We start from the raw sequence: 61,852 nt of genomic DNA on the forward strand, positions 1-61,852 counted from the left end.
CGGCAAATTTTCGAAAGAATTAAGGCTATAGACGCGAATTTCTCTGAAAATATTTGATTTTTCAAATTTTGCGTCATTTGCCCTCCGAATTTGACAATATTTGTCAAGTTATTCTTAGAACTACTGCACAGGAATTCACATTTAATAAAGTAGTCAGCGAACTTATTGCCGAGGAATCGCGAATTCGACTAAAAAATGAGGACGATAAAATTATCGGCAGAGCTAACTTTGTAAAGAAACCGGGTAATTTTGACAAGAAGAGAGTAAAAGGGAAACTAATTTGTTTTAATTGTAATAAACCCGGCCATAAAAGAAATATGTGTCAACATAGAGTTGACAAGGACCTCGAACAACGTAACAGAAAGTCAAGATCACCAATCCGGAACAAGAGGAAGGCGAACAAGAAAACTGCGAGGTGCAGTTCCCCATCAGTGGAAAAGGAAGCATGTGAGTACCAGAACTTTTTCATTTCCGAAGTACATCTAAATGAAGTATCAGAAGACCCAAATGAATTTATTTTCGACACTGGTTCCACCCATCATTTCGTCAACATTCGTAGTGCGTTTGAGGACTTTAAACCATTACGAAACAAAGAAATGGCTGTAGCCGTTAGAAATGAAACTTTCCCCATTTTGGGGATGGGAACTGTGAAATTAAAGTTTGATGATACTATCATTGTTTTAAAAGATGTAATGTACTCTCCTAATCTACGTCAAAATTTGTTATCGGGTACTAAATTCGATAAGGGGGGTGCTAAGTTTGAAGGGGGAAACGGCTCCGTGACGATATCTGGTCGAAATGGATTTATATTTAGAGCAATTTTAAGAAATGGCATTTATTTTGTAAAACCTCAAATTTTGTATAATAAATCGTATCAAGAAAGTATAAAACCAAATAAAAGTAATGATCATTTCGAAAATGAGAAAATTGAATGCTCTAATGTAGAAAAATTAGAATTGTGGCATAGAAGGCTGGCACATATTAACACCGATAGTATCAGAAAGAGCGGTGAATTTGAGTGTGTCCATGGCCTGCCTAAATTCAAAAATGTAAAAATAGATTGTGAAAATTGTAAAATTGGTAAATTTAAACGTGTTTCATTTAAACCAATAGGTAAAATACGGTCTAAATGTCCCCTTGAATTACTTCATGCTGATGTGTGGGGTCCATGTAATATTAAGGGAAATAAGGGGGAACGTTTTTATTTACCAATCATTGATGATTTTTCACGTAAATCTGCTTTGTATCCAATTAGTGAAAAGAGCAAAGTACCAGAAATTTTCATAAGGCACATAAAGCGTGCTGAAAGATTTTTAAATCTTAAAGTAAAAGCTGTTAGAACTGACAATGGGGGAGAATTCGTAAATAAAGTTTTTGACAACTATTGTTTGGATAACGGTATAAAACACGAGTTAACCAATATTTTCAGTCCAGAGATGAACGGTTTGGCCGAAGTGTACAATTGCTCAGCCGCTAATGCTGCAACAGTATTATTGGAAGAAAGCGGGCTAAGTAAAAGATTTTGGCCGGATGCTATGCTTTATTTCAATTATACTTGGAATAGGATTTGTCACTCAGGACAAACTAAAACACCTTTTGAGTTATATGGTGGACGTAAGCCAAGTGCTAGGCACGTCAAACCTTTCGGTGTTTTGTGTTATCTTGGAACACCCCGTCAGCAAAGACATAAACTTGATGTTAAAGCCAAAAAAGGTATATTTTTGGGCTATGCATTTAACACTAAGGGTTTTCGTATCTGGATTCCCGAAAGCGGAAAAATTTTTGAAAGTATAAATGTAAATTTTAATGAAAATGTGTATTACAAAGAAGCTTTTAAAAATATATCAAAGAGTGACTCTAGTGGAGCTGTGCTGGGTCCCTGTCTCGAATGGTCAAATATTCAATCAGATTCTCAAAATTCAGAAAATGAATCGAATTCCGAATCGGATAACGGAAGTGAAAGCCCGAGTACGCCGTCTAAATTCTTATCTTCTGATGAGAGTGAAAGCGAGACGAGCGGGGATGAATCAGATTCGAATTCTGACATGAGTGAAAATGGGGAAAACCCACCACGCGCCCAGCTGCGTGAAACAGAATGGGTGAGGAAAGCAATCCCAAGGTCAGATAAATCTCGTACTGATATTTATTTTTATGAGAAACATTCTTCTAAACGATTACGTTCTTTAAATGATGTTGAAAAATATTGTTCTAAAAATGCTATTTTGTTTAAGCCACATTTATTTGATTTTAATGGTAAAAATTTATATCAAGGTGAAATTTCTGATCAAACTGTTCATTTAAATTTATGTAACTTATGACTAGATGATGAAATTGTAATTCCTAAGAATTACAAACAGGTTCTTAAATCTAAGCAAAAGGACCAGTGGTTAGATTCAATGAGGGATGAATTAGAGGTTATGCATTCTAGAAAAGTGTGGGATTTAACACCTTTGCCTGCAAATGAAAAACCAATCGGATCGAGATGGGTTTTCAATGTTAAAAGAGATGAATCGGGGAAAATTGTTAGATATCGTGGGAGACTTGTTGCTCAGGGATATGCACAATCCCCTGAATCGTACGATCAGACTTTTAGTCCGACGATTCATTTTTCATTGGTTCGATTTTTCTTTTCCTTGAAAATATCAGAAGGTTGGTTCGATTTGCAGTGCGATGTGAAGAATGCTTATTTATATGCACCTCTAAAAGAATGCATCTTTATGAGACAACCACCGGGTTTTGCAATAGAAGGGAAAGAAAATCTAGTTTGTAAGCTTAATAAAGCAATTTACGGTCTGCACCAGAGTGGCCGTATGTGGTTTTTTGAGATAAACAGTGTTTTATTGAAAATTGGTTTTCAGAAATTTGAAGAATGTAATTGTGTTTATATTTATAATTCATGTGTCACTTTATTGTTGTATGTTGACGATATTGTTTTGCTCGCACGGAAAGAAAAGAATTTAAATCATGTTTTAAATTTACTTAGGAAAAATTTTGACTTAAAAGTTCTCGGAAAAACGAAAAAACTGTTAGGTGTTGAATTTGAAAGAACGGAAAATGGTTTGAATTTGTTTCAAACTAAATATATCATTGAAGTTTTTGAAAAGTTCAAACATTTTTATTTTCCGGTTTCATCATTGCCGATTTGTAAAGGTACTGTTTTTTCGAAATCGAATTGTCCTAATACAGAAAATGAAAAATTTGAAATGTCAAAGATTCCTTATCGTAATTTGTTGGGTTGTCTTTCTTTCATTGCGAGCAGAACGAGACCGGACATTTGTTATGCGGTCAATATCTTCAGTCAATTTCAAAGCAACCCTGGTGTCATTCATTGGAACGGTCTTTTAAAACTTCTGGGTTATGTTTTTCAAACAAAAGATTTAAAACTTAAATTGAATTGTAATAGAACCCAATTAATAGCTTTTTCTGACGCCGATTATGCAGCTAATCGAGATGATCGAACTTCACTCGGGGGGCAGTTAATTTTGTTGGATAATGCGCCGATTGAATGGCGAACCTTCAAAGAACGTTGTATTAGCCTTTCCACTATGGAAAGTGAATTTGTGGCCCTTTGTGAAGTGTCTAAAGAGCTTATGTGGTTTGACCGTGTATTAAACGAATGTTTACGCTGGGGAATTGTTAGAAAAAGTAAAATTAAATCTGTAATGTACGTTGATAATCAATCGGCCATTGATTTTGTTAAATCTCCGATTGAAAATCACCGTACAAAACATATTGATGTAAAATTATTTTTTGTTCGTGATTTGATTCAACGGGACATTTTTACCGTAAAACATGTAGGTAGTAAATCCAATAGGGCCGATATTTTTACGAAGCCGCAGACCCGTTTTGAACTGAATCGTTTTTGTGAACAAATATTTTGTTAATTTTTAATGGTATTAAATTGTTTAGTATAATAAATATAATGGGATATTAAAGTATAAATATTTTTGTAACAACTGAAATTCTTTTTCAAATTTCTCGTTGGTTTAATCTTTGAGATGGAGGAATTTGATTCAATGACAGGAGTTTATTTTTGGAAACTAAGCGTTTTAAATAATTTTGTCATTGTGAAAAAAAAAATTTTTTTTGTAAAATCATTGTGTCCATCCTTTTCAAATATACTGTTTCGAGTATTTTTGTCAATTACAGTTTGACAAGATAGTTAGAAGTGGAAATGTTAATCTTGGACTTGCTACTAGTTCCTTGGACTTTGGATCATCAATAGGCAAGAAGAACTTTTTTGAGAAAGGACTTCAATCAAATAAGCGGTGATGTATTGAGCTGCAGCTGCTGATGGATGATGTATTATGATGGATATATATCCATATTTGTTTATTGTTGAATTGTTAAATTTTTGTAAAAGATTAAGCCTGGCCCTTTGTGGATTTTTTTGGGTTATTTTTGAATCTATTAAAATTGTATAAAAATTTAAAGTTTAATAACATTACTGAATGAGAAGGGGGGATATGATAGACATCGGTAAACGATATTTATCCGCGTTCTCATTCCTAATGTAATGTAATATAAAATTAACTTTATTCAAATTAGATTAACTTCTCAACTCTTTCGGCTCGTGTAAAGTTTCAGTTTTAGGTTGGCGTCCTTTGATGCCCAATCATATGCAAATGAGGCAAGTATAAATAGTGAACGATTCCAATCGTTCTCTCTCTTTTCTTTTGTGTTCGTCAGCCTCTTGTGAGTTAGGTCCGATAGGTGTTGGGGAGTTGCGAACTCCGCCTCCACTTATGGCCGGGTTTTATTCTTAAGAACTTATTTTTGTTAGTTATATTTATTTTAGTTACTATTGACCAATAAATTCTTGGTAAGATTTTAACAAGTTTCCAATGTTCATTTCTTCACATTAATATTTGATTCTGCACCTTCCACTGTGTGATATTATCTCTGCTTGTATAAGCATGTAACATTGTTGACTGACTTACGAAATTTAGCCCTTCGGCTTTTCGTTTAAACATCGTAAGTTATCACATCCAAGCTTTTTTTACTGTAAGCATAGTCTACAGCTAAAGTTTGTTTTTCCTCGAAGCAACAAGATTTTCACAACACAAGATCACCTACAACAAGGAGAGAAATTTTCACGCTGCCATCCATGTCGCTTGCGTTCAAGTGTAGATCTTTCAACTGTCGAAAGTAATTTCATGTAGAAGGATATGGTTTTAATTTTTTCTTCCCCGTTTTTTTTTTTTTTTTCAAAACCTTAAAACTTTCTTTGTCTTATGTGGGAATTCGTCTAAATCTTCTTCTCGTTAAGCGATCAATTTAACACTATTTTGTAGCTTTATCTGACGGGGATTGGCATTTACTTCGCGCTAAGCAAAATTTTATGTTAAGCGAGTTTGCGTTAACAGGGTTTGATTGTATTTGAATATTTTTAATTCTTTAAATTGATCATACACTTAGAACCTTAAAATTTTAAAAATAAGAAAAAAAAAATTCCACAAAGTAGATGTAAAATAGAGGATACAATAGTGCACTTTCCAAACTACTAATTCTGGTGCTTTTCTAACAATAACAGTATGGAAATGTGCAGACATTCACACAAAAATACAGTTAAATAAATGAAACATAGAAAATGTATTTATCACAGTTAGTATAGTTGTTACCTTAAACAGTCCGGAAAATATTTTCAGATCTCCATTGTAAATATGGCATCAAATATTATTCAGGTCACACAGAGGGAAAAAAAAAGAAAAACTTCACCAGTAAAATACTCTTGAAGAAGAAAAAACTAAAAAATCATTGGAGGACCAAAAGAAATGTTATGATTTTAACTTAGAATTGATATTACTATAAGACAAAAATGGGAAACTAAATAAGTTAGTACAATTTTTAAAGTTAGTTTCAAACTTGAAAAATGCATAACAGAAATTTTAAGACAGTTTAAAATATTTAATACACAGTTTTACCACCCTTTCCATCTCTTTTTAACCATTCATATAACTTAAAGTCTCAAGGGACTGGTGAAAACCTTCAAATTATTGGTAATTCCGAGTTATGGAAAGCTCCCACAGCCTTCTCAAGAGCTTGGTACACAACAAAAAATTCGAGATAAAGGAATATTCAAGTTATAAGGCTTTGAGTTATCACGAGTTGGCTGTAAATTTCAAAATTCCTCACAATTTTTCAATTATCTTTAAAGTAAAAGGATTTCCATGTAAGCTGGTTAGCTTGCATTCAATTTTTGTTTTAAGATCTTGCAATTTTCTAAAGAGGCTTGATGAAATACATTTGCAAAAATAATTTTGTTCATGCAAAAATATCTGTGCACTTGATGAAGACCTCAAGCAGATAAACTGCAAATCAGGTATTTGATTCAGTGCTCAAAAAAAAAAAAATCTTTTTAGGCAAGTTTATTATTAAAGCTGAATTACACAAAAACATGACAAGGTGGAATGTGTTTAGTAAATTAAAAATCATTACAACATGAATAACTTATACAACATTCATGTCACATTTTTGTCTGATATGCCTAAAAATGATTTGTTTTCAAAAAAACGAATAAAATTAAAAAAAAAAAAAAAATTTCCAAAGAATTTTTTTCTTTCTAAACTACCTACAAAATATCTTTTCTTTTTTTTTTTTCACAACAAAGAATTAATGAAACAGATATTTAAAAACGTAAAACACTAAATATGCTAAGAAATGCAAAACGAAAGGACTAAAATGAGATAGAATTACTAGGTTAAATATCACATTTTAGAGGCCACTCTAAATTGTTAATTGTGGATTAGCATTTAATCCAGTTCTAGCTGTTATCGGAAAATCATCCTCTAACCCGAAATATGAAAGTCTGTGGAACTACGGAACCAGACTTTTAAAAATACGTGATACAATATTTCAAAAATATTTTCTGATATGAAAAATTGATTCATTTGCTTTGAAATAGTTTCAGCATTTTAATGTCTGTTTTGTATCAATTCTAAGAAATGAATAAAAGAACTAAACTGATTCCCAAAGGCACAAACCTATAATCCTCAAAATAAAGATCTTTGTTATAAAAATCACAACTAATTTCACATGTACTGAACAGAGTGTTACACAAACTCATCATTTCAAACTAAAGCTATCAACCATTGTAATAAATGTGAAACTGAAATACAGTGGATCCTTCGTTTTACAAGGGGGTTACATTCCACGGAAATGCCAAGTAAATCAAAACCGCGTAAATTAAGACTTAATAGCAGTGTTAAAATAGGGGTTAGGTTCTGTAGATTAAAAAAAATATTTCATTCTAGTAATAACTAATTTTATAATAAGTTTAATGTGTACTTATATCGATATATAGACACACAAACTAATTTAGTGTTTATAAAAAAGAGCGGGTTATGATAGTCTTTTGGGAGCCATTAAGAATTTTTCTCTGTAAAACTTTGCAAAGCACTTACGCATCCATGACCACTTATGTCATATCCATGATAAAATCTTCCTCCACTAACAAATCAGGAAAATTATTTGCTATTGTCAAGGAAGACTCAAAATTTTCAACGTGAACATTTTTGGTTGTGTCTCATCAATGTCGGTATCCTCGTTGGTTTTGCCATCCTTTGTCACTCCTAAAAACTCTTCTGCAGCAGTGAGTTCTGAACTGCGTGAGTTTAATAACTTTACTTCTGGAAAGAGCTCTGGAAGCTTATATGACCAATCTTATAAAACATCTCTGGTGGTCCAAACTTGATTATTAGCACCCCAAAATGCTGTTTATTATGCGTAATCTGCAATCTCAGGATTTTGGACTTTGAAAGGCAGAAAATTTTATCTGTGTGCATTGCTGCATCCGCGTAAAACCGAAACTCATTCACGTAAAATAAAATAAATGTGTCAAATCTTGAGCCGCTTATAATCAAAACCACGTAAAACGAGGGTCTAATGTATTTCAATCATAAAAACGTTTTTTGCTTTCAAAGCAAGAACCAACACGAAAAAAGTTAGAATTCTTGAAGACATAATCACGCTTGATCCATCACTATGATGGTGCTCTACAACACTGATCACAATGTGTTGATGAACAACTACTACTTCTGAAGCATTGTTACTTGGACTTGGAATTTCAGCACTCAAAGTAGGATATTGGTTTTCCTTTCTTAGAAGGTCCTTTCTAGGAACTTCTGACACAGTGTCATCTGAAACTGTTGTTTCAGTTGAGGATGAAATTTGGACCCTTTTATTCTTTGAAAAGCTTTGGATATGATCATCTTGAAATTCACTTTTCTGTTTAAAACAGAGAGGGAAAAAACGTGGATACAAGGACTGTTCAATGTTTGTAAACAGTGCCTCCTCACTTTGACAGTTTTTATGGATCATATTATGGATACATGTAGTAAATGAATCAAAAGCCCTGTAACAAGAAATACAAAATTTTACATTAGTTTAAAAGCATAACATATCACTCAATAATCTTATAACATGACACATAGATGGCACCACTGTTGACATACTCAAGAGTGAATACAAGGGGAGGGTCGGAAGATTACAACCCCTTTTAATTGTTAATTCGTCTTGTTTCAGAACCATATGAGGCAGTGACAAGCAAATGGATGTAAGTGGACGTTTTTAAGTTTTTATATTTACTTTTAAAAATCATTAATGTATTGCAAAGATTACTGAAATTGTTTATAGTTTGTTCATAAAGTGTTTGCACACTAGGGGTAAGGATAATATTGGTGACAGTTTAGGGTAGGTCATGACAATTACAGGGGTGCCCATGCCTCCCCCAAGCTCAATAGTGCAAATCCCCCCCCCCCCATTTTTCTCAACCCTCTTTCCGCCTTTTTTTTCTAGCTCTCTTTTTTTCTTTATCTTTTAAAAATATGTTAATTAATTTATTTTTTAACATTTTTTTATTTAATTGTTAATTTATTTATTTTTAATCATTATTATCATTATTATTTTATTAGAAAAGTTCTGTGATATGCCAATGAAAAACACACACACACACACAAACTAAATAAATAAATGAAATGAAATGTAAGCAGAATAAAATAAAATAACTTGAATCAAAAATAAATCAATAAATAAATTTAAATAGAAAAATTAAAAAATCCCCCCCCCCAATTTTGATGGCGCAACTTGCGCCATAATCCCCCTCTGTGGGCACCCCTGGACAATTATAACCCATCCCTTGTATTCCCACTGCTGGATATATGTCATATTACTAAGTATAAAACAGGAAAAACAAACTTAAACTTAACAACAATAACACATTTGAGGCAGTGAGAAGCAAGTGATGTAAATTGACATTTTCAAGTTTTGAGTAAAATGCGTTTAAAGTTCCTGCACTTACTTGCATTGTTTATTAATTGTTGCTGAACTAGACACTGCATTTTTTATGCTCCATTTCCCTTGTAAACAAGATGTAACAGCTTCATTATTTCTATCCAGGCATACAGCTAAATCTTCATAATCTGCAGAAAATCAAAACAAAACTATTTTGTTAGCCATTTCATATAATTAACAGTAAAGAACTATTACAGTTGAAGATAACTATTTCGAAAACTAACTGGTAATTTCAAGTTTTTTTTTTTACATTGCCATCAATAAATAAATAACTCAGATAGCATCAATAATGTAGTTAGGGAAAATATTTGGGGGGATTCACCAAAAGATAGGCGGTTTGAAACCAATTTACATTACATTTTTAGAATAAAAAATAAAGTATTTTGGGGGACAGCGTCCCCCCACAGCTCTACTAGACAGTATGATGAATACCTGTAGAATATGAATTCTCAGCCTCCCTGTGAATGTTTCCTGCGCTATAAAATATAAAACATTCTGGTGAGGATTTTGAGTTCACTTCTAAAAAGTTAGAAGGCGTAGCTTTAAAAAGGCAGCAATACATGACAGAATAATGCTGAAACCATACTTATTTCATAATAATTTCTTAAAATAGCTTCAAATTAAACATGAAGAAAGCATGAAACAAAATTTGGCAAATTTTACCAAAATCTGTAAGATTTCAAGCTGTTACAGTAAACTCCTGATTATCTGTGGAATAGGGTAGCACGGTAGCTGAGTGAAAACTGCATATAAGTGAAAACTGCAGATAATCTGAATAATAGGGAAGAAACCGATACTGGCGTATACAATAGCTGAAAAATATAAATAAAACACACACATACATTTAAATTATAGCTAAAAGCGATAACACTGAATGTAAAAAATATATGTAAAAACTAAAGCTCATTACTGCAAACAGCTTACATGCAAAGGTTAGTGAGCCAGGTAAACAGTTTCACTGACGCTGATTAAGACACTTATTTTAAACGAAAATTGGTAGAACTGCACTTTGGATTGATGATGGATTGGTTGATCATGACCACATTGTTGTCGTTGACCAAAATATGGAAAGACCCGTGGATAATCCGACCTCAGATAATTGGGAGTTTACTGCGTTTTGTTTAACACTCTGGTGGTTTTGAACGTCTTATCACACACTAGGGAGCATGTTTTAGAAGCATTTTGCACTAACTTTTCTGATGCTAAATGTTTGTTGTCAAACAGTCAAAGGTGCTAATGGAGGTAGTTAGGCATTGATAGAAGGTAGGGCACTTGATTTACATAGCAAGTTACTCCAAAAAAAAATTTTTATGGGGAAGAATTTCACACATCTTACTAATGACCCAGGACTGTCAAAGGGTTAAAGAAATTACATTTTATCAGTTTGATACCTAAAGGGTAAAACTGGAGAAGTTCTTAAGTCGCCAGTAGGTGGTATGTAGCAAATTCATTAGCATCCACTTTTTAAAAATAGTGTTCTTTCTTTTACTCAAAATAATAAAGAATGTAAAGAATGCACTTTTTAATTTATTGAAGTTAAAAACAATGTAATCAATATGAGTAATATTCATGGTTACAGCATTAATTTCATTATAAAAAGTTAAAAAATGCTCAGTAAAACATGAAGGAGAATTGAAGCTATTATGTTACACCCATGTACATTATTTCTCTCTCTCTCTTTTTTTTTTTATTGTGGGGTCATTCCATGTCAAATCAACCAATCACTCAAAATGACCATCTCAGATTTTCATGAAACTTTCAGGGATTATACTGTTTGACATTCTAAATTCAGATCTACTTTTTAAAAAAATCTATCTTTTTTGGTTAATGGGTTATTAATTTCTTAAATGTGTAAAAACTCTCATCTGTTGTGCTTAAAAATGCTACAATTTTAGTTCTAGGGGGTCAATGCAGTTGGTTAAAAGCTCATTTTAAAGAGAATTGCATGAGCTTTAATTTGACATGCAACTTGCATATTTCTCTTAAATTTTAAATATTTTTTTTAATTTTAAAATTTAAAATTTAAATTTTTTTAAAGTCAGTGTCCTTTAAAAATTTTGATAAATATGTATGTTTTTTAATATGTTTTAATAAATACATCCTAAAAATTTCAGAGTGGGGACATGATGGGATCATTAAAATTTGACATTTTTAATAATTTATTCATTAATGGTTGGAGAAGAAATGTTTTTACATTTTTGCAAAGAAAAAAGTACTAAAAGCAAGAAAGTTCTCATTTCTGGGTGGGGGGGGGGGCTCGAGGCCCCCTTGCTCCCTATATGGGCGCCCTTGTTCATAATACTTTTTTACTTGTTTTTGAACTTCATTTAATATTCAACTTCATTTTAAAATAACTAGCAAGTGCAAAACTTTAAGTAAGGAGAATTTCAAAAATTAAAATCCATGCTAGAAAAAGACTCTATTTCACTGCATTTGAGTAAAAATCATTTGATTTAAATTTTAAATAATAATAATTTTTTTGTAAAACTCATTTTAAGAAAACTGCTAATAAAAAGATTGCTATTACTAAGTATTTCTGCATTTTACACACTAGTGGAAGAGAATAATTTCTTGTTTGGGGGATGAGTGGGGGGTATGTGTTAGGAGGATAATATATTTTTATTATTGCTACAAAATTCTTCCAGGACTGGTACTTCAAACAAGTTGTAACACAGATTGAGAAACTTAAAAACTCACCAACAAAATTGACAGATGGTTTCATCTCTAAGTTCCATACTTCATTAGAAACAAATTTACAATGATCATCAATCATTGGTCGAAATAATTTATCTAGAATTTTTTCAGCGATATAACTTGTATGCAGTGTACAGGGAACTAGACTCTGCCGGTCACAAAAATGCCCTTCTATTCCTCTCCTAGAACAGAATTAAATGAAGAAGTGGATTAAGAGAAGACAATAAATTCGAAATTTTAAAATGAAACAAATTTACACGCTCAAAAATCTTTCAATAACAAACTGAAACATTCAGTACAAAACAAGTTTAAAAATAGGTATTTTTTCCTTCTTAATCATATAGACAATCCCTCATTTTCTCTTGAATGAAAGTCATTAGAATAGCAATGCATCAAGTTTTCAGCAACATTTAAACACGAATATGTCAAAAAAGGAAAGAACAGTTACTCAAAGATCATATAAATTAATTACTATTTAATATGATAAAATATGGTTTGAAAGGGGCTGCTGATTTTCTCTGAATCTTTCTTCAATTCCCTATCTTTCCCCCAAATTGTCAAAATCCAACTTAATTCTCAATTTGTGGACATTCGGTTACCACTTATAAATTTTCTGAAAGGTTCAATTTGGCTGTAGGTATTTTGTAAAAGGCCTATTGTGGCTAATTAGAATTCTGTGTAAGGTTCGTTTTGGTGGGTTCAATTTTTATAAAGGGTATATTTTTATTGATTGGAGCTTTGTGAAGGGTCCATTACTGAACTCAAATTTCCTCTGACTAGACTCCTGTAGTTCTTGATATCTTCTAGCTCTCTTTCTCTCAATACTCAGTACTAAAAAAGGACTTTTAAAGCCTTGTGTGTGTATGTGTTTGAATTTTGCCTAAAAGTATTTCTATTTAAGGCAAAGTAGGAAAGAATGGGAAAATTTTAACAAACATTTTTCTTTTATATTGTTTTCTACTGCTCCAACATTGCCAATTTCAGAAAAGCAAAATAAAACATTTTAACATGTTTAAAATAGGGTTCGTTGGAGTAACTGGAACCCTCTTTAAGAACAGTTGTATTTTTTAAACCTTATACAAAAGTTTGTAAACAAAAATTTTAATTTATTGACTTATTTTTAACTTGGTCTTTAGTAATAAACAAAAGTTCACCATTATTTTCTAAAATAATGCTATAAATATTCGCAACAATATATTTTTTAATCAGCTGGTTGTCCCACCTACGTACCCCACACAAAGGGGTAAATAGCTCCCCCCCCCCAATTTTTGTCTAAATTTAAAGCAAGCTAAGCATCTAAAAATGGGGTAAAAGAGTGTTACTTGATATAGAGTGTAAGTTTTAGAATGAAATATTTTTCTGTAAATACATCCATTTATGACATATCTACTGACATTTAAATTGTATCATGGAAAATTATAAAACAAAAAACCAAGCAATAACATCTGTGAAACTGATTGAAAGCCAACAGTCGATTCCAGTTAATCGGACCACATTAGAATGGGATCAGTTTGGTCTGAATAAATGGCTAGTCCGAGTTGGCGAACAGGAACTGTTCCAAGAATAAACATGATGCAAATACATTAAAATTTTATTGTGATTATTGTGAGAAACACAGCATGATGAGCATTAGGGCTGGGCGATATCAGAATTTTAATACTGAGATATATCGCTCTCCCAAGATTGATATTTTCGATATATCGATATATTTAGGTCATTAAATTCAACATTTTATGGGAGAGGGGTGAAAAGCATATAAATGCAATGCCTAGTGTCTGCAACAGAGAAAAGCCATCGGCAACCTTGGTGAATAAATATTTCCGCAACTTATTCTAATAATAATAGCAACAGAAAGGATGCTCACAGGTGTGTGCACCGGCAGGGCGGGATTAGGAAGTGTGGAGGCCCCGGGGCAACAAAGGAGTGGAGGCCCCTAATTAGGGTTCGAAAAATCAGCATATTTTCAAAAATATCCGATATTTTGATATATATGTATATATCCGATATTTTTGACCCTTGAAAGTTAGGATATTTTGTAAAAATTTTATTGTGGGGTCCCCTTTGTTGTGAAGGCCCTGGGGCAGTAGCCCCGTCTGCCCTCCCCTAAATCCGGCTTTGGCAGGGGGGGGGGAGATCATGAGGCAGATTATACTATTGAAACCTTTAGAGGAATTTACTTAAGAAGAATTTAAGTCTTTTCATCAGTGGGTCACAGTTCTTGGGAGAAAATGCGGGCTTGGTAAAATTGAGTTGTGCCATCGCAGTTGGGGGGAATGCGTATCCCTATTTACATCACCTGCATACCAAGATCTGGAATAGGGAAACGCCATTGGATATCTTGATAAGTAAATATTAAATCCATTTATTCGAATATTAATAGCTAAAGCAGGCGTGCCCATTTGATGTGGGGGGGGGGGATGATGCTGAGTATACCTTTAAAATTATCAGAGAAGTTATTTTGAAAGGAGTTTAGTCTCTTCAATAGAAGATCGCATTTTGCGGAAAGCGCGATAAAATTGAGGGTGCCATCGCAGTTGGCGGGGGGGGGGGGGAGTCATTATAGCTTTACTAGCTGTTTATTAACATCTACAAAACAGAAAAGTTATCGAACATCTTGGAAGGCAATTATTTCAGCAATTTATGTGAATAATAATAGCAAAACCCTTGTAGAGGGGAAATGGGTCATAAGGCAGACAATGCCATTGAAATTTTTAGAGAAGTTCTTTATAAAGATTTTAGTTTCTGTAATAGATAGTGACGTTTCTTTGTTTGGGGGGCGGCTGATAAAATTGAGGGGAGCCACCGCACTTGGGAGACAAATAGGCACCCTAGCTTCATCATATACATTTTAAGATCTGAAACACAGAAAAGTCATCGAACACCTTAATAAGCCAATATTCCAACAATTTAGTCGAATAATAATAGCTAGAGCAGGGAACCCCTTTGGGAGGGGCGGGGGTCTTAAAGTTGACTATAGCATTGAAATTATGAGAGAACTTATATTAAAAGGATTTTAGTCTCTTGAATATTCTTGTTTTTTTGGGGGAGGGGGATGTTTGGTAAAATTAAAACTGAGGGGGGGGCTATTGCATCTATTCTGGGTAGGCAGCCCTCGCATTATTACTTATATATTAAGATCGGCAATAGAATAAAGCCTACGGAAATCTTCAAAAAGTTAATATTCCAGCAATTTATTCTGATAATAGCTAAAGCTGAGGTGCCCGTTTGAATGGGGGGGGGGGGGCATGAGGCTGACTATATCACTGAAATCAGAGAAATTATTTTTAAAGGATTTTAGACTTTCCATTTCAATAGAGGAGCATGTTTCTTTTCTTTGGGAGGGGGGAGGCTCGGTAAAATTGAGGGTGTAGTCGCATTTCGGGGGATAGGTTTCCCTAACTACATTATTTGTATATCGAGATCTGCGATGCAGAAAAGCCATCGGACATTTTGAAAAGACATTAAAGTAGTTTATCTCAATAATAATTGCTAAAGCAGGGATGCCCGTTGAGCGGGGGGGGGGGGGGGAGACATGAGGCAGGCTATATAGTTGAAATTATTCGAGATGTTTTAAAAGGATTTTAGTCTCTTTAATAGAGGATCCTGCTTCTTTTGGGGTATGGGGGGGGTGGCAAAATTGAGAGGGCAACGCACTTGGGGATAATTGGCACCCCAAGCTATATCATCTACATATTAAGGTCTGCTATAGAGAAAAGTCATCGGAAATCTTTATCATTAAATATTTCAGTAATTTGTTCTAACACTAACAGTTGAAGTAAAGGTGCCCATGTGGGGGGGGGGGGTCATGAGACAGACTTAACCACTGAAAATTTTAATGAAGTTATTTGAAACAGATTTTTGTCTAACAAGAGTATTTATTTTCAGGGGGGGTCCTTAAATTTGAAGCAGTCATCTTTTTTTTGAGGGGGGGAGGAGACAAATATCTATGCATATCAAGATCTGAAATTGAAAAAAGTCCTCGGACATCTTGATATGTAATATTATAGTAATTTTTTCTAATAATATTCGCTACAGTGACCCTCCCCCGCTCATTTGGTGAGGGAGGTCGCACCACAGACCAAACTGTTGAAATTTTTACAAAGAGTTCTTGAAAATTTCAAATCTTCATGAAACAGATCTCATTATCAGGGAATCGCATTATAAAAGGAGGGGGGAGGTGCCGTGTAAACTTTCGAGGGATGGTACCACCCTCCACCCATATTTAAATCATCTGCACATTAAAATTTTCTTCCTTTACATCATTTGCAAAACCATACGAGTTTCAGAAATGCAAGTTCATTTTCGGTTTTCTACAAAAATCAATGCTTAGCAAAAAACCGGAAATCATAATAAATGCTACCCTAATTCCGCAATCTATGTGCGATAAGTCTTTTCAAATAAAATATCGGATCTTGAACAAACAAGATATAACTCCGCTAGTTGCGATACCATTTCGAAAGAAAACGCAATCAGTATTTCCATGAGATTTACAATTTTTTTTGTTCTGTAAAGCACAAAAATACTCGAAAATTTTGTTCGTGATTAGGTCAACGAAAAAAGGCATGAAAATCCGTAAAACTTCTTGGAAATCTGGAAGAATTGGCAGGCATGATCCATTCATTAAGCACAAAGAACTATGAACGAATATGTATTTTTAAGCCATTATTTCAATTAGTTCTTAATAAAGTCCAGTTCTTTGATATATCACACTGATCGAAATCTGAATATTGTTACAGCGGTAATAAATACATATTGATATATTACGAGATTATCCGTATATCGCCAAGCCCTAATGAGCATACATTGAAAAAAAATAATAATAAGGTTTTTGACGAATTTTATTCATTGAAGAAAAGTTAAACAAGTTCAACCCAAAAAATGAGTCAAAGCCCAATGATGAACATAATTAATACATTTAATCTGGTTTCTACACTTCTTCTTATATAAGATAACCAACATTAATATCATCGCCCCAAAGCAACAGTAGGATACCTCAGCATTATTCCTGGGATTAGATGTCTCAGTCTTGCTGTGAGACGATGATATGCAAAAAATAAATGTAAATTAATACACATAAAAAAAGAAATTGAACAATAATCTATAAACTTTTTTACCCATACTTTGAAGAGCTTATCTATAACTGGTATGAGAAAACTAAAGAGTTTTTCATAAGTAGTTGCAGAAGCAACCTAACTACCATTGTTAGGGGGTGTAAACTTCTCAATCCCCAAGGAAAACTGGAATGTGCAAAACAAGAGAACAAAAGGCGAGATGGAGAACTGGTTCCAGGAAAGAAAGTTATTGTCTGAGGAAGGAAGGGAATGAACCTTTCAACTTTGGAGGGGTCTCAGCCAGGTGTGAGAGAACTACTAGTGCATACTGTACGTTACATGACACCTTGCGTTATCAGTTCATGAACAGCATTGATATTTTCCAATCCATCAGATTTTGGACGACCTTCAGGAAATTCATGCAGGAGTGAGCACTGACCCCCCATGATTATATTCATTATACACCCAAACCTGTTTTTATGCAGTCTTTTTTTTTTTTTTGCCGAATATTAAAATTACAATCAAATTGGGATTCAATTGATGAAATTATTTTTAAAATGAATGCAAGGTAGTATCTTTAAGTGACGAAATTAGGCACCCTGATGGGAAGTCACTGTGACATCCCAAAAATTTCCTTATTCGGGAAATTTTGTCCGACTACTCGGCAAAAGTTGTCATCACTTAGTTAATTTTGATTTTGTTTAAATAAAGATTATTTTGTAAGTTTTCGGGTTAATTTCCATGTGAGACTTTTTTTATGTGGTCCCTATCCACCACATAAAAAAAAATTTCAACTGTGTTGCAAAAACAACTTTTTAAAGCTACTTAAAGCCATGAGGTGACTGGAGCAAAATAGTCCCAACGTAGTCCATGCATGTTGTAAAAGGTGACTAAAATGTATAACCAATCTAAGGTGTGAGGCACCGTGCTGATGGATGAATGGCATCTGGGTTGTATGATGTCTATACGGTCCCCTCAAGGAACCGGGTGAAACCTCGTTGTAATTTGCCTTGCACTGATACAGGGTGGTTGTGCAGGTGTTGACCTTTTACCACCGCCCAGTTCCCAGCTACTTTGGAGCTGGATACTGGCTTGAAGGAGAGAACCAGCAACCTTGCTGCTGGAGGAGGTGAAGGTGCAGGTCTGCAACCCACCAACTGGTGAGAGGGCATTTCTGAAAAATACTGACACTGCAGTAGGGGGGCAGGGGGTACTCATTTATGCACAAAAATCCAACAGGCGAGGCAGGAGAGAGGAGGCTGTTACAGAAGGCAAAAGCCACTGGGCCAGCCATTCTCGAGAAGGTAGAAGAAACCAAACGTCATCGATTAGAGGTTTCAACTCCTTCCCCTGCACAAACGTCTGCATCTTAAAGAGTAAGGACTGGTCAATCACAGTTCAATGCTCAAGCAGTGCGTATGTTAAGATGGCTGTTGTGAGAGAAACCTTCCTGTCAGAGAAGTTATCTCGCGATGACATTCAGCTTGCCTTTCTAAGAAGGACAAACCTGATTCTCTCTGAAGATCAGGTTACCTCTTTAAGGAGGAAACTATTACTCACACCCTGTATGATTGTGAAGTGTTTTCTGCCTATAGGTTTGAACACCTAGGTCATCATTTGCTTGAACCACACGAGATTCATGATATTCCTATAGCTGAATTCTGCTTCAGTTACTGGTCTGTTTTAAGACTTCTGTTTGGGGACTAGTACAATAGATCTCTGGTCACAGTGCTTGGTTCGGTTAAGCCCCCTTTCATTCAGTTCATTTCATTTCAAAGCTACTGATGAAGTTTCGAACAATTTTTTTTGTTTTATTTTTTTTATGCTGTCCCTATCCACCACATAAAAACAGGTTTAGATGTACCAGTTTTTTACAGTGCTGTAGGAGAGTGATTTACCGCTGTATAAAGAATTAAGTTCATTGATGCACTCGTCTTGATAATTCTCATCGAAAGTTACGAAAAATAATCTCACAAAAATGCTCATGATTCAAATCCATTTTTTGCCTGATATGATATTTTCAATTTACGGTAAACAACAAATTATGAAAAAAAGGCAAACTTTTAAAAAACACATAGTTCAAAACATCAATTTTTTGTTCGGAATTATCCGTGATTGCTAAGCAACTCTGAATGTTGCCAAGGCCAGAAATAGCAACCCTTGTACAATTTTGACAATCCAGCACATCACTATTTACATCCTATGCATATGTTTAACTTTCACACCTCTTTTTGATGTGAACAAGACTACAACTTTTATTACCATAACCCTATAACATGAAATCAGATACACAGAAGAACATGAGTTTCATTTATGAAAACATTATCAAACAATATATAACTTCTACATTTATATCACAAATGAAGCAACATTATTTCAAATAATTTGTCCCCTACAGATTAGTAAGACTTGGTAAGAAACAAACCTGCAGAATACTTGTTCTTGGTCCACAGAGGAATTCTTTGCTTCCAAATTCAAACTCTTATACAAGCATGAGAAAAGTAGAAATTTATGCTTGTTGACACATTTATTTGAAAGCTTTTCACCTAGAATGATTGATTAAAGTTTAGAAATTACATTAAAAAAAAATAGAATTTAAGTTTAAAAACTAAAACAGATTTTAATAGCAGCACTTTTTCCTACATTTCCATTTGTTTTTCAATCATATCTTTCTTTCATTTAGGCATTTTGAAAAATATCCAACATTTCTTCATTACTGATAAGGACAACTGTACTGAATTTAGTTTTGTTTTCTACTTCAGAGGTTGGGGATGCTGTCTTTCATCAAGAAATCTCTGGTTAATCTCTGGCTTGGGTCATGGGAAGAACTCATCACTTCTAATGCTATTAGACTAGGTATCCTAAGGCTTCACGCTAAAAGGTAGGGATTTGTTGGAGAGTGAGGGTTACCTATCCGCTAAATTTAATGTCTAAAATTTTGGTTTGCTTAAAATAGGGATGCATTGAATATCATATTTTGCTGAATATTTAGTAAAAACTTTTAGCTAACTGATTTTGTTCTTTTATTTTATGCCAAGCCCTGTTTTATTAAGGAGTTGCTCTGAAGAAACAATTAATGAGAGATAATTTGTAGTATATAATTTATAAGATTTCACTTCATTATTTTCAGGATTAATAACTGACCCACTACAATAGTAGAAATTACAAAAAATGAATAAGAATTACAGGGAAATCCTGTTATACAATGAATGCCGATACAATGAAATGTGTTTTATCAAAATTAATCTCCAGTACATTGTGCGAATTCCATTGCAACAAAAATCCGAAAAACATTGAACTTTGCGGGCCCTTCAAGTTTGTTGCAACAGGATTTCACTGTATTACATGATCTCTGTTTTCTTGCCTTGATCTTGGGAATTTTATGAGCTCAACCTTGGGTTTTGAGAAAAATCCTAATGGCAGCCCTGCCCTGTACAGGTTAGAATAGATCAAATATGGGGAATCTTTTTAACATTGGAGCCTGCATTTAAATTACACACTAATAAGGAGAGTTACATAAGTTGATAAACCTACAAATGCCATTGAACTGTCAGGTTTAAAAAGGGAATAAAGGGGAATATCGAACTAATTTGTGTGACAGAGTTCATTCAATGACCACCAAATTTTTGCTGTATCTGCTTTCAGGGACTGGTTTTAGGTTTTTGTTTTTTTACCACTCACATGTAGAGCAACAATTGAGATAATTTAGAGTTCAAAAAGTAATTCGACATCCTTTGGTCATCGTTCTCTTTTTAAACCTGACGATTCTATTTTTATACAGATATCATAGCATTTGTACAGTTTTATTATTAAACTACATCTGTCATCTAAAAGTAATAGAAAAAAGTCTGTTAGTTATTATTTAACATAAAAAGACAATATAAAATAATTTTATATTTACACAAGAATAATAACTCCTTAAACAATTGCACATTTTAATAATACTTACAATGAAAATAATAAAACAGAAATGTCTTTGGTATTTCCTTCAATATAGATTTGTGAATAAAGTTATTAGAAAAATAAATTTTAAAAATCTATCATATAGTAGTAACATGTGAATTTTTTTTTAAAATCTGTTGCGAAATTGAGTGGACTATTTGCTTTTGTTTCTTACTTAAAAGTAATTGAATATTGCTACTTTAATGTTTGAACTTAAAGTTGACAACTGTTAAGTTAATAAAGTTGATAAGTCAAAATGGATAAGCATCTTAAAAGTAATTGAATATTGCTACTTTAATGTTTGAACTTAAAGTTAACAACTGTTAAGTTAATAAAGTAGATAGGTTAAAATGGACAAGCATCTTAAAAGTAATTGAATATTGCTACTTTAATATTTGAACTTAAATGTGACAACTGTAGAGTTAATAGTTGGTAGGCTGAAATGAACAAGAATCTTATTTTGAACATCTGGATTATTTCCTGTGCTTCAAATTTTCATAATTTACATATTTAAATTTAAAAAAAAAACTTTTATAAAGGCCACACAAGAAACACACAAAGGATGCATACTGCCTTGTGGTCGAAAGTTTCCCACATCTGGAATAGACCCTTGAGGATCTATATGTTACACTTTGGGAACAACTGATAGCTTATATATGATTTGTTTTAATGTGCTATTAATAAATTAATAAGTCCTATGTGAATGCTTACCTATGCGAATGAGTGGTGAGTACAATACAATAGAAAAGGGGTTCCCACACTTTTTTGATTCTCGGCAACCTCTGAAGAATTAGAATTTTTTCACGGTCTCCCAGTCTACATCTATTATATGTAGGCTAGCCATATTCCTGAAATGTTCAACTGGGACACCAGAGTACTCCCCCCCCCTTCCCCCCTCACCCCCACCAACAAAGCAAATATCAGAGGTACGCACCCCTGGTTAGTTTTTAGAGTGTTTTAGAGGGTAGTTCATTCTCAATGCTATGAATAAATGGTTACTAATTATGAGCCTAAACCAGAGGCAATGAATAATATATGAGCAAGCTGATTAGCAGATACATTTAAACATTTTATTTCCTACTTGTTAACATTTTAAAATTACTTTGGTATGAAGAAATCTTTGAATGGTAAATAAAAATGTGAACAATATTTACATGTTCTTTGCATTTGCTATGACTTTTTTAGAAAGTCTTTTTTGGTTTAAATTGTATTTTAAAAATCCTTACAGGCTAATCCGATATTAATTTTACAGGTTAACGTTACAAATCTGTACCTCAGAGCCAGACTAACATAAGTCACATAATTGCTACCTTACAGGAGACGGATAAAACATGTCTGGTGCATGCAAAGGATAGGACACGCACTCTTTAAACACTGGTAAATAGAGGGTTTTTTTTTTTTTTTTTTGGAATTACGTTTGTATGGCTCCATGTGAACTACGACTCTACATACAATGCAGTTTAAACAGAAAATCACAATTTTTGAACTTACGTCAGTCGGCTCTGAAGTACAGAAATGACGAAAGTTATTTTAAATTATCCTTCACAGTTCATTATTTTTAGACATTTTTGGTCATCTGTAATCAAATTTATTTTTTACCAGGACATGAATTTAAATAGCTGGGTCCCGGGGATTTTAACTTAAAGCCGGGACTTCTGGCAAGCCTAACTATATGCATACAATTGTACATACAATTGATACTGCGGCCACTTGGAGGCACCCACTCTGGAAACCCCAAGCAATACAACTAAAAAAATATGGTTTTATTAGCGCTAAAGTCAACCCTTTTTCATATCATTGTTTTTTCTTCTTGATATAAAATGTTTTAAATAAGTTATTTGTCTAAACTCAAAGATAATTTTGACATAAAAGTTAAAACAAAGTCTTAATTTAAATATTAAAAAATAAATAAATAATTACCATCAAATCCTTCACATACTTCTAGTCTAATTAATTCAAGTCCTTTTTTAAGAGTATCTGATATTGCTTCTAAGAAACAGAGTTCAACACAGTGCTGTATTTTCGTGATTTTCCTATAATTAAACATTAAAAATTTTTATGATTAGTACTTTAAAAATGTTTGAAGTCCAGTAAACGGGAAAAAGTTTTCAATGTATAAGTCATTATGTACGAGGGGGGACTCAAAAGTAACCGGATTTTTGTTCTAAAATATTTATATATTAGTTCATTCACAAAATTTCTTAAGTCTCCTTCAAAGTGTTCACCCTTAGATGCAATACACTTGTTAATTCTTTTTTTCCACTGTTAGAAGCTCCCTTGGAACTCTTTAACTTTGTCCATCCAATGCCCGTTGAGAAGCAGTTTTTAGAGCCTCAACATCATCAAAACGCTTCACTTACAGCTTTTTTTTCATCCTCGGGAACAGAAAAAGATCATAGGGGGCTAGGTCTGGCGAATACAGTGGTCGAAGAACGACTGGCTACTCCTGAGAGGCCAATTAGTGGTTAATAGTGGAGGTTGTGTGTACGGGACAGCTATCATGGTGAAGGAATCCTCCTTCCGATCGCGCTAGCGAGCTCCAACTCACTCTTGTTTCTTCTAAAGTTTCGTCAATCGTAAAAGGACGACTCTCGTTGATTTTTTGCAGCTTTTTTAACGTTTTCATCATTTTAAGACGTTGAAGGGCGCTCAGAGCGTGCTTGATCTTCAACATTCATGCTATCACGTTTAAAGCGCCCAAACCACTCAAAAACTTGTGTTGTACAGCTTATAGCATCAGTCTTGAAAGCTTGTGAAACATTTGGTAAGCTATTCCGTTGCCGACTTTTCAAGCAGGAGAAGCAAAAATTCAAGTTTACAGTTTGTTCTTTAAAATCTGTCATAATGAATTCACAGGTGGAAAGAAACAACACCTGAGAAAACCAACCCAACGATCAGATGTTATCAATTAAACTGATGCCACTTGCACAGCTGGTTTGTGAAGGTCTCTACTTGAGCCATCTAGCTGGAGAACACTCTACTACTCTAAGATTGGCATAGCACCATTAGTCTAGTTTCTTTTGGGTCCCCCCTCGTATCTTCTTTACTAATAATAAAGCAGAAAGTCTCTCTGTCCGGAGGATGTCTGTAGGATGTCTGTAGGATGTCCGTAGGATGTCTGTGACGCGCATAGCGCTTCAACCGTTTGGCCGATTTTCTTGAAATTTGGCACAAAGTTAGTATGTAGCATGGGGGTGTGCACCTCGAAGCGATTTTTCGAAAATTCGATGTGGTTCTTTTTTTATTCCAATTTTAAGAAAAAAAGTATCATAAATTACGAAATTATCGTAACGTGGAACCGTAACATGGGCACAAGCCAATTGGCGAGATACGAAATTATCACAACGTGGAACCGTAAGATGGGTACAAGCCAACTGGCGAGAAAAATTATGTATTACATAACATTACATACATTATTTGTGTATGTATTACATACATTATTTGTAAATATACAGGCGAACCAAAAGACCTTTTGATTTTACTATTACGGGCAAAGCCGTGCGGGTATCACTAGTTACTAATAATAAAGCAAAAAGTTTGCCTGGATGTCTGTGACTCATAATACCTATACCCTTTGGCCGATTCTCATTAAATTTGACACAAGATTTTTTTGAAGCATAGGGGTGGGCACCTCAAAGTGTTTTTTTTTTTTTTTTCAAAAATTAGATTAAGCATTTTATCTATTTTAATTTTAAGCTCATTGCAAATTTGATAGCATGGGGAGAAATACTTCATGTAAGAAAAATGTATTTGTTTTTTGCATTTTAAGCTAGGAAGCAAAACTTTCTTCCTCTTTTAAAATAATTCTAAGGCTTCTGCTGATTTTGGTAAGCAACAAAATTCCGTTTCTGACTTGTCTTACTTACCTATCTTTAATGAATTAAGTTGATGAAGAATAATTGAAAATTCTTTAATTGTGCAATATTGGTTCATTACTACCAACTGATTCTGAATTAAAATGCTAACATTTCTTTTCAAATGATAAAAGCATTTTTAATCCATGCTAAATCCAGAAGGAAATGTTTACTGTTTCTTTCGTTAAAGTTTATACAGTTTGTGGTTTGTTGTTTGATTTAATTGATTGTAATTATATCAATGACACATTTATTTACAACCAGACTATTTTAACAAAGTTTAATTCAAAAGAAACATTTTTGAAGTTCACAAATCTTAAAAGTTGTACTACTTATGGTCCAATGAAGTGTTGACATCAAATTTTGCTTGAAAATAGTTGCTTTGGTAGCTTGAGATGTAAAAAATAGTCTCCTCAGAGCAATAATTAAGTTACTCTTTACATCTGGGCAGTTGGAAGCAGGGCTCTGGAGTCGGAGTAGGACTGATTTGGGGGTAACGGAGTCAGAGTCAGAGTCGTTCAAAAACATGCTGACTCTGACTCCGGATTTCTTTTTTTTCTTTAATTTTCACCAACTCTCCTTGCAATTTTTAAAAAACTGACTGCCATTTAATTTGATTAAATGTATAAAGGCCTACTAATGAGAAAATAACTGTCATTGTGGCAACCAGCTGGCTTGATTGTTTATCAAACTTTCTGTAACAACTACCTATGCCGCAGTTTCCTAGTTTGCTTATTTTTTAACTTCATTTAACTGATAGCAACTGTCAGGAAACAGTTTTGTTGCCTAACATTTTCTAAATGATCACTTTCGTATAAAAATAATAATATATTTTTTACCTCGATCTAAGTTATAAAATAGTAAAAGGAATTTATAGCTTGAGCAAGTTAGGAAACTTCTGATGGTGCTTGGTAAATTCAAGTAAGTGTTGGCACGAAAGAGCAAATCCAAAAGATCTGATAAAATATAAATGTTTTTTTTTTAATCTAAACGTTTTTTAAGAAACCTTGGTTACCACTAAAAAGTACAAAATAAAAACAGTACATGATTTATTGGATACAATACTCAATAATTGTAGTTTTAATCCTAAAATCTTCACATTAAGGTTAATTCTAAAGCTGCCAGTAAAATTAAAATTGAGCCAAGAAATGTAGGTAAAGTAAAAGCTATTCGTACAAAGCTGTATACCGCTGCATTTTATGTAAAATTTGCTCCAGACCTACATGTACATATTTAAATTTTAAAACAATGTACAATGTTTTCCTGTAACTTTAACATTTATTATTAGGAAAATTTTTCAGAATTAAAGTATTTCAATTTTTATAGACTCTGAACTTAAGTTGAGGTGTCACGCACCAGATGTGAGTCACCCGGGAGGGGGGGACTGCCCCCTCTCAAGACAAGTTTTTGACCTAGCAAAAAAGTTTTTTTTTTCTCTCAAGTTACAGCTTTGAAAAATTGAAAGCACAGGATTTGATCAACATCTAATTGTTAAACATTAAAGGGAAGCAAATTAATCCTTTTCATTTTTTTAAAAATAGGATTTTTAAATAATCTCACTTTAGAAATCCCAACTATTGGATAATTTAGTTTTCAAATTGAACTTCTAACGTCGTATGCATCTTAGGTTTACAATAAAGTACAATGCAAAAATGTCATAAAAAGGAGTTAATATTTCAATCTCTGTTTAGAGGTTTCCCCTCTTGCCATGAGGGGGGGATTTGAAAAAATAAATAAATAAATAAGCCAGAGTCAGAGTCAAATGTTTCATAATTCAGGAATCGGAGACGGCCATTTTTCGTCCGACTCGGCAGCCCTGGTTGGAAGCATTGGAACTGCTGTATATATATATATATATTTTTTTTTTCAGAAGTATAAATATATACACTAATGCTACTAAATTAATTTTTAATCATTGTATCTGGGAATGTAATTTGAACACGGAAAGATTCTTTGCTGAAGATCTGCAATATTGACATTTTTCTCCCCTTTTCTTCTATTTTACTTTATTTTTTCTTTACTGAAATTTTTGTTTTTGGTTTGTTTCATTTCCTGGTGATTTCTCTTTTCTTGCACAGTTCATGGTTATTGACATTGTCTTTTTTTTTTTTTTTTTTGTTTTTGTTTTAGCTTTGTGGCTTAATCTTGCTTATCTGGCCATTGGCTTTTGTCAAATGCCCTTTTCATCCAAAAGTTCTTTTTTTTTTTGGATTGTTAAAGATGTTCCTTCTAACGCTGAAACAAGTATTTGTAGTACTCTGCAATTTGTTCTATTTGACGTTATTTTTTATTTTTCTTAATATGTGAATCCTGATCAACTTAGTTTTACTTACAACTTTATTAATTCAAAGGAAAAAATTACATAAATCCTGGCATAGATGGGGTTTTAGATTGATAAAATTACTTGTAACTAATTGTTTTTATTTATTAAACATATTGATTTGAGAGTTGATCTTGAACTGATTTCACAACATAAAAAGTCAATTCAAAGGAAAATTTATAAATTTATTTTTATAAAATTTCTTATTTCACTTTTTAATTAACTTGATTGATGTGTGTAAATTATAGTTAAATAATTTTTTAGCATGATGAAATTGAATATGCTTATTAAAAAAAATGTCAATAATGACTGTATTTGGCAAGAATGTCAGTTTTTGATGTTTTTCAGTTTTCAACAAGCTTTGGACAATATGATATCAAAAAAAAAAAAGGTTTTTGACATTAAAAACCAAACTCTGAATTTTCCTACAAAGCACAAATGAGTTTCTCACCTGAGCAGGAGAAAAAAGTGCTTTCAACTTCAAGCGAAGATATCATTTTAGTTTCTATTTTTAAGGCTTGCAAATAAAAACTCAATTTGAAACCGATCAACTCCAGGATTTATCTTGTTAAAAATCCCAGGTGGAAAAAAAAATCCTAGTTTGAAAAAAAAAAAAAAAAAAAAAATCAGGATGGATAAATTGAAATACTTTCACTTTAATCCTACTTTTAGAAGAAAGAGTTTGACATTGAGGAAAATTAAAGCGGAAAGCTTAAAACTTCATTTACCAATTTTCTTTCGGACACACAAAAAGAAATTTAGTTTTGTCCATAGCAAGGGAAAACAAACATATAATCTGCATAAAATTCAAATGTTTTAAACCACTCCAGAAAAAATGAATATTTTCTTCAAACTTGCAAAAATAATAAATCCCAATTTTTCAAAATTTTCCAACTAGACTATAGTTTTGGGTGTTAAATGGTGAAAAGATAGAACAGGTGAAAGTTTACACTTTATAATAGCATTGTGTAGGTATAGAGTAATTCTTACGTCAAGGTTCAAAATATTTTTTTCAAAATGCTTTTAAGGTTCTTGATCGATATACAACCCATTTCAAGCTTTATGGATTTCAAGTCTAAATTAAATCAATATTCATAAAAGCAATTCCAAACTTAAACTTACTGGCATGAATTCTTGTCCAAACTTGATTGAAAAATTGCATTAAGTTCAGCAAAGCACTCAATAGGATTACAAATTTCAGGTTCAGCAAAAATATTACCTAGAAAAGAAGCTAGAGCTAAAAAAGGCATTAAATTAGATAGATGGAATTAGTGAATGGTACATTTTAATGAGAAAGTAAAAAATAAAACATAACACTTAGACAAAGTAGAATACATGTACAAAAGCAAATTAATTACAAGCGGTATAAGCGGTCAAAAAATTGAAGAGAGGGCTTTTGGTAGCCACTCAATTTTTTCACACGTATATATAGCAAGAGAGGGAGTCTAGATTTTGGTTTAGAGAGGGGGGTGTCATTATTAGCAAATGAGCAATCAAATTCAAAAAGTGCTATATAAGCGGAGAAAGAGAATTTACATGAACCAGCAGTCGTAAGTCTGTCCTCCCCCGGAGAATGTTTGAAATTGTAGTTCAAAAATTGCAGTTTACACGATCTCTGGTAATGTTTGGAAAAAGAGAGGTTCAGGGACTTACATGAACGGTTCAAGTTCATAGACTCCATCTTTGAAATGTCTTGAAAATTAAGTTTTCATCGATTTTAACAATAAGGGAGGAGGATCGGGGGTGCTCTCTAATTTTATGAAAATGAAAATGATGTGTCATAAATAAGCTCAGCTGTAGACTTGTCTTTGTTGAAGTTCAGGGAAGGGCAGGTGTTCGGGCGACCTTTCCTTGGAAAACATTTGAATTTGAGGTTCTAAAAACGCAATTACAGTCGGACCTTGTGAACACGAACTTGCTTAACGCAAAATTTTGCTTAGCGCAAAATAAATGCGATTCCCTGTCAGATAAAGCTACAAATTAGTGTTAAATCAATCGCTTAAAACAAAAAAATTCAGACGAAATCCTGCATAAGATTAAGACAATTTTATGGTATTGAAGAAAAAAGGGAAAAAAATTAAGAAAATCTTCATACTTTTACATGAAACTACTTTCGAAAGTCGCAAAAAAATTCCTCTCCTTGTGTAGGAAAATGGGAAAACCTTGTTGCTTCAAGAAAGTACGAACTTTAGCTGTAGACTATGCTTACAGTAAAAAAGCTTGGATGAATGGTGAAATCTTCACCAAGTGGCTGACAAAAATAGATTTTAAATTTTATCGTAAAAAAAACGTCTAGTTTTGGACACCTGTTCTGCCGGGTAGATAGGTTTATGGTCTAAAAACGATAGTGTTTTTTTTTACAAGTCAACACTGCAGGGAAAATCCAGTCTTGCGATGAAGGAAAAATCAGATACAGTGAAACCTGTATAAGTTGACCACTCGCGGTGTGGTCAACTTGAACAGGTGGTCAACTTACAGAGGTTAATTTATACGATAAGGGCTAGTTCCATGCCTGAAAAAAGGCAGTCAACTTCACAGGTTTTACTGTACTTCAAAATGCAGTCGTAGAGAAATGACCCAAACAGCCCTTGTCTGTTTTGAATTACTTGTGTTTCTTACTTAAACTATAAATTTTGATGCTTGGGTGTACATTTTTGTACAAAGGTACTTCGGTTCCTATATTTTCTGAGACACAAAAACAAAAACTTGTCTGCTTACACAAAATCCGGTTAACTTCGAAATTGGTTAACGCGAAATTCGGTTAACGCGAAATATTTTGGCGTCCTTGTCGAGTTTGTGTCAATGAGGTTTGACTGTATAGGTCATCTTTATAAAAGTTAGGAAAAAGGTTTAACTTCGGATCCTCTCACCCGGTTTGCTTTTCGAATTGAAGTTCCAAAAATTAAATTTAGGCGTTTTCATGATGTGTAGGGAGAGAGGATCGGGGCATTCCCAAGGAAATATTTCGAAACTTAAGTCCAAACTAGTTTGTCTCAAACCGAAGAAAAAAAGCGTTTTACAGAGATTAATTTTCCTAAAATCAGGAATTGTAATGTGATTCAATGGTTAACTCTATAAATATTATCAAATTGAAAATAGATTCCAAAATTGATTTTTTTCACCAAATTTTTTACCAACTTGGCGATATGATGCCAATATGGTGACCAAAATATTGGGAACATATTGCTGAATGTTCGCCAAATTATAACACCACTTGAATTTGTATTAACTTTTAAGACTCACTTTCCCCTAAAAAGGTGTAGTCCCTTTTTGGAACATCTTGAATGCAACCAAAAGGGGAGGTGTACAACTAGACGCCACTATGAGTCTGCGTACCAAATTTCAACTTTCAACGGCATACCGTTTTTGAGTTATGCGAGATACATACACACATACACTCATACAGACATCACAAGAAAACTCATGGTAATTAACTTGGTGATCGACAAAATGGATGTTTCGGACGTTTATATGTTCTTAGGTATATATGCAAGTGCAGTCAGGCCAAAAAAAACACTCAACATTAATTCGGCATGTGAGCGAAATGGAAATTTAGGCTAATATTTTAGTGATTTTTTTCTTTTTTTTGTGAATACAATATTTCCTTTGCTATGTAAAAGGAAATATAAACAGAATAACAGGTTTTCTTTGCTGACAAGGGGAAAGGTTCACACACTCACCCGGAATTTTTCAAATTTCCCTTTAATGTCCTAAAACGAAATTTTATACGATCTTTAATTATGTGAAAGAGGACAGTAGGCACTGCACAGGATTTCTTTTTAAATTAAAATTCTAAAAACCCATTTCTTGGCTATTTTTGATGAAGCTAGGGGACGAAGTGCCGTTCAAGGCTCTACAACTAAATATTTCCGAAGTTAAGTTCCTAAAAATGCAATTAAAGGACATCTTTCAGGATAAGGGTTGGAGTTTAGAGAATTTCTAACAGAAATGATTCGAAATTCAAGTTCCAAAAATGAAATTTTAGAGGACTTTAGAGAATGTTGGAAAGAGGTGAATCCCGGTACCCTTTCACGAAAATTGGTCGGGATTTAAGTCCCTAAGCCAAAATTTAAGATAATCTTAGAGGACATTGTATGAGGGGGATGAGCAGCCCCATAGTCCCTCTCCTGGATTCGCCACTGTGCTCAAGTATTGATGTTTCTATAAAATGATGCCATTTTCCCCCTATGCATTTTAATTTTCAAACTATGCAATGATATAGTTTTTAATTTAGTGATTATGTCGAGACCCCTTGAGATATACCTCACGACCCCCTTGGGGGTCATGAACCACAAGTTGGGTAACCCTGATACAATTCATATACACTTGCTTGAGGAGATGTCCCACATCAATTTTAGTTAAAACAACTAAAATATAGAGATTTAAGCCAAAGAGCTCCTCGAACCTATTTTTTTCCTTTTCAGTTGGTAAAGGTAATCTATAATTGAGCTATAGAAATTTAATTTCCTAATAATTTTGGGGTAAACGTTTTGGAACCTGCCCCTTGTAATATTGTCGAAGGTCATCTAAAATTGCCCTTTTCGGAACTTTAGTTCCGAAAAATTACCGGAGAAAAGTCACTGAACCTATTCCTGACGCTATTTAAAAAGATGCTTCGCATTTTTAAGACATTTTGAGGACTGCCTGGGGTAAGGCCTCCAAACTCCTCCTCTTGAAATGATCAAAAATTGTCTAAAATTGCTGTTTAGAAACTTAAATTACGAAAAAATTCCTTGAGGGAGATTCGAACCCAATTCCTTTCCTTAACGCCAGATCAGTCATTAATGTCATCCAATTTCGTTTTAAAACCTCAATTTGGAAAAGTTGCCTGTGACGCAAGGGTGTCCATTTGCAAAATTTTAAGGGGGGAGCTCATATATTTTCCCCATGGTTTAGCAAGATATTTTCCCCATAGAAACCGATTTCAGTACAGATTAGAGTTATTAAAATTTGACAATTTTAAAACTTATTCATTAATTGCTGGAGAAGAAATGTTTTTACATTTTTTGTAAAGAAAAAAGTATTAAAAAGGAAGTTCAAATTTCAAAGGGAGAGCTTGAGCCCCCATTTGCCTCCCCCCCCCTGTATGGGCATCCTTGCTGTGAAGGGTCCCTCAAAGGAGAGGTGATCACCCTCACCGCCCCTTCCTCGATCTGACAAACCTGGTCTGAGAGACGGAAATAGAAAACACTAAGTGTTGAATTTCCCAGATTAGGTGTAATCATCATTGGTAGCAGGGTTGTCAAGTTTCTGCCGAGGTGGTTAAAACCACTGGTAGAAACCGGTTAAAACCGGCATGGCAAAAACCACTTTCTGCCACTTTGCGGCAGAAACTGGCAAAAACTCACAAAATTAAAAATTAATTCTTGATATACAACAGAAAATGCATGGAAAAAATAATTAATTGTTAACCAAAGTACTGTAATTTTATTACAAAATTATCACAATTCAAAATCAAATGTTACATTGTTTGGACCCTGCAATTGCCTCTTAGAAAAGGTGGTTTCAGAAATCTAAACAGATTTTCAGTTTACTACTCACAAATGAGAAATTTTATAATATTCTTAAAACAGAAGAGCTTGCAGACAATGCATCAAGGAGCAAGCAATGTTCGTGAAACTTTCATCTGTTGTATAACTGGTCCACCATGTAGTAATTGGGGTTGTGGTAAATATTTGACTGGAAAAATAAGTTTTGCAAAGCTGTGACATTAGGTACAAAATTTAGGCAAGTAAAGTAAGTTCTGGCACTTTCTTCTTGAAGCACATGACATGATAATTTCAATCACAAACAATTTAGAGGAAGCATATAAGTGAGCAAATCACAATCAGTAATGCCTGTTTAATCCTGCATGTCACTCCTCTTTCCTAAGCACCCTTGTATGATTTTTTATCCTTCGTTAATTTAATCCAAATACAACAAGCCTATGCAATTGGAAAGTTCTCTTTCTCAACTAAATCAAGGGCACTAACATGGGATTTTATTTTTTTAAATGATGAAATGATGTTTATTTTTTTAGTTTATTTAAACAAATATCATTTACTAATTACTTGAGTTATTAAAGACTTTTTAAAGTTTTTTCCAGTTTCTGCTGGTTTTTACCGGTTATAACCAGTTTCTGCCACTGGCACAGCAAAAACTAGTTGCTGCCGGCAGAAAGCCAACCCTGATTGGTAGAGATAAAAACATTCGTATAACCTACAATAGACCAATGAAATCTCTTGCCAACTGATAGCACTTTGTTGAATCTGTCACAACCAGTGAATACCAGGGACGTGTAAAGAAATTTTGGGGCCGTCACAAATGACTTTTATGGGCATCATCTTGTTTATCCCTATGTCCCTACATACATTTCACCCCTCATTTAAAAAATCTTGGGCACCTTCAGGCTTGGAACTGGGCCAACAGGTGTTCCCGTTTTTGTACATGCCCGCTGCTCATGTTATCACATCATAGCAACAGTAAAATATCTAATCCCAGAAATAACACTAAGATATTTTATTGTTGCTCTGAGGTGACGATGTATCAGCACCACAAAGCATGACCCATGCATTTATGGGAGGCCCCTTCAATTTTCGTTCATAGATGCACAAATTATAAGTTTTTAACGCTTTTTTTCGTCCGGGACCCTAATTTCCCTGGCCTGTTCTGTTTCCTCAATGTGGGAGCCAAGGTTCCAAGAGCTCTAAAAACTAGAGAGAAAGTTGATGAGAGAAAAGCATTCGCATGTGTGGACTTCAGCTATTTACTTTGGTCCCTGCTCAGGATGGAAAAAAAAAACTGTTTAAAAATGCTTTTATAACATATAGTTAACAAATTACATGTTTTTTTTCATTGTTATTATTATAATGTTAAGTGTGAATTTAAATGCATTAAGTTCAATAAAAAAATTGCTGAAAGTAGCTCACTCGGTGGTTGGTCCAGTCAGTGTTCCCCGACTAGCCAAATTTTCCAGCCTGCCCTTGTTTCTATCTATGGCAGGAGCGGATTCAGAATTTTTTGTAAGGGGACTGAAGTCCCAATGGCCAACGTTATACCTCAAACATAAAAAAGTTATCAGTTAAGCAAGGGCATGTGGCCCCCCCCCCCCCCCAAGGAGGATGACTTAACACCTTATGTGCTAAGGAACTACCTCACCCTCCACCCCCCCCTCCCCAAATGGCATCAGAAACCTTCCAAATTACCCCTTTTGCCCTCACCTAAATATTTTAATGATGCAATCTGTTCCATGAATCATATTACCTCAAATTTTCATCAAAAGTCATGTTTCTCTTCTACAAACAAGTTCACCACCTTACCGTATAAGCTTTTAAAACATTGTTCTTTTGAAAATGAACAAAAAGTTCAAAATAGCAATATCCCAGTGAACGAGAATTGTCAGTTCTTTGAAGTGTGACACGCTGAGAAAAAATACCTTGCAGAATCAAACAGTAAGAATAGTTTTTAAAAAAAATATTGATTCCGTACATCGGATCTAAAAATTTAAGTTAAATAATAATCATAATAAAATGCATGCCACAGGGAAGTCAGCTGACCCTTTGACCCTCACCTAAATCCGCCCTTGTTACCTGGGAACACCCCTCTTTCTGGTTTCTTTAATCCGCAATACAAGGGCAGCATCCACTTCAATAAGGCTTGTATTTTGCTTACACACTACTACTATATATAAGCTTCAATACCGAAACGTAAGTTTTGAACTTTTAACTGATTTCCATTTCTATTAGTGATGCTAAAGGCTTAAAAAACCTTCCATGAAACCAATATGTAGTAGCCAATAACGAAATCGACTGCTATTCCCTTCCGAAAAATTTCTCGCTGTGAGCGAGGAATTCGGTGTCTCACGGGTTTTGCTGACATTTCACATCCCCCTCTCCCCATGTTTTTCAATTTTGATCATACCTTTTGTATACATTTAAGGGGGGAGAAAATTTGAAATGTCGGCGAAACAGGGGATAAGCTAAGAATTTGCAGTAGCAATAAAATTTGTTACTTGTGAATAACTGGCATTATAGTCATTTCAAATGAGTCGAATTGTGCTTGCTGTAGTAGTCGTCATGTACTTTTCAAAGGGGTCATTCCATATCAAATCAACCAATAAAAAATAAATTTTGAAGGTCAATGTTTTGGATTGTTATGATTTTTTGTCTGTTTATTATACTTACCTCCAGGATGAAAAAACTGAAGTTTCAAATTTTTTGAACAATTCTTTGCAAAGTTATGCATTTTTTAAATTTTGGAGGAATCCGAAATTTTGCATTGATTAAAATCTTAAGAGGATTATTATTAGAGTACTATTTGACTTAGAAGTCTACAATTGGTGCTGTTTTGTTCAGTCTTTTATAAGGTTTTCAAAAATATATAACAAAGATCAGTTGCTAAAAAAAATTTTTTTTTTAATATTTTTAATAAAAAAGTTTTTTTTAACCCTTTCAAGGGCAGCGTCCCCGCCTTGAGAACGCATATTTGACAATTTTTTTCCAAATATATATAGCTCTCTGCAAAAAAACTATCGATTTGTTAAAGAACCCTTATAGTTGCTTTTTCACTCAATAGATGTCAGCACCATTGAAGTCTTTTTTCCTTCTCTGAGAGAGGTTTGAAATGTGCGAATTTTTAGGGTCAGAGGATTTTTTTTTTTTTCAGTAGTAAGACCCAGAGTTAAAAAATATTAGTCACAAATTTTATTTTTATAGGCTCCTAAGACTTCATAAATGTCTTTACCAAATTTTAATAGTGCAAAAACATTGAGAAATATACATTTATTTTATACGTCCTCACTGTGAAGACATTGCCCCGGTTCAGTATGTCATTTCTCATCAGTCAATAGATGGCAGCACTAGTTCCCTTAGATTTCTCTTTAGCTTTATAATTATAAATATTGCATATAGATACATGCATATTATTCTGCTTTTAACTTTATCTTCACTGATTGCGTGCAATTTTATTTATATATGCGATCTATTACAACCGTATTATATTCAAGTATCTGTTTATAATATTATATATATATATATATAATATTATATATAAAATGGAACCAAATTATAAGAATACAATTGTTTTCGAAAATGCTAAATTATTTTTGCGTTTGTATTTATGTATATATCAATTATTTCCATCGTATTGCATTAGAATATGTGTTTATCATAAGATTAAAAGTCAATAAATCAGTAAAAATGTAAATATCATAGTTGAATTAGTGCCTGTAAGAGCGCTTTTCCTATGCACAGCGTTTTGTGCTTTCTCTGTTCCAGACGGGCAGCGTCCTCGTCTTGAGAACGTATGGTTCCAATATTAAAAAAAAATCTAATTTTTTTTTCCAATGAAAATCAGTTCAATGATGCTAAAACATTATGAAAAGTGAGTTTTTTTGTAGATTTTAATTTTTTTTCAAGTACTGCCCCTCAAAGGGTTAATTTGTAAAAATTCAAAATCGAAATTTTTAATTTTCTTGAAAAAAATATATGTTACTTAGCTATTTGTTAGCAACATTTGTTCAAAATTTTAAGATGGCATTCTTTTGGTATCATGCAGAAAAAAATTTTTTCCTCTTTCAACAGTGCTTTAATGGGTCATTCCATGTCAAAACCACCAATAAAAAATAAATTTTTAAGGCCAATGTTTAGAATGTAATGATTTTTTATCTGTGTATGATACACATCTCCATGATGACAAATCTGAAGTTTCAAATTTTTTCAACAATTCTTTCCAAAGTTATAAATTTTTTTAACTCTGGAAGCATCATAAATTTTACATCGTTTAGTAATCTTTAAAAGGCTATTATCAAAGACCTAATTGATTTAAAAGGTTAAAACTTGTGCTGTTTTAATTTCCTGATGGCATTTTTGTGGTATCATGGAGAAAAAAAAAATTTCTCTTTCAAACAGTTGCTTTAATTTTATTTGTAAAAAAAACATTTGGGCTCTCCTCTGATATGCCCCCCTCTTGGCGAGATTTTAATTTTTCGCTCGATACGAAAATCGCCAATAAGGCGATAACTTGACAACTCTGGTTTTGCAACTTGAACGCTGGAAAGTAGTTTCTCGAAGTTTGTCTTTTTGCACGTGTATGTGTGATAGGAGGTAGGTGCTCATATGTTTCGCTCTTAGGGAGATTTTAAGTTGAATACTCTAAAATAAAGTTTCAATTCAAACTTTATTTTAGAGTATTCTTTTTCTTGTTGTTTTTTAATGTTAATTTAGTTGAATTTTCTATTTTAATTATGAGTTCGGTTTGTGATGTTGTCCAAATGTATCAATTGAAATTTTTGAATGAATCTTCTTTTTCTTTTTCGTCAGGTCGTCCAACGTTTGGACGTACCGGAGTCCTAAATAGATTTTTTATATTTAAACTAATTGAAAATAAAGAGGTTTTTTTAGAATTTTTAAGGGAAATTGGTTTACTTAAGAATGAAATGTTATGTTCTAGATGTAATTCTGTTATGAAAATTAAAAAAACTAAAAAATGTTCAGATGGGTTAATTTTTTTTTTGTAGAAAGGTTATTGGGGGTGTTGTTTGTGGAAAAGAAGCAACGATCAGGAGTGGGTCATGGTTTAGTTCTAGCAAGTTGAAAATAGAGGAGATTTTTTTGATAACATATGAGATTTTAATTGGGACCAAAACTGCTGATATTGAAAGTCAATATTTTTTTTCATCACAAACTTTAGCCGATTGGCGAAATTATATTAATGAAGAAATATTAAATTACATTGAATTAAAATCCGAACAAATATTCCTAAGAGCGGAACATATGTGCACTGCCTCACGTGAGGAAGTAAAAGAAAAGTAAAAAAGGTAAGTGAATATATTTTGAATTATTGTGTTTTTAGTGTGTTTCTGGTAGTTTGTATTTTGGTCTGGTTGGCATTTTTGTAGCACAAAAATGGTGTTAATTTCACATAAAATCTGTGACTTTATTGTATACTGAACGGAGGAGATCTGTGACTTATATCCGACTGTGATGTATATTAAAAGTCGGAGGGATAACGGACCGAGGTCCTGGCGAGCCCGAGGTCTCATAGTACTTTCGTAATGAGACCGAGGCAGGGCCGGCGTCTCATTACGAAAGTACTATGAGACCGAGGGCTCGTATCCCGGAGAAACAACGAAAAAAAATTAATGCATTAATTTCATTAAATAATTAATGACATAATTTGAATTTTTCCTGTTGGCGCTAAAAAAGCATCGCTAAGAACGATGTATGACATATGACGTCATACATAGTTTTCTTGGCGACGCTTTTTTGGCGCCAACAGGAAAAAGTCGCCAAGAGGGGGGTATATCAGATTTGTTCCAACATTTGCTCTAATGAAAAGTAGTTAAAGTTTAAACCGGTACTATTGCATAGAAAAACAAGTACTTGGCAGTATTGCAAGCACATTAACAGGTTCAAACAATTTTTTAGGTGAAAAAAATATTTATTATTGAATAAAAAATCTAAATTTTATTTAAATTTGAAAACTTCAATTTAAAAGTTATTGAAGCTTTTTCAGCCATATTTTAAAAGCAAATTTAAGTTTTATTTATATATAAATTAATTGCTACAGTATAAAATTTAATATTTTTTTAAGCCCATTAAGAAGCAGTTTGAGATGTGGCTAACTCACTTTGCTACACTATAGAACTCAATTTGTAAGTCCTAGTATAGATATACTTTCTTCTTATGTAAGATTTCAGTTGCTTTTGCCATCTCCTCTTTCGAGACTTGGTATGTTCTCCTTGTAGCAGTGACAGGATGTAATTTGCACAGAACAAAATTTTTAGGAATGGTCAAAATGTCTGCTTTTCTTGGATAAATGACTGATGATGATGGTTCTCTAGGATGAAGGAAAGAAACCTGGATTTCTTCTTCTACATGATCTTTTGAACTACATATCCTATTCACCATTTGCTGTCATAAGTACAAGCAATATAGCCCACAATTTCTTCAAACTGTACATCCCCATTATGAGGGCTCATGAACTCTGGATCCTCTGTACTAGAGCCTGGTTTTGGATCTTTGCTGAACTCACTCATAATATCATCAGTTTCAGGAACTGAAGAATGTTTTTGCTTACTTAATTGTATGCGACAAGCAGTACAAATTTTCATTCCTTCTTCAACGCCATATGTTAGTGTTGTCACCCACAAGCTTGCAGTTCTTAGATCTTTTTTCACCGAATGTCCCTGATTGCAGCAAAATATGCTCCACTGTTTATCCATTTTCAACTGAAAGTTGGCTCTTAACAACAAAAATATGCATAAATTTAACATTAAAATAACAATAAAAATTGGAAAAAAAATTCTCAAAGAAAGCAAGCAGTAAAATTTAGAATGTGCACTGTCCAAGAACATACAAAGTACTGAAGATTTCAATGCCTCTGTAGTGGGAGAAAGCAGACGGGTTTCATGTTACACCAGGAGAAAGCCTAAGGGTTCATTACAGCAGGCAGCTGATGAGTGAGAGTGGCTACTTAGGGCATGAGTAGCAGGGATGTAGGTGCTGAAGCATGACTCATGATGGTCAAGCCCTTCTACTGTATCAACCCATGAACATAGGATTGAAAAAAATGTTGATTGGAGACCTTTGCTTTACTGAATTATTTCAACACTTTCGATTACGGACCATTTGCCATCGATAAGTAGACTAATATATTTTCAGTTAATAAATTTTAATTCTTGGCTATTTAAAAAAACCTGCATACATATATATATATATATATATATATATATATATATATATATATATATATATATATATATATATATATATATATATTTCTGTATAAATAAACATCTGTACATATATATAGGAATCAAGCCAAGGGTGCCAATAAAAGCTCCTCAAATACTGTACAGCCCCCCCCCCCCCCCCACAGGAATGAAACCTCTTTACAGAGAAAAATGCCCCTTAAACATCCCTTTAAAAATCTTAATTGCAGTCTTTGGCATCCCTCCACCCCCTTTGGATCATCCAGCTGATCAAGCAGAATGAATTGTTACATGAATAAAGATGTTGAAAGAGGAAATATTTTTTTTCTTATGATACCACAATAATGCCATCATGAAATTTTGCATAAATGTTGCTAAAGTAAGACTTAATAACATAATTTTTTTTCAAAAAAATTAAAAATTTCGATTTTGAGTTTTTTTTAAATTAAAAAATTTTTTTTTCAAAAAAATGTTAAAAAAAAGAAAAAGGTAGAACTAGGTCATGTCATATATTTTATAAAACCTTATTAAATACAGAACAAAACACTACCAGTTTTAACTCTTTGAGTCAAATAGTTTTTTAATTACGGCCGTTTAAAGAAAACGTGTCAGGAAAAATTTTCAACTTCGTCAAAACTTTAAAATATTATAACTCGAAAACAAATGAGTGAAAAAATCCAAAACTTTGTATATTTTCTCTGTTGTGGTAATACTCCATTGGAACAAAAAATGAGCAAAATCTAAAGACATGACGTTTTGACCATTGGTTGATTTGATATGGAATTACCCAAAGCATAAATGTAGAAAGTGCTTCAAAAAATCGAAAAATGCAGACCGAAGAAAATAGACGTTTTTAAAAAGGCAAATTTTTTGTTTTTTTTCCACCAAGGCACATATTTGATGCGTCCTTTTTTTTTTTTTTTTTAGTCGTTTTTACTCTACAAAAGAAAACCCGGGAAAAGATATCACGAGGCTGAATGTTTTCTTTTGGATAGGTTATGAATAGGGGACTTCCCTTAAACATATGCCGTATGTAGCTTCATTTCTTTGGAAGAAAACAAAATTGGACCAAAGAATTTGCGTGCACCCATTGCAATAAAAAAAACTATTTTACAATTAAGATTTCGATTCATATATGATACAAAATTCTTACAAAAATGTAGAACAATGATGATTACAAAGTATTATGTACGTACCCAAGAGAACTAGAATTGTCCACACAGAAAGAAGCATCATTTGAAATCATAAATAAAGTGATTTTGTAAGATATATTTAAGCGGAATTTTAGCGATTCTATTAATTTAATTACATGACATCCGCTTAATCGAATCCTCGCCGATTGTTTTGCTCATCTTCCGGCTCTGCAGAAAAAAGAAAAAATCAACAATGTGGGTTTTAACTACAGTGACGGTTCTGGTTACAATAATCTTAATTTTAAAATTAATTCTTCTTTTAAATGTTATATATTATTTATTAAATTTGAGACAAACTTATTCATTTATTAACAATCTCTTTATAATAAAGAGTTTGAAAAATATGGTCACGTGATCGTAGCTAGTTTTCAATTATCTTGGCGCCGCAGCCATTCCAAAAGTTGTATTAAAATGTAAACATTCCGCCGAACCGAAAATACTTGTGCATAATTTTACTAGGATGTTTACAAGTGAGAGAGACCGAAATGATTTCGAAAACTGTCATGCAATATCAAAAAAAATTATACTGCTTTTTTTTTTGCAGTACTGTTGTAGTCCAAATGCTAACTGATTTTGGAAATCAACAGCCCTGAGTATACGAAATTACTATATTCTATTTTCAGTGATATTAATCCTTTTTAAGACAGATTCCCCACTGCAGGATTTAATTTCTAACGAAAGAAGTGCAGGAGCCAAAGCCCTATAGTCCTTACAACTTATTTAAATACGTAAATAATCTGAACTCTCTCCCAAATGGAAAATCACATTGAAAGGAAAAGAATGTAGCAGCTGAGTTCCCATAACCTACACAAATTAAGCCCTGCCCACCTTAACATTATCTCAGGCAATCAGGACCAGAGTAGATTGACACATTTGGAAAGGAGTCGCTTTGTCTAATTTTTTCATGTTCAGCTGTAGATCCTTTTTCAAGCTCTTTCGCAGTTACGACACGGTCAGGCCCATCATTTAGGGAACTCAGGAAGGGATAATTCCCCTTCTACACATTGCTTTATTCTAAAATCAGTGACTACAGGCTTCCTCAGCTCTGGCAGAGTTGTGGGTAGAGAAGGAAAATTATCAACTCGGACTCCGTTACCCCAAAATCAGTTCGAATCAGCCTCTGCATTCATGGTATAATTTGCATCAAATACATACGCTTTGACCCCTCCCGAAAAAAGTAGAAATGACAGGCCTGGACTGGAAAATCCACACTACCTGGAACATGCTCTTGTTCCATGCCTCAGTTTTTGCTTGAAAATCAATTCCAAGTTATAGAACAGCATAAGTGCTTGCTGTCATTAGTCTTTCGTGCTAATTTATTCATATAACAAAACTTTAAAAGTATTGCATTCCTTGGTCTGCAAGCAGGTACACATAATTTTAAAACACTGCTATAATTGATTAGCTTACTGTCTGACCACGGATTGTATGGGAAGACAAACATCCGTTTTACAGCCGGAAATGGACGAATCTATTATTTTTTACCGATGTCAGCTTTTGCAGAAGCAGTCTCATTCAAATGAGTGGAATACTCGCATCAAATTTTTACTTTCCCCCCTTATTCACATAGATTCATCTTATCTGGACGTTTGAAAATTCCATGCAATCGGTGGTTGGACAGTATCTTAACATCTGGTATTCATTTTTGATATCACTACAGGCCAAGAATAATAAAAGTTCTGAAAAAGCCTTCTTTTCCCGATTAAATATGACAGATTTTCCATTTTTTAAATAAATTTTGAAAGAAATTATCTACAAGTGCTCGATATTTTTTTAATGCTGCAAAACTTAAGTTTAAATTATGCAAGCAATTTTTTAATGAAATCTCATTCTGATAACTAGACATTAAAATTCAAATATTTAGTTAGCACCTTGTGGTCAGTCAACCCTTTTAATTTAGAAGCAAATTTTATTACAAGTATTTTATCCTAGCCGTTTATTCTTATAATGTCTTAAAATTAGAAAATCACTCTTCATGGTATGATGGGTGCAAATTCCTTCTTTGTTAGAAAGATTTTCCATGAGATTTGACATTGATTGAAGAAAAAAATATAAATTCCCATAATTTATTCATTCAGACTTTGGAATCAAATAAAAATACTATAAGTCACTTTCTTGAACCCCTCCTCCCCTCCCCCATCACTCAATTTTTTATTGACCTATTCTTGTTTCTCCCCCACCCCCCTCGCTCAACGCATTACATCATTTGTGGACAGCACCTAACTGTATGAGCTGTTCATATAAATTTAATATTACGTGTACAGATGCAAACTGGTCCTAATAACTATATCTTTACGACCAAATTCTAATTACCCATTTTCTGTTTAATGGATAAACCTCGTATCTCTACATAGTATAAAATGAAGTCCCCAAAAAGCGTCTGTGTTTGAACTCGCAAAACTCGAGAACTATCTGGCCGATTGCGCTGAAATTTGCAGTTTGTTCCTTTAAGTCCTGAGAAGTTTTGCAGACCAGTTCGAATAAAATTTGATGAATAGTTCTTTTTTTATTCCAGTTTACGTCCAATTTTCACATAAATTCTCAAATATGGGGGTGAAAAATGACTTGCACATATTAATATAACATATCGTTAGAAAGGGTAGAATTTTCCGCGTTCTACGCAATTTCTTTCAATGCTCTAACCTTATTACGGCGAGAGTTATTTGCGTTTTTTGCTCGAATTTTTTAGGCTTAGCTGAAATTTAGGCACTATTTTCTTCATTAAATAAAACAATAAAAAGTGAAGGAATTGTCCCACACCTTTCTTTTTGACGCCATTAGAAGAAGCGACCTTTTTTACTCCAGATCTAACTCCACCTATCAGGGCCGGATTTAGCTTTTAAACCGCTCCGTGCAAGAGGGAAAAATTGCGCCCCTTTTGAACTGCATGTATAAAGACCCCCCCCCCCCCCAACATATAAGTAAATACATGCTCTTTTTTACATTTTTTGGCAACCGCAAAAATTTTGTCAAAGTAACTTGGCAATTAATGTAAATATTAGTAATAATTTTCCAATCAGTTAACATTTGATTCTGGTGATTTCCAATTCTCCATCATAAGACAGTGGTCTGAGAGAGAGCGGATCTAACGTCTGATTTAATAAGTGGGAGTCCTTAAGAGAATATGAGCATACAAATAAGGGGACTTGTGTTATATATGTGGAATCTGGAATTAGTAGAATTATGCTTATGTGTTGCATGCATATTACTAATCGTTTTTCCATGTGCAAATAAATAAATAAAATAGTTAGCATTTTGTGATCTTGAAATCAGATTATGTTTTTTGCAATTACGAATTGCGATAGGATCCTAGTCGTTGGGTTTCTTGTTTCTACTAATGGCTCTTATCGCATCTATAATTTAGGGTTGCCATTGGCGACTAAAAAGGCGACTTTTGCGACTATTTCTTACCTTAGGCGACTATGGCGACTTTTTTGGCAAAAAACAGGCGATAAACGACTATTTTTAAAAAAACGGCGACTTTTTGCAATAAAAAGCGACTATTTTTTCATCTTTTATGAAATTCACTGAAAAAGAAATAGGAAGAACGATTTTGAGCCAATCAGTTGCATTCCAACACACTATGGAGATTGCATCATACAGTTTTCAGCCAATAGCATTTCGCCGCGCGGCGAACGTGTCGATCTACTGAGGTCGAATTCAAATGCAAAATTTTCGTTTTTTGTAATAAAATTGCATTATTAATAATGATCTCCAGTGCTTTGACTTAAGTTATCCTAATATGTACGGCAAAAAACTAAAATCGTTCTTGTTTGTTAACATTCTAGCGTTGAACACGTACTTCGCCGAAAATTGCATGCCGTGTTCGAAATTGAAATCTTTTAGCATCCGGTTAGTGTTTGAACTATTTTAAAAGGTCTTAGATATTTTAAATTATGCAATCTTAGGGAAATTTATTTTGGTTTTTATTTCAATAATTTCTTTTTTTTTTTTTACTTTGCTCTTAAGTTGTTATTAATTACGTATTTTCGTAAAAATACGAAAATTAAAACTAGCAAACTTCCTTACTTTTAAATTTATGTCAAAAATAAATATTTTCAAAGCTACTTGAACTGAATTTTCCTGTTTTTAAGTTCACATAGAAATGAAAATATAGAGAACAAACACTCAAGCGTTGAACACGTGCTTCGCCGAAAATGTCTTGCCGCGCTCGAAATTTTAATCTTTTAGCATACAGTTAGTGTTTTAATATTTTTAAATGGTCTTAGATGTTTTAACTTATGCCATCTTAAAGCAATTTATTTTGATTTTTATTTCAATAATTTCCTATTTTTTTAAAGCTTTGTTCTTAAGTTGTTATTAGTTACGTATTTTCGGACAAAAACCAAATATCAAACTAGCAAACTTGTTTATCTTCAAATTTATTCCCAAAATAAATATTTTGAAAGCTACTCTAATTTAATTTTCTTGTTTTTTGAAGTTCACATAGAAATGAACGTAACTAAAAATTGAACTCTAGGAGAAATTCATATGAAAATGAAAATTTGACTCCTTTTAGCTGGAAACTGCTTCAAGTGATCACTAATAGCACTAAAATATAAAATATAAAAAAATGAAATGAAAATTGATTCAAAAATTAACAACTCATAAATTTACTTGAATGTTCATGTATTGGTTTGCAATAATTAAGTTTAGCTTATTAGGTAATTTAAAATATGTTTTCACATGTAGAAGTCTGATAACATTACATCAGCATCTGCTAAAACAAAAAACCTGTCACTACAGGAACATAAACTGGGTCCTTGCCCTAAAAGTTGGCTAAGAAGTAGAACTGGCCCTGCCATTATTTAAGAATTTTTTAAGATGTTTTGCCTGACGTTGTCATGGTGCCATGTTCACATGTGCCCCCCCTCCCCTATACTAGTTTGTTGTTTACTTGGCTTATTTCAGAAACCATTTTACCTATTACATTAATTACTTTCCCTATACAGCTATTGCTTAATTATTACATTTAAATAGTAGTATGAAAAAACTGTCTCATTTTAGTTCACAGTTCTTAATTTTTAAAAACGACTAGACTTTGAAATACACAAATCGACGATCAGCATTGAAAAAAAAAAATCAACATTTAAATGTATTGACAATTTAAAATGCATGGGAAAGTGTCAATACTGTCTCCCAACTTAAATACTTTGAAGACTCATGAATATGTTTTACAAGTTCAAACTCAATTTATAATTCCTTTGTCTTGACTTTAAATAAAATGATCTTCATTAAATTCTATTATTAGTAGTACCATTAAAAAATGCTGAATGAGCCAAGTTAATCTTGAAAAAAAATATTATGTTTGGGAAAATAAGTTTTTATTTTCTTGTAGTTACTATAGGTAGTCATCTTTTGATTGTGTGACACAATGTATTTTTTGAATTTGTAAGTATTTAAAAAAAATTTAAATACCAACTTCATTACTATTCTGAGAGTTGCTTTTTTGAAGTAGTAGTTCCAGTAAAAAATATTGAATGATGTTAAAACACATATTAGATCTGAGAAATTAAGTTTTAATTTTTTTCTTTTTTTGCATTTACTATAAATAGCTATGTTTTAAGATTTTCTGTTGTGTGATTTTGTTACACTAAGTATTTTTTGAGTTAGTAAATAGTTAAAAGAAATTGAAAAAAGCAACTAAATGGGTGAAAAATGCAACTTAATCATTGTGCTGAGGAGACTATTTAGGCGACTTTTTTTTACAAATTAGGCTACTAAAGCAACTATTTTGAAGCAAAATTTGGATGGCAACCCTATAATTGGAATTCAAGACTTTAAATTTCAAATGAATACCAGGGCTGGTTGTTATGTGCTGAATGCTGTGTGCTGGATACTTTTTTCGCGAAAAGAATATTGTGTAAAGACGATAAGGTCTTTTATAAATACAGTGAAGCATCTTTTATCGTTTTTGAAGTAACTGCATGAAAAAAGCGTACAAGTGAAAAAACGTATAATAGGCATAGGTTAATGTGCATTAGACTGTGCAGGGACCAATTTAAAAAACGTATAATTGATAAAAACGTATGAAAGAGAAACGTATAAACGGTGTTTCACTAATTCGATTCCGAGGCACGTAGGCGCCAGCATTATAATAGAAAAATAAAATCAAAGGACGGACGTTGTTCAACGGTCAAGTGAAAACAATAAGTAATACGTGATTGCTCAAAAAAAAAAAAAAAGAGCAATGTGAACATTGCGTCATGGGTAAATTTTGTGCATAAATAGGGGGTCCAGGGGTTACACCCTGGAAAGTTTTCTAAATAGTAGCTTTAGAACCGCTATTTTAGACAACCTTTAATGATATAAGGAAGAGAAGGAATGTTAAGGGGACCTTACTTTGAAATTTTTCGAAGTTAAAGGCTCAAAGCAAAATTTTAAACGATTCGAAATTTTAATTCTGTAAACAAAATTTGAAAAAGGGAGGGGAAGAAGGGGTTATCGAAGCGTCTAGAGAGGAAAATTTTCCAAAAAAAAAACTGCAGTTGTTACAATCTTTGTCTTTTTTTAGCATACTTTCCTAGTAAAAGTCAGAGAAAGAAGAAAAAAAGCATGAGAAGGCTTAATGCATCTTAAAAATATCCCGAAAAACAAAAAAAAGTCAGAAATAAATAAAATAGTTAGATAAATATTGAAAAATTAAAATATTGACAAATTAAAAATTGGAAAGTAGGGTATTGAGATGGGGGAAATTGTCTGTCTGTCTGTCCCCCCCTAATAACTTTTGAATGAATAGTCCGATTCGAACAAATGTTTTTTTGTTAGAAGGATCTCGGCGAGGACATCTCATTCCTATGATTCATTTTTTGATTTGAACAATTTTTAGTTCAATTTTGAACAGCTCAAAAAAACTTAACATTAGCGCCTACGGGGAAATTCAAATCAAAAATAAATCTTGAACTTAGAGGCGAAGTGGCTCCAAACAAACTTTGTAGGTAAAAGCTTTTGATGAAAAACATGTATCGAAAATATCTTTTTGATTTGAACAAGTTTTCGTTCAATTTTGAACAATCAAATCTCTTAACATTAGCGCCTAAGGGGAAACTGAAAGTAAATATAGATTCCGAACTTAAAGGCGGATTTACTTCAAACTAACTTTGTTGGAAATAGCTCTTGCCGACCTACTCCCGACTCTGATAATTTTGGCGCTCCTGACTCCGACTCCTGTGCCCGAAAATTACTCGGACTCCGACTTCCCGACTTTGAATCTGACTTCGTAGCTTTGGCAAAAATTTATGCACGGAGGAAAAATGGCTGACTCCGACTCTTGGATATTCGACTCTGACTCTAACTCCTGTATCAAATAATAAGTCCTACTCCGTCTCTGCAAATATTGGCAGACTTGCCGACTTTTTGGGGAAATGACCGATTTCAACTCCGAGTCTTTGAATTTAAAACTTTCGGCTCTTGAATCTAACTTTTGTCCCAAAATCAGATGGACTCCTTTTTTTTTGATGGAAAAAATGTGTGTTGATCTTTGATGGTGGAGAGGGAAGGTTCGGAAGAGCTTCCGCGAAAATTTTTCAAAATGGAAATCATAACTATGCAAATTATAAGCAATCTTTGATGACATTAGGAGAAGGGGTAAGATTCGAGGAGACTTCCTCGGAAATTTTTCCAAATTAAAGTTTGGAAAACAACTGTAGACAATCTTCGATGATGTTATAGGGAGCAGGTTTCAGGATTCTATGGGTTTTAGCGGGTTTTCCCTAACCCTAGGAACTCTTTCGAAATTAGTCTTAAAAACGCAAATATTAAAATTTTTAATTTTCACCCTTACCTTACATTTTAACATTTTAACATGTTTGAATTCAAACGCTTACAGCCCCAGTAGAATATTTCATTGTTTTGGACGGAGGTGTTTCTATTTATTTATTATTTTATTTTTGACTTTTGTGTGATAACTATGGTCATTTTTTCTACTTTGTTTTATTTTAGATATCGTGCCTCATTAATCTCCTGCAGAATCTTTGTTTTAACCTTCGTTTTTTCCCTTCAACAACCTCTGGTGCGACTTTTCATTACAATCGTTTAAATCTCATTTCTCTCTCTCTACTTGGACTTTTCATCTGTTTGAACTATATTTCGGGGGCACATACATTTTTCAGCATTTAGCTGTGAGATTTTCATAGTAAGAAAAAAAACGAAAGTAAGAAAAACAGAAACAGAAAAACGATATCTTGTTTATTTATAAATTTATAAATTTTTTGTCTAAAGCTTGCCATGAGTTTCTTAATTGCACCGAATACTGTAAAAGCACTTATTTTCACGAGGCTTTAATTTTTGCAACCCCGTCATAATCGAAAATTTTAAACCTGTCGAAATATCGTTTTACGTCGGATTTTTCAATTTTCGCTTCTGTTTATAAAAAAAATCGCGAAATTTTCAGCACGCAAAATTACCATTATCTTCATTTTCGTGGAAATTACGGCTCGCAAAAGTTAGTCCTATTACTGTAAGCTTTTTTTCCCCTCCTATTTAAAGATGTTTGAAGCGTTCATTTCAGTGGCTTTTAGTTGGTTTTTCTTATTAGTACAGATGTTCTCTGATATGTTACTAAATATATGTATATATTTTTTAATTTGCATTTTTTTCTCAAATTTTACTGAAAAAAAAATTGGTCATTTTCGTTATTTTTTTTTTTTTAATTTTTAAATCCGCGAAGGATTTTCTTTAGTTTCATAACTAAAATCAAATTGGTTGCTCGCTTTCTGAAAAACTGGGATGTTTTCCCCGCTCCTCTCCTGTGGTGACTATGGGCACCCCGATGGGGGTCACTCTGATCTCTCAAAAATATCATAATTCGGCAAATTTTTCCTGACGATTTTGCAAATTTGAAGACATAATTCAAATATTTAAATGCCTGAATGTAACTATTTACTGGTGATTTACTTATGAGGTGTAAGTACATGTATCATATCCGCATTTTATCATCCTGCAAAGTTTGAATTTTCGTTCGACAGAGAATTTCTCTCCTCCCAAAAATTTAAGTTCGTAGCGCCCCTGCTGGTGTTGATCCTCTACTGATGATTCTCCTTCATTTAAAATGATTTTAAAGTCTCTGTAATTAGGTAACATTCGACAAGAACTAACACATTTTACTTTAAACTTGGGCAGACTACGATTACAGACTAGATAAAGGATATCGCGATGCGCCATCTTCATTTGTAGATGGTACCAGTATTTTTTCCAGAGAACTTAGTTTTTTTTTTTTTTTTTTCAGCCACTCAATTGCAAATATTTTTCTTATTTTGATTTGGCAACTTTGCGCCCCTCAAATTTTTTACTCCGTGCTGGGGCACGGACTGACGGAGTATTAGTCCGGCCCTGCACCTATGGTCGAAAAAATAAGCTTTTATCTCGAAAGGAAAAAAAGTTACAAGCCTTTTAAAATCAAGTTTAACGAAATCTCGATTAAATTCAAATTGTGAACCATTTTCTTTCGCATTTTAATTCCTTAAACTTATTTTATTTTGTGTTTCTATGGTTACGCATTTTAAATCCATCTTTCTGGATTTAATTTCTTAAAAGTATTTTAATATCTGTCGTCATTGTTTGGAAAGGAAATCGTGATTTTTTTTGTTTATTTTTTTACCCCTGATTGTTGAACATACTTCAATGGACACAATTCTTATTTTCAAGATGGACCGGACAACGCAGCTAGTCTTTTTTAAATTCAATGGTTTGCCATAATACTTAAAAAGGCCTACCTACTGGCTATAACTACTTCAAACGATACTTATACACTTAAGAGTTATCTGTAAAAACTGAAACATTAAAAATAACGAAACATGTCAGGTGGGAAAAATTTTTGGTTTTGGCTCTCCTGAAAAGTGCCAATTTTCACATTCATTAGTTCAGCATGGTGCCAACAATATTACCCTCTCAATATTACCTTCCTGAGAGCCAGACTAATTTATGTCACATAATCGTTACTTTACAGGAGAGCGGAAAAATGATTGCTTGATGCATTCAAAGGATTGGACTTGCACTCTTTTTACACTGGTAAATTATTCGAGATTATTTTAGGATTACTTTTATATGGCTCGATGCCTAATAGGAATCTACTTACAATGCACTAATGAATGGAAAATCATAATTTTTGGATTTAGCTAGTCTTGCTCTAAGGTTTAGCTATGACAGCTGAGAATTTCTTCATTCATATAAAATCACATAACATTACTTTCCTTAAATCCTAGTTAAATTGACTTGGTAGTTTGCTTCGCTTATACTATATAATTCATTTTTAGTTTAAATTGCCTTAATATAAAATTCTTAGTAGAGTAAAAAAAAGAATCTTGTTTTGCTATACTGGTTTCAGATGAAAACGGACTGCCCAGTACCTATTTATTGAATCTAATTTCTATGCTTGTCAAACGCTGCCAAAAGTATTTTCAAATTATTTATAACATTACTGAATTTTAAGTGCTTCAACATTGAACAGTGCTGCCTCATGACTCAAGTTTTATTTTTAGTCACATCAGAGTGCTACCTGATTAGATTCTGGCTATTATACATATTATAAGGCAATCTTAAAGCACTTTGCCCCAAGTAAGACAACATTGCCTTTTAATATAAAATAAAAATTTAAACTAAAAAATTAACATTGGTTTAACCATCAATGTTTGTAGAAAAAAAATTAAAGCATGTTTGTAAAAAAAAACACATTTGGTACTAAAATTTTTGTCAAATAAAAAGAAAATTTTAAAATATATGTGGGACTTGTTTGTATAAATAGCACAAACAATTTAAGAAATCTTCCTCCAAAAATTGTTGATAAACATTCAACTGTAACCCATTTCAAATAATTTCAATCCAATAAAAAATTGTTGAAGCACTGATTGATAGATAAAAATTAGCCAATTATAAATAATTTTCTGAGTGGCTGATCAATCAGTACATCCCCACTTCCAACATAAAATGAAATATTCTAGCTAATATTCTAACTTGACACTTCACTACATGCTTCTAGTGTCAAAAAATAATGTTATCAGCTTGAAATTCAAGAGAAAACCAAGGTTGTCGAACTATCAGTTTCATTGAAAATCACTTTCTTCAATGGTTCTTTTTTTAACTCTGCTGATAGGTGATACGGTATACTGTATCACCTTTAATAGAGTCGAATCTCGATAACTCGCAGCTTATAACTCAGATATTCCATTATCTCGAAGTTTTCATTGGGTCCCAAACTCTTGAGACTGTTGTGGAAATTTCCCATAACTCGAACTACCAATAAATCAAAGTTTATACTGTCCCTTGGGACTTTGAGTTATCAAGAGTTGACTGTATATTCATTTGGAGGGAATTATAACATAGAATACTTGGCATGTTTTTCACCTACACAATCTAAACAAAACTTACATTCTTGCCAAAAACAAAATTGCTCAAACTATATTCAATAAAAAGAGGAATCTAGACTGACTGATTTTTTGATTTTTGTTGTATATGATACGATACTAATTAAAAATAAAATTTGCCATACATAGTGCAATTCTTTTACTCGATTCATTCCTTACAAATAAAACACTGCTCATCCTAATAAGTGTATTACCTTACAGGCTTAAATGAAATGTAATACCTGTCAAACCAATTGACCGCGAAATTTCAAATGTAAAATATCGACTTAGAAAATATTACATAAGAATGGGTTTGACCCTTCTCTCTCCCCCCCCCCCCCAGAAAGGGTATGTAGAGATTTTTCTAACCCCCCCCCTCGGAACACTTACGTAATTAATGAATGGCCCCTAGGTATGACGGGAGAGATTACGCAGACTAAAATCTTTAGCTCTTGTGCGTTCTCGCTGATCCTACTTGTGCTGTTTCCGGTTCTAGTTCGATTGCTATCTCTGTACCGTGCTTGCTTTTTTTTTCATTTCTCACATCTTTGAATGAGTAAATATAATTCCAATGCAAGATGTACATAGGATTAAAACTTATTTTTTAATAACATACAATAAGCATCTACCAATGAAAACTCCTACTTAAATGAGATTAAAAATTTATTTTCAATCACAAACACTTAAAATATACAGTAATCCCCCTAATTATAAATGTGCAAGACATGATAAAAGCACAAAAACATATTAAAGAATTTAAAGTCTTAAAACAAACATAATTGTTTAAAACTCCTAACAAAAATTTTGAATTACATTTATGATTAAAATAATTAAGATTCATTATCAAGCATAATTATACCGTAATAGAATCTTGTTTAGAGTAAAAAGAAAATCATCTAGTTAATATATGAATAACAATATTAACAAATTATTTTTTCAACTCTTGAATTTTTAAAGTCCGTATACAATTTCTCTACCATGCCCTTTGCATAGCGTATTCTAGAAGCCAACAATGGTGAACAACCATATTTCTCAATGAGCTTAAAAGTATAAACAGTAAAATTCTTGTTCTCATCGATAAAAGAGACAGCACCCATCACAGGACACAAAATAATTTTGGTGTGGTCTTTAAAAAAGTTCGCTTGGAACGTGCCGTTAGTCAGGTGGAAAACGATCGCAGCTTTCGAGCGGAACCAAGCTCTCAGATGCGGAACGTTCGACATTTCGTCTCCCTCTCGGGGTTTGGCGCCCTCACCAGCTTTCAGCAGATTCTCATTCATGTAGGTGTTGAAATAGTTCAACAGAGTAATCTTCTTCTTCATTTCGTTCGGGTAATTGTCCATCTGGTAAAATATCTCCGAGTCGTTTCTTTCTATGTACTGGATGTTTTTACCGTCGGCATGTAAAATTAAATGTGTTGCATCGTTGAAAAGCACGCCAATGCTGTTGTCGCAAAACTGATATCCGATACCATATTTGTCGGTGTAGTCCACCCACTTACTTATCCAGATAAACGGAATGGCTGACGGATCTTGGGCGTCTTCCGGCTGCCCGGTAAATATGCCTTCAGGATGACATATAAGCAAAGAACGGAGCATTTTGAATAAGTCTCCCAGATAAAAATCTTTTGGCATCACGTTTTTATCTTCTTTTTCATCAATGTTGAGCTCTGCCACAGCAGCAACAATATCTTTCTTTGATTCAACCGCTGGAATATTTTTACATTCGGTCAGTGGCTTCCTTCCCACAATCCTAGATTCTTCAAATAAAGTCATATTATGAGATAAACGAGGCTGCATGGTGAGACAGGATGTGGGTAAGCGTGAAGGAATATAACCATCACACAAAAACTCATCTGCCAGTATTTCATCTGCATTGGGTCGGCATTCCGGATCGGGATGTAATAATTTTTGGATCAAGCGTTTTGCGCATTGATCTAGTTTTGAAGGAATGTAATATTCACATTTCTTAATTTTAGTGTAAGTGTTTTTTAACGTGCTGGTTTCAAAAGGTGGGGATCCTACTAGCAAAGTGTACATAATACAACCAAGTGACCAAATATCAACTTCAAAACTGTGTCCTTTTTTGGTTAAAATTTCGGGAGCTATATAATTTGGTGTTCCGCACAATGTCTTTTTCCTTTCCCCATCGAAAGATAGTTGAGTAGCTAGACCAAAATCTCCCACTTTAATTTCCATTTCATCATTGAGAAACAGATTACCGAGTTTCAAGTCTCGATGAATCACTTTGTTATCGTGCATATATTTACACGCCAACACGATCTGCTGCATAAAATAACGAACCTCAGGAACAGTAAGAGTTCTTCGCCTCTTGTGCATTTCCATCAACGAGCGCTTACGGCAAAGTTCTAAAATAATGTAGACGAAGTTTTTGTCTTCAAAATAGCTGTGAAGAGTTACAATGTACTTATGTGACAATTTACTCTGAATTTGAATTTCTTGAAACATTTTTTCTTTATGATTCGGTTTCGTCAATATTGATTTCGCAACAACTTTACCTGCGAAAACTTGACCGGTGCTCCCATTCTTAAATTCGTAACATTTGGCAAACCCACCTTTGCCCAAGAAGTTACCACGGTGATACACAACTTTTGATTTTGGGTCTGTAATAACAGTTTGTAATTCTTCGTGCTTCGGGCGTTCAGCCATTTTTTCTTTTATTTCACGAACTCTTTAGCTTTAAAACAGTAAAAATTACATTCCTTGCTTACCTATCATTTGTTAAAAAGCAAAACATTATACGCACAATTCAAACTCACCACCAATTCGAACTTTCCGTTGAGGAACGAATTGCTGAAGTTTAAACGTTGTCGGTTGCAGTGAAACAGAATTACCTGTATAATAAATGGAACTACATCTTTGATCACGTGATCGTAATAGTTGATGAGAACCTGCAGCAAACAGTTATTGAGAAAATATTTACACTACTATGTATTACTAGCTAATTAATGTAAATAAGATTATTAGAATACTAAAATGGGTGCATGCGAACAGCCATCAAAAAGAGGAAATTTTTTGGGCCCCTGCAAGCTTTCGGCCGCACACACGTTTGTTATTAATAAGATAAGTTAAAATTTTAATCTCAACATGAAAAAGCAAACAAATCCTTTTCAAATGAGCAATCTTATTACATAAAGTAACCAGACGTTCCTATTTTGACAAAAAGTGGGACTGGGCCGAATGTCCTGTCAGGGAACCTCTCTTTTTCAATGCAATAGTGAGCTTTTGCATAAAAAGCCGTCATTTTACAAACACAGTGTTGATTACAAGAAGGTCTATTGCTCATTACTTTTTTGCTATTTATTATTGGGTAACCCGTTTTTGGACCACTGTGTGGTTCAAACCTGTGTGGACAGAATTTAAGTTCATTAAAGTATGATTTCATAAAATATTATTCAAACTCGTTTTTCATATACGAGATCTAAAAATCTTCAATTGGGTCACGTAGAGGGACATTGAAAAGATAAAGGAAAAAGACTCCCCCCTCCCCCCCCCCCCTCGCGCTAAGTCAGTGATCGACGTGTGCTGTCCTGATTTTTAGTTCCAAAATTCTGGTCGTCACATTATTTTGCCTTCATTACGGGTTTTAAACTGCTGTGTAGATTTTTTTTACTTTAATGTTATTTCACTAAACTTAAAATGTTTTATATAAACAGTATCAACATCTTTTACTTTTAATTGAAAGATTTATTAGAAAATTTTACTTTGAAGGAAATGATAATGATAGATTAGGAATTTCGTTCCTTTCTTTTGTGCGAAGGCATTTTGTTTTAACATTAGAGATTTCTTGTTATCCACCAAACTAAATTCACATCTTTTGGAAAATTCTTTCAGTTCAAATGCAGCTGTAAAAAGTTTTATTATTTTCCTTATTTCTGTTTTTTTTTTTTTTTTGAATTTGACCCTTTTTTGAGTTGGCGGAAATAAAAAGAACTTTTGTTGAAACAATTACAGGAAACGTTCTTAAAAATAGTTTATGTAGAAAAAAGGGCGATGGTGTATAAATTTTCCATAGAAAACTTAATTATGCCACCAAAAATTTAAATTGATCTTCAAAAAAAATGTAATGATTGTGACCGATTTCCTACTAGCAAAATTTCTTGCATCAACCTTGACAGATCTTGCTATTATACTGACGGCGTCAATGTTGACGTGTTTCATACTGCATAAAGCTTGCATAAAGATTAAAAAGCAATATTACAATAACAACACGTATGCAACATTGCATTCGTCCTAAAATATCAATATTGAATATCAATATTGACCTTACAATAACAACATTGCATACATGTTGACGCCGTCAAGATGATATTGATTTCATGCTGTCGCCGTCAAGGTAATTAATAGCAGACGATGTGCGATCAATGTTAAAAATGGCCAAAAATAACTTTTTTTGTCCCTAGACTTTGAAACAAAGGACATGAAGCCCAGAATTGCGTATTATCACTTCAATCTCACGAGTAAGATTAATTTTATTCAGTGGTTATTTATGTTATTCTTTAACTACGCATTTCATGTCCTTATAATACAATTAGAAGCATGACTTTAAAAAATAAGTCAAGTATTACGAAAAACGAAGAAACTTTCATTTTTTAAACTAAATTGCGAGTACTATTAATACCTTTATATGAATTTCTGATCAGATGTAAGTTTTAAGAAAATATTCTTAAGTTAGAAAACTATCTTGCAGAATAACAGAAATAATTAAAGAAGGAAATTTAATTCTCGAGTTTAAAGTGAAAATAATGCAAATAAATAAATAGATAAAACACCTTGCAAACGGGCATGATTTCATACTGTCATGTCAATGTATCCTGACATTTTTCTTTTATATCAATACGTATGCAATATTACAAAAGCAAGATCATCTTGCCTAGACCTTGATATCATGCTGTCGTGACAACATCTTGATATTATCCTGTCATGTCAATACGTATGCAAGATTACAAAAGCAAGATCATCTTGCATAGACCTTGATTTCATGCTGTCATGACAACATCTTGATATTATCCTGTTATATCAATACGTATGCAATATTACAAAAGCAGCCTACCTTGATATTTTCCTGATATTATGCTGCATACACCTTGTCAGTCAATATTGTGGCAGCCTGCTGACAGCATAAATGGAGTAACATAACAAGATTGAGGCAGCATTAATGCAAGATGATTTTTCTTGCATGTCAACCTTTATGCAATACTGAGGCAAGATATTTTGCTTACTGGGTTATAGTGCCTAGAAAGAGGGCACCCTTCTAAAATCAAATCTACTAGTCATATAAAAAAACGAGCTCCGTGTCATTAACCCTTTAACCGCCGAACTATTGACGGATGATCAAATTTGAGTAATTTTTTGAAATTATGTCTATTTATGTCTAGTTAATACAGAAATAAAATAAAATTTCTAGAAAAAAATTTTTTACTATGTTTTTCAGTATGTTCCATTTTTGGAACATTGGCGCTTTGCATGAAGTTTTTTTTTTTTTTTTCAGAGAATTTTTTTAAACTAAGAGGTTTTGAATGCGGTTTTTATCTTAGCATACTTTATTGCAGAAAAGTAATATTTTAAATTGCATTTATGTACATATCAGAATTCAGAAAATCCAATACAGAAATATCTAATGCCCATGATATGAAAGGAAGCATTGCTGGTGAAGTCGTTTCTCGCAATGGAAACATTTCTTAGTCGTATTTTTTTGCACACCGCGCAACGTCCTTGGGATGCAGATACAATATAATGTCTGTCAGACATTCTTGATCGATTATGTAAAGGACAACAAGGCCCTGGATGACTTTCTACTCGTACTTTTCTTCTTAGGAGGACCGTTGTTATTTCTCTTCGGAACTCTAAATGCTTCATCTTCACTTCGTGTAACTCACAATGAAGTAACCAACTAGCTACAACTGAAATATTCAGAGCATTACTAAAAAGATTCCACCACCATTTTTTACTCCTCAAATGAGGTCTGTAGCTCCCAAAAGTTTATCCAAGACGTCCACACCCCCCATTCCTTCATTGTATCTCTTGATAAGATGAGGTTGTGGCACATCTATCTTGCATTTCTGCGCATTTGAGTAACATTTTACAGATGCAAGTGGCTCATGTGTATAACAATTAGATGCTACTGTAACCACTGCATTATCATTCCAGCTGCACATGTACACTGATCCATCAGATCAATAGTCAAAATTTCCTCAATCTTCTTTAGAAAGGGCTTTTTTGGATTTCAGTGGACAATGGCCAGTTCTGTTTTCGCGAATTGTTCCTGTTGCTCGTACACTTTTTTTTGATAGCTGAGAAATTAAGTCATATGATGTAAAAAAGTTATCAAAGTATACTTCATGCTCATGTGTCAGTCAAAACTGATAATAGATCATTTACAACTCTGGATCCTAATTGCACATCAGGGGATCCTTCTTTTTTGCCTGAATAAATCTCCATGGAATATGGGTATCCACTTGAAGAGCACAGCATCCAAATTTTGAAGCCGAATCTTATTGGTTTTCATCTAATAAACATTTTACATGAATGCCGACCGTAGTAGGGAACCATAGATTCATATATGCTCAATTTTTCATGAAATACACCAAATTGTTGAGGGTTTTTACACAATTCTTCGTAAATAGGGAAAACTTTTCTTAGTTTGTCATTTTGTTTTAATTCATGGTTGTCCATCAAATGAAAGTTGTTTTTTATTTTTCGAAAACGATTTTGAGGATTAACTGTTGGTACAATTGGCACAGATGTATCTTCTGCACTGCTCCAATACATATCTTCAGAAGGAACAGAATGGTATCCACTCAATAGCAACAAACCAAAAAATTGTAGGATTTCATCTCTGTCAACATCTATTCTTCCTCAGTGATATTGCCTAGTTCATCAGGGGGTAATTGGCATATATCTACATCTGACAATGTCTCTAAATAAGCCACAGCTTGTTCTACAGTAAGAAATCTAATAGACATTTTTTAACATTTATGAACAGTTGGTATACGTCAAACAGAATTTCGTTTCGCTTGAAAACAAAGCTAGCGAATTATTGAACTGCATTTAAAATATGAAAAATAAAACGCTCACTAATGTTATTTTTTATTATCACGTGACAATGCAGCTGTCCGAGCAGGTGTGGATTCGGAGCCATATAGTCCGTCAAACAGAAGACTGTTATTATTTTCTTTGCTAACGAAACGTCATATCCTTTCAAAATATAAACTTACTTGGTTTTACCAACATCTACATAAGAGTACATTCAAAATGAGAGAAAAAAAAAGAAACATATATTACGAAAAATGAAATTTCCCCTTGCAAGTCGAACGATTTACTTCTTGGAAATTTGACTCCCTAAAAGCGCCAGTGTTCCAAAATTGGAACATGCTATTTTGAAGGGGTAAACCTTTCGGAAATTTCATTGTACATTTCTACAAGCATTTTAAAATCATACATTGAAGTATTTTTCACAACTATAATAAATATCATCACATTTTCTCAAAAAGCCAATTTTTGGTAAATTTTATAAGAAAAAGTTGCAAAAAGCTAAAAAAACACTCATCTTTGAAAAATCGCAATAAATAATTGAAAACATATAAACAATCAAGCAGGAAATCAAAAAATACTTTGAAATAAGACTAAACTGTGTTAAAAAAAGCTTGTTTATTTTAACGTTATTTCTTGGGAAAATTTTCACTTAAATATGATGTTCCATTTTTGGAACATTGGCGGGGTAAACGGTTAAAAAAATATAAAAAAAGATCCATATATATTTTTGATAAAAGTCGGAATTTCAACATGAATAACTATAGAGAGATTTGATGGATTTAACTCCTTAAAAAAATTTCCTATTCTATCAATTATTTTCCACATCGAGCCAATAAAAAAATTTCATTGGGGGTAAGCTCAAAATTTCTGCCACATTCTGCTGTTGGGTTTTGTTTAATTATATAATCATCAGTTTTTACTGGATGAACAGGTTTGGCTTCTTTAAAAAAAAAAATAATAATCGATCAAAACATAGTGATGTTGTCTGTATCAGGGTGTGTGTGACGCGCATAGCACCTAGACTTTTCAGCCGATTTTCATGACATTTGGCACAAAATTAGTTTGTTGCATAGGGGTGTTCACTTCGAAGCGTTTTTCAAAAATTCGATTTTATTCGTATTTCTATCCCAATTGTAAACTCATTTATCACATAAATTTGATAATATTGGGGAGAAATATTTCTGGCACATTTTTAAGTTTTGTCACTCCAAAGCTTGGAATTTTCTGCATAAGATGAAGTTTCGAAGTTTCTACGAGCATTAGGATAATTGTAGGCATTGTTTTTAGAAAATCAGAATCTACCTTAAGCAAGCCAAACGGTTCTAAATGATTCAGCTTATTATAATGGAATTTTGACGGTTTTTAAAAAAAGTTGTTTGTTTTTATATTCTCCGCACAATAGGGGCTATTGCGAAATTGCGATTAACACTCTTTCTCAAATGTTCAAATTCGGAAAAAAGTTTTAGCTCTGCGATATCGGTTTACTATATGATTCTGATTTAAAATGTTAAGTTGCTTTTCAGATAATAAAAGCATTTTTAATTTACGTTAATTCCAGGAAGAAATGCTTATTTTTTTCTTTCTTTCGTTTATAGAGATTATAGTTTTACGGTTCGGTGTTTGATTTATTATTACTGAGCGTCAATTTAAAAAAAAAAAAAAAATGTGGATGAGGAGGGGGCTACCATCTGAACTGAAATATTTTTGGATTGTTGCCTTGCCTCCAGAAATTTACAATGTGGCCCTTGAGCAAGAAAAGTTGGATACCCCTTCTATACAGCATGTTAGAAAACTTTCAATAAAAGCCTACCAGACCCACAATTTTAAACGGATTTTGCTCACAACTTTAAATGCATTTTTATTCAAAACTTGAAAATGTCCACTCACATCCCTTTGCTTCTCACTGCCTCATTTCTTGGTATTAATCTTAGTCATCTCCAGGGCCGTATACAGAAAGGAAGGAAGCCTATGCCCCCCCCCCCCAAAAAAAAATTTAAAGAAAAAAAATTTTGAAAATTTTTTTTAAAAGAAGTTTAAAAAAAAATTGAAATTTTTTTTAAAAACTTCTAATGTCAGAAAAGGAAAATAACAAAGTTTTTTATTCTTCATTTTGTAACTATTGAACGAGTGAAAATTTGAAGGAATACAGAAAAAGCAATTCTATCTAGTGTCATTAGCTGCAAAGCATACTTGAAATTTATAGACCCTTATAATTATGACTTCCTGCCAGGGGCGTAGCTAAGGGGGGGGGTTTTGGGGACAAAACCCCCCCCGAAAAGTTAGTCTCAAAAAAAAAAAAGAGAAAAAGAAGAGAGAAGAGAAAGAAAAAAAAGGAAGAAAAGGAAAAAATTCCAAGCGATTATACATACATACATACATATATATATATATACATATATATACATATATATATATATATATA

General features: G+C 33.2%; 2 protein-coding genes across 2 annotated transcripts; both read right to left on the reverse strand.

Moving 5' to 3' along the window:
* Nucleotides 1-4,213: 4,213 nt before the first annotated feature.
* Nucleotides 4,214-41,188, reverse strand: LOC129227343 (uncharacterized). Its single transcript, XM_054861887.1, has 7 exons — nucleotides 41,040-41,188; nucleotides 28,275-28,389; nucleotides 22,899-23,011; nucleotides 19,462-19,582; nucleotides 11,989-12,167; nucleotides 9,299-9,419; nucleotides 4,214-8,353 (listed from the first exon to the last, which is right to left on the reverse strand). The coding sequence occupies exons 1-7, from the start codon at nucleotides 41,077-41,079 to the stop codon at nucleotides 7,882-7,884; spliced, it is 1,161 nt and encodes a 386-aa protein (XP_054717862.1). The 5' UTR covers nucleotides 41,080-41,188; the 3' UTR covers nucleotides 4,214-7,881.
* A 12,017-nt stretch (nucleotides 41,189-53,205) lies between these two features.
* LOC129227837 (serine/threonine-protein kinase PLK1-like) lies at nucleotides 53,206-55,154 on the reverse strand. Its single transcript, XM_054862451.1, has one exon. The coding sequence runs from the start codon at nucleotides 55,042-55,044 to the stop codon at nucleotides 53,296-53,298; it is 1,749 nt and encodes a 582-aa protein (XP_054718426.1). The 5' UTR covers nucleotides 55,045-55,154; the 3' UTR covers nucleotides 53,206-53,295.
* Nucleotides 55,155-61,852: the final 6,698 nt, after the last annotated feature.

Source organism: Uloborus diversus, chromosome 8 (genome assembly GCF_026930045.1).
Source record: "Uloborus diversus isolate 005 chromosome 8, Udiv.v.3.1, whole genome shotgun sequence".
Taxonomy (NCBI): Eukaryota; Metazoa; Arthropoda; class Arachnida; order Araneae; family Uloboridae; genus Uloborus; species Uloborus diversus.

What these genes read in the sequence shown, in the direction of transcription:
- LOC129227343 (XM_054861887.1), bottom strand. Translation starts at nt 41,079, where the DNA reads ATGATGCTTCTTTCTGTGTGGACAATTCTAGTTCTCTTGG. An exon ending in CAAGAACAAGTATTCTGCAG is followed by an intron (nt 12,168 to 19,461) that starts GTTTGTTTCTTA and finishes ATTCTGTTCTAG; the next exon opens with GAGAGGAATAGAAGGGCATT. An exon ending in ACAATTAATAAACAATGCAA is followed by an intron (nt 8,354 to 9,298) that starts GTAAGTGCAGGA and finishes TTCTTGTTACAG; the next exon opens with GGCTTTTGATTCATTTACTA.
- LOC129227837 (XM_054862451.1), bottom strand. Translation starts at nt 55,044, where the DNA reads ATGGCTGAACGCCCGAAGCACGAAGAATTACAAACTGTTATTACAGAC.